General features: G+C 36.8%; 3 protein-coding genes across 3 annotated transcripts; 1 reads left to right on the top strand and 2 right to left on the bottom strand.

Moving 5' to 3' along the window:
• The first annotated feature begins 24671 nt into the window (after nucleotides 1–24671).
• LOC104210280 (putative vesicle-associated membrane protein 726) lies at nucleotides 24672–27884 on the top strand. Its single transcript, XM_009759138.2, has 5 exons — nucleotides 24672–25018; nucleotides 26494–26635; nucleotides 26725–26845; nucleotides 27526–27588; nucleotides 27738–27884. The coding sequence occupies exons 1-5, from the start codon at nucleotides 24829–24831 to the stop codon at nucleotides 27882–27884; spliced, it is 663 nt and encodes a 220-aa protein (XP_009757440.1). The 5' UTR covers nucleotides 24672–24828.
• A 1263-nt stretch (nucleotides 27885–29147) lies between these two features.
• On the bottom strand, nucleotides 29148–32546 carry LOC104210279 (F-box protein PP2-B10-like). The gene is made up of 3 exons (XM_009759136.2): nucleotides 32223–32546; nucleotides 29839–29957; nucleotides 29148–29762 (listed from the first exon to the last, which is right to left on the bottom strand). Exons 1-3 carry the CDS (start codon nucleotides 32481–32483, stop codon nucleotides 29357–29359), a joined length of 786 nt encoding a protein of 261 aa, XP_009757438.1. The 5' UTR covers nucleotides 32484–32546; the 3' UTR covers nucleotides 29148–29356.
• Nucleotides 32547–52051: 19505 nt separating this feature from the next.
• LOC104210277 (F-box protein PP2-B10-like) lies at nucleotides 52052–54778 on the bottom strand. The gene is made up of 3 exons (XM_009759135.2): nucleotides 54412–54778; nucleotides 52941–53059; nucleotides 52052–52842 (listed from the first exon to the last, which is right to left on the bottom strand). The coding sequence occupies exons 1-3, from the start codon at nucleotides 54670–54672 to the stop codon at nucleotides 52314–52316; spliced, it is 909 nt and encodes a 302-aa protein (XP_009757437.1). The 5' UTR covers nucleotides 54673–54778; the 3' UTR covers nucleotides 52052–52313.
• Between the last annotated feature and the right edge of the window lie 17311 nt (nucleotides 54779–72089).

The following is a 72089-nucleotide window of genomic DNA, read 5'->3' as shown; positions in this document are numbered from 1 at the left end:
TGTTGGGAAGGTTGAATTATATCAGCAGGTTTATTGCGCAACCCACGGCAAGTTGTGAGCCCATTTTTCGGCTACTGAAGAAAGATGCTGCGGTAGAATAGACGGCAGAATGTCAGGAGGCATTTGACCAAATCAAAGGATATTTATCAAACCCACCTGTGCTGGTTCCGCCAGAACCAGGGAGACCTTTGATTCTTTATCTAACGGTCCTGGAGAATTTGTTTGGTTGCGTACTGGGGCAACACGACATTACAGGAAGGAAGGAGCAAGCCATCTATTATCTCAGCAAGAAGTTTACAGGCTATGAGGTTAAGCACACTCAACTCGAGAAGACATGTTGCGCCCTAACTTGGGTGGCCCAGAAATTGAAGCATTATCTGTCATCATATACTACTTATCTCATTTCACGCTTGGATCTACTGAAGTATATTTTCCAGAAGCCTATGCCCACAGGGAGGTTAGCGAAATGGCAAATATTGCTCACGGAATTTGACATCATCTATGTGACAAGGACGACCATGAAGGCCCAAGCATTGGCTGATCACTTGGCCGAGAATCCTGTTGATGAAGAATACGAGCCCTTGAGGATGTATTTTCCTGATGAAGAAATAATGCATGTAGATGAGTTGGAATTATTTGAGGAACCAGGTTGGAAGCTCTTCTTTGATGGAGCCGCAAATGCGAAAGGAGTTGGAATAGGAGCAGTACTTATTTCTAAAACATGACATCATTACCCTGTTATGGCACAACTACGTTTCTACTGTACCAATAACATGGCTGAATATGAGGCATGCATTTTGGGTTTAAGGTTAGCTGCAGACATGGATGTCCAGGACGTCTTGGTCTTGGGAGACTCGGACCTCCTGGTGCATCAAATTCAGGGTGAATGGGAAACAAGGGATTTGAAGCTCATACCATACCGACAATGCTTGCTTGATCTGAGCAAGAGATTTCGATCAGTGGAATTCAAACACATCCCAAGAGTTCACAATGAGGTTTTCGATGCTTTGGCCACTTTAGCATCGATATTGCACCACCCAGACAAAATTCATGTTGACCCATTGCATATTCAGGTTCATGATCAGCATGCTTATTGCAACATGATAGAGGAGGATGTACCTCAGAATGGGGATATACCCGGAGCAGGCCACCAGAGATCAAAAGAGAGCCATTCGGCGATTGGCAAATGGATTCTTCCTCAGTGGAGGAGTGTTGTACAAAAGAACCCCAGATCTGGGATTGCAGAGATGTATAGATGCTAGCCAAGCCGCGACAGTTATGACAGAGGTACATGCTGGAGTTTGTAGGCCACATATGAGCGGATATGTATTGGCGAAGAAGATTCTTCGAGCAGGGTACTTTTGGCTCACTATGGAGCGCGATTGTATTAGTTTCGTGTGGAAATGCCATCAGTGTCAGATACATGGAGATCTGATTCATTCTCCGCCGACAGAATTGCATACGATGTCAGCACCATGGCCATTTGTTGCCTGGGGCATGGATGTCATTGGACCTATCGAGCTGGAAGCTACCAACGGTCATAGGTTCATTCTGGTGACCATCGATTATTTCACTAAGTGGGTTGAAGCTAAAACTTTCAAGTCGGTAACCAAGAAGGCAGTGGTAGATTTTGTTCATTCCCATATCATCTATAGATTTGGAATCCCAAAGGTGATCATCACGGATAATGGTGCCAATCTTAACAGCAATTTGATGAAAGAGGTATGTCAGTAGTTTAAGATTGCACATCGTAATTCCACCCCATATCGTCCTAAGGCGAATGGAGCAGTCGAGGCGGCCAACAAGAACATAAAGAAGAGACTAAGGAAGATGATAGAAGGATCCAGACAATGGCATGAGAAATTACCATTTGCATTATTGGGTTATCGCACTACTGTTCGTACTTGAGTAGGTGCAACTCCTTATTTGTTGGTATACGGAACTGAAGCAGTGATACCGGTGGAAGTTGAAATTCCATCCCTTCGGATTGTCGCTGAGGCTGAGATTGATGATGACGAGTGGGTCAAAGCCCGTTTGGAGCAGTTGAACCTAATTGATGAAAAAAGATTGGCAGTTGTGTGTCATGGCCAGTTATATCAAAAGAGAATGGCAAGTGCATACAACAAAAAGGTGCGTCCCCGGAAGTTTGAAGTGGGCCAGCAAGTGCTGAAACGCATCCTCCCACATCAAGCTGAGGCAAAGGGAAAGTTCGCCCCGAACTAGCAAGGGCCATTCATTGTAACCAGAGTGTTGTCCAATGGCGCTTTATGTTTAACAGATGTCGAAGGGAAATGCGTCGACATGGCTATCAATTCTGACGCAGTTAAGAGATATTATGTATGACTTCTTTTAATTGTAATGGTTGTTTGTTTGTACTTGGCATTTATCGGAGAATGAAATGACGGAGGCAATTCTTTCTTCTATCCAAACACTTTAACCTTTGCTTCCCCTTTTGAGCCTTATTTATTCTTTCATACCCCTCTTTTGGAATCAGTAATGAAAATGAAAGAAAAAGAGAAGAGAAAAATAATGATAATAAAGACAAAAGAAAAGTCACAAGAAAAACAAAGGAATTGGGAACTACGTTTGACCTGATTCCTCAAAGAAGGATACGTAGGCGCCTCACGGCTCGGTCATAGTGTAACAAAACAAAAATATAATAATAATAATAAAAAATCCCCAAGCAAGAAAAACTGGGGCAGAAGTTTGTGTTTGTAATTTTGGAAAGAAAGTTTGATTCCAAGAGTTGTACTGTTTTACCCATCAAAATTATTTTGAACTCTTGATACCCCTTTTCTTTAGCCATACACGAAAACCCATATTGATGTCCAAAAAGACCTCCCGATCGGTATCCGAGAAGTGCCAAGTCATGCAAACGGAAGTCGGGGATAACACCCTGATCCCCAACAGAGAAGAGGATCATGAACTGGAAATGAATTGATAGCCGAAAAGAATCCCCAGCAGAGAGAGTCATATCGGCAGCACTCCAATCCCTAGCTGAAAAATAAAATAAAGTGAGAGAGTCTTATCGGTGAAAACCTGCACAGGCACCATAAGGCGACGGAAGATGAGAGAAATAAAACGAGAGAGTCTTATCGGTGAAAACCTTCACAGGCACCATAAGACGATGGGAGTTGAGAGAAACGAGAGAGTCTTATTAGTGAAAATCCCTCGAAGGGCATTATGAGGCGACAAGACAAGATTGGCGGAAAGGATCCGCATTTGGCAAAGAGTTGAGTGCTTGCTTATCCACAGCAAGATGAGGCCGTCCGAAAGATTGATTGATACGAATAGACTGGGTTGATTAATCCGGAATGCACGACATGATCGTTGGTATCGGTAGTATCATTCAGATAAGTCCTTTTCTTTTTTTTTCTCCCCAGCATTTGTTCAGAAAGACTTCTTCTTTTTCTATTTTTTGAAATTGTCGCACCTCCTTTTTCCGTACCCGAGGGGGTACAAGGGAGTTTTTCCAATTAAAGGACAATCGAAACGGGATTGGTTTAATTATTTCAGAGTCGCCACTTGGGAGATTTAGGGTGTCCCAAGTCACCAATTTTAATCCCGAATCGAGGAAAAGAATGACTCTATATTACGGTCTGCGTACCAGAAATCCGGATAAGGAATTCTGTTAACCCGGGAGAAGGTGTTAGGCATTCCCGAGTTCCGTGGTTCTAGCACGGTCGCTCAACTGTTATATTCGGCTTAATTATCTGATTTTATACAAATATGAACTTGTGTGCAAATTTTATCTTTTACCGCTTTATTATCATTATTTTTTAGGAATGTGAACATCGCTTAAAACATATCCTTGGACTGTGTCACATGAAATGCACCCACAATCCGAAACATATTTTATTTGATGTTTTAGGATTTGGATTTGGGTCGCATGAAATGCACACCCGAGTTTAAGAAAGTAATTTGATTAAATCGCGTCTAAAGAGGCTAACGCGTTATTATCTTTAGGGAAGGCAGTGAAATTCACTAAACGGTCCATCCCAAATTCTAAGTATTTATTATGACTAATTATTGAGGGCCCCGCAATTTGCATTTTTATTTGGCGAGGCTCGTCTCATTCATTAAAAAAATTGCAACGTCATGGAAATGCATCTCGGGCCACGCCACAATCAATGCGCCCGTGACTAGAGACATATTTCGACTCCGTTGAGATTTGGATTTGGGTCACATAAATGTGCACCCGAGTTTAGGGAGATAGCATTATTAAAGGCGCGCCTAAAGCAACTAGCGCATTATTATTTTGGGCTAGGGCCGTGAAATTTGTTAAACGGCCCGTCCCGGAATCTAAGTATTTAATACATATATTTTGTGAGGGCTCCGCAATTTGTACATTTTTTTATTTAGCGAAGCTCGTCTCTTTTTTTTTATTATTTATTTTTATTTTTATATTTTTAAAAGGATGCCATTTTTACGCCTTTAACAATACTAAACATTACGGCCTCTTTACAACTCAAATCCCATAACTTGTTAGAAGTTTAATAAAAGGAGTTTAGCGAATGAGTGTTTCGGGAAGTAACAACATGCACTAATACTAATAATATTTTTCGAATGTCCTAAGCAAAGGAAAGGACGAACAGATTAACGTCAAACTTGTGTCATAGAACGACTAGTCCAACTTAATTAAATGACATCAAATAAACAGGAGTAACATAACATAAAAATGAACCAAAATGCAGACAGTGAAACATAGGCAGAAAATTTCCATACCAATTTTTTATATTGCATCTCGAACATTCAACGTAACGTTTCCCTATCTATACTTGAGGTTTACTAACCTGAAAAAAACAGAAATGGATAGAGCCACGGACCAACCCTCTACATCGACCTCAACGAACAACCTCAACGTACCGGACCTCGACGAACAAGAGACGACCTCAACGGACTGAAACAGAAAACTCGGACCAAGACTGTCGACGACCCGAGGCGTTGGCTGACTGCTGGTTTTATTCTTTCGACGCCACAGATTGATACGAGAAGTTAAAGCAGAAGGGATCGCTTGGATGTGAGGAAGAAACGGGTATGGAGGTGATGAAACGAACCGCTGCAACAACGGCTGCTCGGCAACGCAGCACGCGACTACAGCTGCTGCCCGATCGACGAAGCGACAGTAGGGTCGACGGGGCTGAACGGAGTTTACTGTGCGCTGAACGATGCAGCAGCAATAGCTGCTGCTTGACGGGGCTGAAGGGTCGTTTGGGCAAGGCGATGAGGCTGCAATGGCGGGAAGCTGACGTGAGGGAGTCGGACGTTTGGTGATGTTGGTGGTTTTAGACGTGAAGCTGATGGTTTTCGACAGTGGGGGTGCCGGCGTTAATGGAGGTGGGCGTTTGTGACAGTAGGTCGATGGGGATGGTGCGTGGGGGTGCCGGAAGGGATGGGGGGAGCTGGGGTTTAGGCGTTGGTTAGGGACGACGAGAGGGGATTGTTTGTGGTGGTGTCGGACGGTGGTGACTGGTTGGTCGCGGGACGTGAGGGTTTTCGGTTATGGCGTCGTAGGGTTTTTCTGCTTCTTCTTCTCAAGAAGAAGATGAACAGCACCGTTCCAACCAAATTTTTTTTTTTAAAAAAAAAAATCCCCCCCCCCAGTCCTCCTGTCCGTTTTTTCTTTCTTTTAAAATTTCCCAAGTCTGTTTTGTTCCCTTCTTTGAAAATGTCCAAGTCCGTGCATTTGTAGCTTTGGCCAAGAAAAATGAGCCCCACGCGTGGTGGGGTTCAAGGCATATGTCCCCCACGTGTGGTGGGGTTCCCCGCGTGTCCTGGACACGGTTTATTATGGGCTAGGTCCGAAAATTAGGCCTAAAACCGGGTAGTTTGAACCCGAATATTATTCTTTTGCCCGGACCCGAGAAATAGGAACACGTTGCTTAACTAGTCCTATGTAAGCAAAATAACTACCAAAAATAAGACTAGTATTTAAACAAAACTATATCCTTTTAAATATTTTTTCAAGATTTAAAATAGCTACAAAATATTAATGAAACTATTTTTTTGTAATTTTCGTTTTTTATCTAAAGATAAAATATAAAGTAATATTTTTGTATTTTTCCAAAATTAAAATGACTATAGAATATTAATAAAACTATTTTTTGTAATTTTCGTTTTTTTTAATAAAGACAAAAATATGAAGTAATATTTTTTTGTATTTTTCAAAATTATAATGACTGCAAACATTAATAGAACTATATATATTTTTTTGTAATTTTCGAATTTATATAAAGTACCAAAATAAAGTACAATTTTTGTATTTTTCAAGTTTATGAGAGATACATAAACTAAAATTTATATATATATTTTTTGAAATTTTTCTTTTTGCAACGAAATAAAGTGAAAATAGTTAAAATAGCTATACTAGACCCAATTTCACATGTTCATGCTAAAAATGTGAAAATTCTCGGGGAGGGTCAAAAATCACGTGCTTACAGAAATCATCACTTTTTCATTTCTTGGTTTAAAGACTTTGCCTCCCTAGCAGTTTGTTTTTGAAAAGGATTTTCAGAGCTTACTACCAGTTGCCAAAACGGTGCAAAGCAAAAAGGCGAATAGGACATGCCAAAATAAGGCGACAAAGCGAAAAGAAGTTTGTCGTAAGACCAAATGATGAATGGGTCTAGATCCCAAGAGGACCAAATTTCCAGGGGAAGTTGGAGCAAAACGGAAAAGCAACAGTTGAAAAGTTATGGATCAAATTCCAAGAGGATACCCAGCAGATTTGCGAGATGCAGGAACAACTCCGACAGATTATCGACCAAGTTCCGCGATGGTCGGACAACATAGAGCGGGGAAGGAAGAGAAAAGAAAAACCATCCCCAGCAGGAATATCATCCCCAGCGAATAATGTCATCTCCAACAAGTTTTATAATAAAACGCAAAGCAGGGAAAGGAAAAAGGGAAAAACCATCCCCAGCAAGAGGGGCACGACCACTCACCACATTTTAAACTAACAAATTTTTGTTTGATTTGAAGCAGGGAAAGGAAATGTTATTGACAGCATGAGTGGCACGACCACTCACTACGTTTTAAACTAACAAGTTTTTCTTTGATTTGAAGCAGGGAAAGGAAATGTTATTGACAGCAGGAAGACATGGCCACAAAGAAGATTATCAAACTGGGGCAGAAAATTTTCTCTCATTGCGAAAATTTTCTTGAAATCAGATGTCCACTTGTGGAAGATGGAAGATAACACAAGTTTTGAAGGAAGTGGAATCCCCAGCAGTATACGGGAGAAGGCAATACAAGTTTTAAAGAAAGCAATCTTGGAAGAAGCAGATAGCCCGAGTTTTAAGGGTAGGGGTTTTTGAATCAGTGCCATCCCCACCACTGTTAAAAGGAGGGCTTAACTAGTCTTAAAGAAGGAAGATAACTCCTCAACAATATTATCCCCAACAGTTTTCAGAGGAATAGGACACCAGTTTTGAGGAAAGCAGTTGAAAGAGGATGATTCACGTTAGAAGGAAATTGGTTCGGGAGGTAGGAAGGAACAACATCAATTAACACATATTTTGAAGAAGTAATTGAAGTCAGGAGCCCGCCTGGAGAATGGAGGTGTTATATTTTAAAGAAGTAGTCGAAGTCAGGAGCCCGCCTGGAGAATGAAGGTGTTATATTTTGAAGAAATAGTTGAAGTCATTAGCCCACCTGGAGAATAGAAGTGTTACATTTGAAGAAGTAGTTGAAGTCAGGAGCCCGCCTGGAGAATGGAGGTGTTATATTTTGAAGAAATAGTTGAAGTCAGGAGTCCGCCTGGAGAATGGAGGTGTTACATTTGAAGAAGTAGTTGAAGTCAGGAGCCCGCTTGGAGAATGGAGGTGTTATATTTTGAAGAAGTTGTTGAAGTCAGGAGCCCGAAGTCAGGAGCCCGCCTGGAGAATGGAGGTGTTATATTTTGAAGAAGTAGTCGAAGTCAGGAGCCCGCCTGGAGAATGAAAGTGTTATATTTTGAAGAAGTTGTTGAAGTTAGGAGCCCGCCTGGAGAATGGAGGTGTTGTATTTTTAAGTAGTTGAAGTCAGGAGCTCGTCTGAAGAATGGAGGTGTTATATTTTGAAGAAGTTTTTGAAGTCAGGAGCCCGCCTAGAGAATGGAGGTGTTGTATTTTTAAGAAGTTGTCAAAGTCAGGAGCCCGCCTGGAGAATGGAGGTGTTATATTTGAAGAAGTAGTTGAAGTCAGGAGCCCGCCTGGAGAATGGAGGTGTTATATTTTTAAGAAGTTATTGAAGTCAGGAGCCCGCCTGGAGAATGAAGGTGTTGTATTTTTAAGTAGTTGAAGTCAGGAGCCCGCCTGGAGAATGGAGGTGTTATATTTTGAAGAAGTTGTTGAAGTCAGGAGCCCGCCTGGAGAATGGAGGTGTTGTATTTTTAAGAAGTTGTCAAAGTCAGGAGCCCGCCTGGAGAATGGAGGTGTTACATTTTAAGAAGTTGTTGAAGTCAGGAGCCCGCCTGGAGAATGGAGGTGTTACATTTTAAGAAGTTATTGAAGTCAGGAGCCCGCCTGGAGAACGGAGGTGTTATATTTTAAGAAGTAATTGTTGTTGAAGTCAGTAAAGCAGCGGGAAACAACAAAAATCCCCAACAGAGGAAGGCAGTTCAAGATTCGAAGGAAAATAACGCGAAGCTCACAAGAAGGAAATAAACAGTTCGATATTGGAGATCAAGGGAGAATACAGGTCAAGTCATAAGTAAAAGCAACATCAGAGGAAACACAAGGCAACGAGGCAACACCAGTCACATAACCAAGTTTGAGAATAAATTTTTGTAATGCATAGATCATAGCTTAGTATAATTTCTTTATCTTTCATCAAGGTGTAATAAGGAGGTCAGTAAGAGGTAACATCAGCAGCAACAGCAGTAATAACAAAAGGCAATCCCTTGGTAGTCCCAGCTACCCAAAACTTCCCGAACTACATTAACCTGATTCCCTTTTAGCCAGGGATATGTAAGAAACCTTCGAAGCAAAGGTTCGGTTAAGTCTTTCAAAAAATGCTTCACGCAGAGTAGTCCAACGGGCAAAAGTCGCTCGTATCCGCTCGGTTTATCTTTGCACGAAAACCCTTCGTGTTTTCGGACAAAAATGGGCAGCTGTGAGCACGTGATTTTTTGCCCTACGAGAACTACTCCCAGAAAATTCAAAATAAAATAAATCTTGTGTTGTTTGCAATTGTTGTGAATTTTGTATTGTTTGCATTTGTTCGTGCCTGTTTATTTGTTAAATTAAGAATAAAATACCAAAAATATGGCATTTGCATTTAGGATTTGATTCTACATTTGTTTAGTTAATCAGAAAATTGTTGTTTCGTCAAAAATGAAAAAATCACAAAAAATAATGTACTTTGCATTTTAGGCATTTAAGGTCTAGTTGTGGGATCTTATATTTTATTGGTACTTAATCATGTTTGATAATTATTATTAAGAGCTAATTAGTATTTTAATAAGTTAATTTGATTTATAATTCAACTTAGAATTTTAGTTTTTAAAAGGAAAAGAAAATAAAAGAAAAAGAAGAAAACAAGAGAAAATCGGACTGGGCCAATTGTAAAAGAGAGTCCAGGCCCAGTCGAAACACCCTCTTGCCCGGTCCAACCCAGCCAGCCTTGGGAACGAATGGAACGACACCGTTTAGGGCATGGAAAATCTGGGTCGTTGATCTCACTCGATCAAACGGTCCAGTCAATCCCCAGATCTATCTAAACGACGTCGTATATAGCCGGCAGATCCAGGCCATTCAGTTCATTTGATCCAACGCCTCAGAACAATCCCCACAACCCGACCCACCTGCCCTCGGATCGGCCCCGCCCCAGCACTACTCCAAACGACGCCGTGCTCGTTAAGTGAATTGATCCAGGCCGTTGATCATGCTTGATCCGAGGGCCAGGATCAAACCACCCCCTCCGTATATAAATTCAACCCATCACCTCACACCCCCCCTAAGCAACATCCCTGTCCATCGTCTCCCTCAGAAACAAACCCAACAACCCTCCAAACCCTAGCCGCCCTGAAACCCTTTCGCCTGAAAGCCGGCGGCAACGATGCCGATGACCATGAAACCAACACCCCTAGAGCACCTAACTGCCCTCTCCAAGAATCCCGTAACCATTTTTCTCGAATCGGACTGAAGCTTCTTGAATCTTCAATCGAAGATTCGAGCAAACTTGAAACCCACCCCAATCAGTCCCAAACTCACATCAAGGCACCCCCTGACCACCCTCGTTATGGATCTGCTAACCGTTTGCCTCGAATCTACCTCCAGCTTCTCGAATCTTCAATCGAAGATTCGAGCAAAACTAGATCTACCCCAACCAGTCCCAAACTCAAACTGTGGGTTTGGTTCGAATTAGACCAGAACCACTCGAACTCTAAATCAAACCCCCAAGAACCCTAAAAAGCTAGAGGTTGAAATCTGTCCCAACTGAAGGAGGGTTTGGGGTCTAACCGACTTTAGTCGAAGTGTTCTCAGTTGAGAACACTCGATTAAGGTCCGTTTGACCTCAAACAGTTCAAGTTTGAATTCGAATCAGGGTCATCCATGTTTCCTAGAAAGCTTGAGGTATTTTCCCTTTCTTGTTCGTTCCGTTTTGGGTTTGGTTATTCTGTTTACTTTGATTAGTGTAGCTTTATGGATTTTTCAATTGTTGTCGATTGATTCTGTCCTTCTCCATCAGACCTTTTATTTGGTCCAAATTTTATCATTGCTTTTGTTGTTGTCGATTGTTATGTGTTATAATTTGTGTAATCGATTGAATAAGTGTCGTCAATTAATCTGGTAGGCTTGAATGTTAGATTAGCATGATAATAGTCTAATTTTTGGTTCATGCCTGTCTGTTTCCCCTCTTGCCTCGTTTGTGTTCTAAGGTTGTACTAAAATAAGCTCGTTGGTATATTTGAACTTAGAACTGAGCCTGTTGGTATATTCAGTTCATTAAATTGAATTTATTGGTCATTTGTCATCCTGAATCTGTCAATACCCTTAAATCCCTGTTGATTGTTTCTTCTTGTGTATTTCAATCTGATTAAGGCATATGCTCAGCCAGTTGATTCCATCTCATCTGTTGCTGAGCTAAATATGATTGGTTCACCAATATAGTTAGTTCAATATATGCTGCCATGAACCCTTAATCTTCATTTTAAGGCCATTTGATTCAATAGCTTGAATGACTAACTGATTTGAATTGGTTATAGTTTTTGTGGTTAGTTGGATTCAGTTTTAGTTAGGGGTGGATTTGAATAGGTTAGAAAGGTTCAATGCAGAGTGAAAGGGAGTGGGTAGGGCAGTTATTTCAGGACTTTAGGGGGTAGTTTTGGAATTGAAAACAGGTAGAAATAGGTGGTTTGAGTGTTTTGTCAACTAAGTATTAAAATACCATTAAACTAATGAATTGATTAGTATTAGTGGGAAACAAAACATAATAGCATGGGGATTAAGGGAATATTATAAGCTGCCCATACCTTTTGGCACAAGATACCTGATAATGGGCTGTAAGGGAATATCATGGGCAGAAAATTTGATAAGGTGGGGGCAGGGTCAGTGTTTGGTTATAAATAGAGTCATTTATAGATAGAAAAGGGGCTGAGAGTTTTTACAGAGGATAGAGGCTAAAAATCTGGAGAGGACAGGTTTTACAGAATACAATTTTTTACACAGCTAAAATGTGGGTTTTTGGGAGCAAAAAAGAGGAGTTCTCTTTATCTTTTCTTAGTCTGGTCTGGCCTCTTCTTTTTGGGGCAGACTTCAGAGGAGAAAAACATTCTGAAAATCTTGAGGGTATTGGATATTCTGAAAAGCTAGAAGAGTCTTAAGAGTGAGCCTAGTTCAACTAGTATTATTCCATTGAGACTGAAAAGAGCTCCAGCTTAACTGTGGAATTGTATTTTCGAGTTTTCCCTTTGATTATTGAATTCTAGGGGTGTTTCGGCTTGTATTTTGATTGGTATTTGGTTGCTATCAAGCTGCTTTGGGGTCGGGTACTGAGTGTTTGTGTTGTTGTTGATATTGCTGGAATTCTGCTGTTTCCTTTTAAATCTGTTACTGAGTTATTTCTGTTGGTCGTTGCTGGTTATTGCTGCTGTCGCTGGGTTACATACTACTCTGCTGATCTTCTTCTTCTTGTATTCCAATACCAGGTACACTACTCTGAACTACATTGATGTAAGCTCGTTGAAGTTTGAAAGGAAATGTTCGAACACATTTATTGATCAACTGAGGACTGCCTGCATTTTAATTGATGTTAGTTTAGATGTTTTCCTGTTACATAGATAGTAGTTATGTGTATAATCAAAACTGTTTTTAAGATGGGTTATCTGTTAAGCATTGTATAACATTGAAAAATGTTAAATTGAATCCTTGGAATGGCATGAAGTGTAGTCAGTCCAACAGGTTTGTGAAAATGGGATCGTTGAATCAGTTTGGAGGAACTCGAATGTCATCAGTAATAGGCAGGTCTAGATTAAGGTCAGGTTAAAAGAGTAATGAACTTGTAATAAGATTCCAATTCACGAGCTGATCTAGTAATATTCACCCTACTTGCTAGTAATTTTATCATTAATCATGCCAGTGTATTAGGATGTCTTCGTTGAATAACATTTTCTGAATTCGATAGTAAGCAAAACCTGAAATGTCCTTGGTAGATTAGTGTTGAAAATAGTTAAAAGTCAGGAAAAGAAAGGATCATTTACACTAAATCGGTTCATTAAAACCCATAGTTCGTAACAGTTAATGGGTATGATAAATTAGTTTAGGAATTTTGGGAGTTCACGTCTGTCAATTAAAATAAAGTTATGTATTGTCGTTGAGGTGCACCACTGTTAAGTTGTTATTTCGAACAAACAAAAGCTGGAACATTGCGCGCTTGTAATTAATTAGGACTTCTCCTTTTACTTTAGAGACAATAAAAATAGCAAATCATAGTTGCTTTAGGTTTACCCTTTTAAATAAAAATGAGACGAGCCTCGCCAGATAAAACGCACAAGCTGCGGGGCCCTCATCAAATGGATATCATGAATGCATAGAATTCAGGATGGGCCGTTTAGCCAGTTTCACGGTCTTCCCCAAAGTAATAACGCGTTAGTCACTGTTAGGCGCGTACTTTAAATAATATTACTTTCTTAAATTCGGGTGTACATTTATGTGACCCAAATCCAAATCTCAATGAAGTCGAAATGTGTTGCTAATCACGGGTACATCGATTGACGTGGTTCGAGATGCATTTCCACGACGTTGCAAATTCCTTTTAAAAATATGAGACGAGCCTCGACAAACAAAAATACACAAGTTGTGGGGCCCTCTATAAGTGTTTGTAAAATTCCTTAGACTTCGGGATGGGCTGTTTAGCAAAAGTTCATGGCCTTCCCCAAAATGATAATCCGCTAGTCGCTTTAGGCGCGCCTTTAATAATTTACTTTCTTAAACTCGGGTGCACATTTATGTGACCCAAATCTAAATCCCAACGGAGTCGAAGTGTGTCGATAACCACGGGTACATTGATGTGACGTGGTTCGAGATACGTTTTCACAACGTTGCAATTCTCTGTTAAAATAATAATGATAATAATAAAAGCGGTCAAAAGTTAAAATTTGCACATAGGTTCATAATTGTATAAAAATCAGATAATTAAGCCGAATATAACAGTTGAACGACCGTACTAGAATCACGGAACGCGGGAATGCCTAACACCTTCTCCTGGGTTAACAGAATTCCTTACTCAAATTTCTGGTTCGCGGACTGTTAAACAGAGTCAATATTTTCCTCGATTCGGGATTCACCGGTGACTTGGGACACCATAAATCTCCCAAGTGGCGACTCTGAATTAAATAATAAATCTCGTTTCGATTGTCCTTTAATTGGGAAAACTCCCTTTTACGCCCCTTTGCGGGGCGCGGGCGAAAAAGGAGGTGTGACAATGCATAGTGGAAAAATTTGCAAATCTCATACAAGGAAGAATAGTTGGGATGACAAGGTTAGTGATTTTTTAAATGTTAGGCGACCTCCATTGAGAGTTGTCAAACAAAAGAAGGCCGCCCCAACTACATCAACAAAGTCGAATCGTTCAAAAAAGAAATCATGAATTTTGAATACATCTTGAAGAATTGGGAGTGTGATGAAAAAGAGTTACAAATTGAAGAAATTACAAGTTCGGACAAGAAGGGTCAACATTTTAATTCCTTCATCATTTTATTCTACCATTATGTTAGTATACTCGTTTGTAATATCATCACAGAGTATGTTATAAACTCTGTGATGATCATTAAATATTTGGTTCTTTCCAGTTCTTTCTTTTTACATGCTTGTTAGTAAGCGAGGCTTTTTATTTGCCTCAATAGGATTAGTAAGGTAAGGTTTAGCCCGGTTTGTGTTGCCTTGGTCCTATGCTTTTGGAAAATATCCACACGGTTATGAGATTATATGCCCTCGTGAGACGTTGCCGACAGCTACACCATGAATCCTCTACATGAGGCTGTCATCATAAGGCAGTGTGAGGCGCAGAGGAGTGATTATATAGCCAAGGCATATGGGTAACAATACTGGTGCTATTGTCCCCCTTATTTGTACTTTTCCTATTTGTTGTATTTTTCTGTTCTTTTATTAATAAAAAACTTAACCTTATGCGCTTGCCTAGCGGATTGCCAAAAAAAAAAAGGACACTAATTTATCCTAGGTGCATTTTCCAAAAGCAACTCAAATTTAATTGTCTTTTCATGTAATAGAAGAGCAAACAAAAGTATTGTTTAACTCACCCGCAAGCTATTCTTCATATTGTCCCCACTACCATCTTTACTGGGAGAGATTTCAGTGTTAGGAGGAAACCTCTTATTCACAATTCTAGATTAGAGCCATGCCTAAAATCCTGGGAAAACTATAAGGAAAAAAAGAAAGAAACCAGAATCAAGGCAAGCACAATGTAAGATTCTGCTTTATGACAATTGAATGTTTTGAAAAGTGATAAACTACATAGGAACAAACATGATTTTTTATTAAAAAAAACAGCAACAAACCCAGTGGAATCCAACAACAAACATGATTTTTAATATGTACACCAAATATGGTTTCAGCAAATAAAAGCCCTCGGAGTAGTTACTTGATTTTTTCAATCTATATAAAAAAGAAGTAGCAAATCTTATATATGTGCTCAAAAAGCAGCCATCTTCAACCATTCCGAAAGATACCATTAGTAAATTTCAGCACTCAGCAGCAAAGCCTCATCATCGAGATCAGTACATATTCAGAAATAAATGACTCCTCTACTCTGGACATTTAACCTCCACTGTCCTTTTCTCCTGTGGGGGATTGGGGTTGGGGGGAGAGGAGGGATAATTAACCTCTTCCACTACTTAAATGAGCCTCTAGAGCTTAAATTCACTCGCCTTTTAGGGTTCCTTCTTGCCAGTAGGATCTTAGATTGTCTAAACATGTGTTTCTTTAATGTATTAAGAGATTTCACTAGTATAATTCCCCTGTTCTGACCCAATGATGGTGTGGCCTAGGGTCAATGAAGTGGATTGAGAACCATCGGGTGTCAGGTTCAAATCCCAACCGAGGCAAAAACTCATTAGGCGACTCTTATCATCTATCCAAGCCTTGGTGGATGGTGTCACAGGCGTATTTTATGTCACACAAAAACAGCCCGCGCGGCAGCCAAGTCTCGACTTGACTTCAGCCTGCTCCAACACTCGGCCAAAATTCTGCAACTTTGGACTTTCATTTATTTATGCAGCTTTTCAACGTAGTAAGCTTGGACTGATTTTAGGCAACGAAAAATAGATGAAGGGACAGAAAATTAAAGTAAACAAAAGGCACAATATACAGGAAACTCTTTTCCCAACTTTGTATTTAACTCGAGAATACAAAGAAAACTCAAACTCGAAGTACATCCGCGTACAAAATGAAGATCACTCTTGACCCTCACAAGACTACTCTTAGCCTTAGTTTGTTTTCACTCTTGAAAACATATTTAGGACTCCTTCCTAACTCACTTGTATACTCTTACACGTTTTTCACTCTATTCTCTAAACGGAAAGGGTGTTGTCCATTTATAATACATGAACCAACCCCATTTACACAATAGTTGCCTACTTTTAGGCTTAGGCACTTGCCTACTCAGCCCACTACTTTAGCTTAGTGTAGTTGACACCCCCAACTACTAGGATCATATAAATTATGCTAAAGATAATGAGATCATGGCCCCCAAAAATGTGCTAACTCCTGCGAGCTTTTTGGACAAGGCTAAATTGCTGCCCATGTGCACAGCATATGCCGATAACCGCCTTTGACTTTGTCAATCCAAGACTTGCTGCCCAATTTCGTGCCATGGCCTGGACCACGCGCCAATGCCATTGTATCCAGCTGCATTGTGCCGCAATTTGCCTTGCCATCGCCCACAAACTTGGCCCGTTTGCCGCAACTCAATGCCATGACAAGTCTGCCCGCGCACTGCCTTCCCGTTGCACATTAGCCTGCCTTTGCCCATCCGTTTTTGCCTTGCCTTGGCAACACTGCCTCATGCCTTGATGTCTTTGCCATGATTAAGTGTCATCCTTAGCCTGCAACTCATTGTCAAGCCCTTGCCAAGCTGCCTCACCTCCGTCAAAGCCTTGGCCATCACTAGCCCGTTTCCCATTTTTGACATTGGTGCTGCTGGTGCACCTAGCTTTGCAACACTCTTGTTGCCTCATGACAACACTCTTGTTGTCAAGTCGAGCTCAATTGGCGGAGGTCTAACAGATGGATACCTGGCACCCGTTGTTGTTGGTAAGTAACGAGTATCGCATGGAATTAGTCGAGGTGTACACAAGCTGGCCCGACACCACCATTATCAATTTTACAAATAGACTTTGAGCTAAGTGACCTTATTATATATTTGAGCATGAGATAAACAATGAAGCCGTGTCTTTATGCACTTCGAAGGTGGCAATAGTAATAGAAAAACATTTTCAACTAACCTTAAATCCTAAACAATTCACAATGTGCAAATTTCAATACAATCAAATGACCAAAATACAAAATGTCATATTAGTAAATATCACGATAAGATAAAGCAATATAAAACCCCCGGAAAAATGGAAAGATTAAACTTCAACATTCATAGTTTAAAATCCTCTTTTTTGCACCAATTCATTCGAAGGATACAAAATATTAGGGTTTTGAGCAGTAATTTCAAAATTAGCCAGTTTGAATATTACTCAAAAAAATAGATAAGAGGCAAAAAGCCTACATTTACTGTGAAGATTCAGTAAAAAAGAGATTAATTTACTGCAAAAGGAAAAAAAAACAGGAGGGAAGAATTTTGAACCGTGATTATTCAGGCAAACAACAACAACAACAACAACAACGACCCAGTATAATCCCATAGGTGGGGTCTGGGGAGGGTAATATGTACGCAGACCTTACCCCTACCCCGAAGGGTAGAGAGGCTGTTTCCAGGAGACCCTCGGCTCAAAAAAGCAACAGGAGCTGATATATTAGTACCATAAAAATGCATAATAAAATAACAGCAATATAAGAGATATGAAATAAAGAATACGAAATACGAAATAGATGGCTGGTATAGTAAAACTAGCAGGTAAAGCCCTGCATCAATAGACGACCAATGACATTCTTAGTCTAACTCCTAACTGGCTAGTCTCACTCTATTGTGCTGTAGAAATATTCACAACTTTCCCTAACCTACAACATTAATGCTCGACCTCCATAATTCCCTGTCAAGGGCCATGTCCTCAGTAATCCTAAGTCGCGCCATGTCCTGTCTGATCACCTCTCCCCAATACTTCTTAGGTCGCCCTCTACCTCTCCGCGTGCCCACTACAGCCAGTCGCTCACACCTCCTCACCGGTGCATCAGTGCTCCTCCTCTGAATGTGCCCGAACCATCTGAGTCTTACTTCCCGCATCTTGTCCTCCATGGGGGCCACGCCCACCTTCTCTCGAATATCTTCATTCCTAATCTTATCCATCCTTGTATGCCCGCACATCCACCTCAACATCCTCATCTCTGCTACTTTCATCTTCTGGATGTGTGAGTTCTTTACCGGCCAACATTCAGTTCCATATAACATGGCAGGCCTAACCACTGCTCTATAAAACTTACCTTTTAGTAACGGTGGCACTTTCTTGTCACACAAGACTCCCGACGCTAACCTCCACTTCATCCACCCCACCCCTATACGGTGTGTGACATCCTCGTCAATCTCCCCGATCCCCTGAATAACCGATCCAAGGTACTTGAAACTACCCCTCTTGGGAATGACTTGAGAGTCAAGCCTCACTTCAACTCCCGCTTCCGTCGGCTCAACTCCAAATTTGCACTCGAGGTATTCCGTCTTCGTCCTGCTCAACTTGAAACCTTTAGACTCAAGAGCATGTCTCCAAATCTCTAGCCTCTCGTTGACGCCGCCTCGTGTCTCGTCAATTAGAATAATGTCATCAGCAAATAGCATGCACCATGACACCTCCCCTTGAATATGATGAGTCAGTGCATCCATCACCAGGGCAAATAGGAATGGGCTGAGCGCAGACCCTTGGTGCAACCCCGTAATAACTGGAAAGTGTTCAGAGTCGCCTCCTACTGTCCTAACCCGAGTCTTAGCTCCAGCATACATGTCTTTAATCACCCTAATATAGTCAACCGGGACCCCTTTATCCTCTAAGCAGCTCCATAAGACCTCCCTAGGAACCCTATCGTACGCTTTCTCCAGATCAATAAACATCATGTGGAGATCCAGGCAAAAGGAATCAAAATTCAAACGCCGTCTTTTAGACTCATAAAATCTCTAAATATTTTATCCAATAATTTGTAGTATTACTGTTAAGGAACTGAATCTGCAGTTCTCTAATATAAAAATATAAAAAATAAAAACGGAGCAAAAGCAAAACTGTGAATGTGGGAATGGCGGGCTTGAATTCTTGGGTTCAGAACTACAATTGTTAAATATAGGAAAAGAGCATCGCTGGATTAATCTGATCCAACGGCCATCGATGAGTCTCTCATTTTACTACTACTCCCTCCGTCTGACGGATTTTTTCTTTTTAAGAAATTGATGGAAATTTTTATATTTATAGTCTTAATTATAAAATAGTTTTGTATGGTTATGTATTATTTTTTTTTTGGAAAAATTCACATAAGAATAACTGGACTCCTACTTTTTAATTTTATAGCTCATATTTTAATTTACAACCAACTAGCCCAAAAATAATAGGCTAAACATTCAACTTCAATAGATTCTCGAAATTACTATTTAATTTTTAAAAAGATTGCTCAAGCTTTTAAGTTAATTCTTGAATCAGTAATTGTGGCTCAAATATTAGTTCAACAAACCAAATCTATTTGGGTGGTGAAAATTTAGATTTTTAACAAGCTTAAATATGTAGGTTTAAATTTCGAATTTGATTTTGTGAGAAATTTAAAGTGGGTTTTATCTAGACTTATTAGAAATAGTATAAGGAGGTTGTATATGAAATTTGAAGTCATTTAATAGAGTTTTGGACTGGTTTTGAACAAGAATTATAACTGAAAATCGTGAAAGAAGTTCGTCTACAGACGCTTGTATAAAAGTGTATAAGATGTGTTTATACACTCATATACACTATTATACAAGATTATACAAAAAACTGACTTCGCCTTCTACCTTGCGTATTTTCTGAAATTTAACTCAAATCTTGCTCAAATCTACTTCAAATCACTTCAATTTAAATTTTGAACTCCTTTTGATATTTTCAATCAATTGGGACAACACCCAATCCAAACAACTAATAAACTCAAAAAATCCTATTTTCAAAAGCAAAGCTTTGAATGACCTTCAATGGTGAATTTCTACTCTTCAATTTTCTGACATTGCAAACAGGGGGAGAAGCAGAAAATACACTGCCCCTTGAAGCATATGTTCAAGATGTGAGAAGAAGAGAGAGTGAAAGCAATGGTTGTGAGAGCTCAGATTTAACTCCATAGCTTTTAGAAACAATGATTGTAAAAACACAGATTTTAAATTTGCTAATGCTTTCAAAATATGTACAATATGAGCCAGGTAGTATAAAACTTAAAAATATGGGCCATTTTTTTTACTATGGTGTAAACTCGTATGTATTTTTTTGTAATTCTTTCTTTTTTTAGATGTCATAATATTTGCGTGCTAATATGCCTATAAAAAGATTTTATTAAGCTTAAAATGTGACTATAAAGTTAAATTACTTTTATTTATACATATGTGTTATTTTTTTTAACGAACTAATAAAAAACACGGTGTCACATAAGTTATAGAAGTGCATTATATATTCAAACATAAAATGCAGAGCTCCTCCATTTAGAAAGAAATGCAGATATCCTTCATTTAGTTACTTCGTATTGGTGATCAATAGCACTCTAGTTAAGTTTCATTCTTTCGTTTTGCTCATTTTTACCTCCTACAGCAAAGGTTAACACCTTATTTATTTTAAATAAATATCATTTAAAAAAATTATATTCTATAGATACCTTTTAAGGTTTATAGCAAAATATTTAATTTTGGTTACCTCCTAGCCCTAAGCCACTAAATACGCTATTCAGTTACACTATTTTCTTTCTCTCTCTACTTTGATACATCTCATTCTCTTCCCCCATTCTCTGAAAACACGATACTCAATCTCAAAATTCCTCTCATCCACACTATTTTCTTTTTATTCCGATCAATTCTTGCACCAAATATTTGAATTGCGATTTCTCTGTCATCAATTCTCGCCATGGGTTTCGTTCATATATTGCCCGATGCATCCGAGAGCTTGTCTAGCCCTTGCCTTCCTGAAAAACCGTGGGATGATTTCCCTTTTGCAGGGTTTATAGCAATGGTTGCGACAATTGGGATAATGATGGTGGATTTGGTAGCTATGAGTTATTTTAGGAGATCAAGAAAGGAGAATTTTCTGTTAAGGTCACCAAAAGAAAATCAAATCCCTAACCAAATCACTAAAAGCAAGTAATGAAAATAAGAAGACGCGTGTTGTACCTTCAAATCTCAAAGGTGTCGCGTGTTGTATCTTCAAACGTTGCTACGGCGGATTTGTTGGAAATTAGGGTTTGTTCTTGAACAAAGACGACGGAGTTTGGGGCTAAGAAACTTATTTTCTATTAATATATTTCAATGTATTTTCATGTATTTCATTGTATTCATTGTCTTTTTTTTTTTGTATTCCATGTATTTCATTGTATTCACTGTCTTTTTTTTCATTGTATTTCAATGTATCCCGTTGTATTCTATGTATTTAATTGTATTCACTGTCTCGTTATATGTCATGAATGTATTCATATATTTTTCTAATTAATATAATTTATGTATTCGAATGTATTATATAATTTCTCTGAAGATTGCTATATTTTTAGGGTATTTTTCGGTTGAAAATCTTTTTTATAACTGAAAATACAAAATTTGTATGTTATAATTGAGTTTGTTGAGTTATATTAGGAGTCTATTATGTTAATTGATTCACTTTCCACTTTAATAATAGTGTAATCCCCTATTTCACGCTGTGAATACAGTTGAATACAATAAGAATATAATAATTTGTCCAGCTGTAATCCCATGTTTCACTCCATGAATACAGTCGAATACACTCGAATACAGCAACTGATTAGCTGTACTTCCCTGATTAACGCCTATTTTTGCTATTGTATTTATGAATACAATAGCTTAAATACATCAAATACATCTTATAACCACAGAAAAAGTATCTATAATCCGTAATATAGCAAATGATATCTATAGATGGCTAATTACTATTAAAAGATAGTGCTTTATGAAAATTTCTCTTTATAATACTGCATAATGTTTTTAATTCTTAGGACCAACTCAAATAAGATTGGATTTCCTGTTGTTGAAAGAACCAGCCTTTGCATTTCAGACCAACCATTTAATTCAATAAAAGTAAACCAGTTGACTAGACACTAGACACTAAGGATCCGTTTGGATATAGATTCCCAAATATTTGGGAGTTGCGTATGCTATTAAGGACTATTAAGCATATGCTAACTAGCAAGTTTGATATGAAGGACTTGGGAGTTGCGGATTTAATTCTGGGGATTAAGATCCAAAAGACTCCTCAAGGTCTGGCATTGTCACAATCTCATTATATTAAGATAGTACTTGAAAAATTCAAGCACTTAGGCTTTAAAGTTGCAAAGACTCCAATTGACGTGAATCTTGCATTAACAAAGAATAAAGGCCAAAGCATATCACAATTGGATTATGCTCGTGTGTTGGGATGCTTAATGTACATCATGAATTGTACACGACCAAATATAGCTTGTGCTATAAGTAAACTGAGTCGATACACGAGCAATCCAGGTCAATCTCACTGGATGGCAATGAAACGAGTTTTGGGATATTTAGAACATACCCAAAACTTTGATTTGCACTACAGTAAATATCTTGCGGTGATTGAAGGATATTGTGATGCAAATTGGATCACCGGTTCAACTGATTCGAAGTCCACAAGTGGATATGTATTCACTATTGGCGGAGGAGCAGTATCTTGAAAGTCGTCCAAACAAACATGTATTGCCCGCTCTACAATGGAGGCTGAGTTCATATCCTTAGATAAAGCCGGTGAAGAAGCTGAATGGCTCCGGAATTTCTTTGAAGACATTCCATTTTGGCCCAAACCATTGGCACCAATATGCATATATTGTGATAGCCAAGCAGCAATTGGAAGGGCTGAGAGCGTTATGTATAACGGTAAATCTCGTCATATACGACGAAGACATAAAACCGTTAGGCAACTACTCTCTAGAGGAATTATCACGATTGACTATGTAAGGTCAAGTGATAATGTGTCAGATCCACTTACAAAAGGCTTAACTAGAGAGGTAGTTGAGAAATCATCGAGGGAATGGGACTATGGCCGAGAACAAGTCATTGTGGCGGTAAATCTACCTAGAAGACTGGAGATCCCAAGATCTAGGTTCAAGGAGATCAAACAAAGTCATTAATGACGGTTCAACATTGTCAACAAAAATTTTGGTCCATTCTCGTGATGAGACAATGTTCAGTACCAGGGATAAAGCATTAAGGCTTTTTAATGATTTCTAAATTTGATACAGGGTATATCAAATAGTGTATCTACGGGATGAATCGTTTAGGAATCACATATGTAAGTGTGAAGTGTTAGCCGCTTCAAGGAGAATTTTACAAGGCCAATTCTCTACGCACTATGAAACCAGGCAGTGTTCATGCCTGAAACGAACACAACAATGAGAACCAAAGACGGTTAAGGGATTGATTGTGTGACTTATGGTTGTCTAAGTATACACTAAAGTTCGACAGTTCAAAGATATCAAATCTACCAATTGATCGAGTATATCCGACATAAGTTCACTACGGAAAGTTCAAAGGGAAACCTACTTATCCATATGCAATTAATCCTTGCTTGCAAATCACACAAGTTTTTCATGCATACTTCCGTGATATAGTCATTCCCCATTCATGTGGGGGATTGTTGAGTTTCTTTTTAATATAGAAAGGTATTAAAAAGAGGGTGAATGGGAAATGGAGGGAAATGAAAATTTTGAGTAAAATTTTAAGTTTCCCTCTCCTTTTAATGAGACATTGTCCCTCATTGGTAGAGGAAAAGGAGTTTGGTAGGTTTATATACAAATGCACTTCATGTAGCTCTTAAAGAGTTAGGAAGAAGGAAAGCCTCGCGCCGTCGTCGCTCGCTCGCTCGGCTCGCTACGGCTTCGGCTTCGGATTCAGATTTGGTCAAATGATCGATTGATTGATTAAATTTTTGCACCAAATTTATTTGTTAATAGTAAATATTAACGTAACAATATCCGTGTTTGTAACGGGTGTATTCCAAATCCGTGGATCTGTTCCAGCAACAAGTGCTCATTCCACCATACATAATTCTCCATTATAACAAATTGGTGCTACATCCACCATGAAAAAAAGTGCTCCACTAAATGAGTGGAATTGCACTATAAATAGATGGTGAGCAAATTGTTGAAACACACAGAAAAAACGGACAGAAAACAGAAAGCAACAAGCAATCTGATTTCCTCTTCTATTATCGCTCAACATTGGCTATAAATTGCATTTCCTTCTTCTCAGAATTTCCATTCGACTTCTGAGTTCTCCTCCTTTCTTGTGCATTGCTTTAAACTACAAACAAAGCAACTGTAAGTGTGATTTGCTGCCGAACTTTGTGTTCGCTGAAACACTGGGGTTTGAAGTACCGCTACACCAGTGTGTAATTCGTTCTATCCTGGGAGGAAATAATCCATAACCTTGGGTACTAGGAGGGGATTAAATTCCTTAAGGAAATACTGTGAATTCTGTGGGCTTGAATTAATTACTGTTTCATTTATATTTACGTTTATATGCTAACATTCTTTTCTCCAGAATTATTATTTACAAATACACGCTTAATTTAACAATTGTATATTGTCTTCATATTTTCAAAGAATCATCACGAATGTGTCGGAACTTTAGAAAATTTATGTAAAGAATTAAATGAGTTATAATTATTCTGAAAAGAAATTTAAAAAAAAATGTCTTGGACATACATGAATAAATACTATATGTGAACCAAACCTTACACTACATCATAGTTCAAGGAAATTCGGTTGCTTTTTTAATCTTTATTTTCTCCCCTATATTTACCAATTACTATTTTATTATTCTCCTAGCAATTTTTACTAATTCAATCACCTTCGTCTTCAACCATTCAACAATATGCTATCGCGCGTTTCGTTTCCATGCATGCAAAATAATCTCTCTAGAATGTTATTTTCCCTTTGATTGAATTCTTTTCGCCATCTTCTCTCTTTTGAGGTTCTTGGAATTTTCCATTACAAAATTAAAAGGATGGGACAACAGACGTTGATTTATAGCTTCGTTGCCCGGGGAACGATAATTTTGGCAGAGTACAGCGAGTTCACAGGAAATTTTAATAGCATAGCCTCTCAATGCCTGCAAAAACTGCCTACATCTAACAACAAATTCTCATATAATTGTGATGGTCACACCTTCAATTTCCTCTCCGACAATGGATTCAGTTAGTTTCATTTCATTCCTATTCATGATAATAACATTTTTTTTAATTTCCTTTTTTCTTTACCTGTTTTGATCAATTGTGGATCTATTTATTTGGTCATTTTGATTGCCTGGCATTAGTTATTCTCATTGTCTGGTGTTCGTTATTCAATTGCATGTACATACTTCATAATGAGCTTTCTTTTATGCATGCCAATGTGGTGGAAGTGTCGAATAATCAACCACAATTGGAGATACTGAAATAAAAAGAAGAAGAAAAAAACCCATAATATTGGTAGATTGAGGGTTATTTGTTGGTAAAAGGGATTTTATAGATCAAGAAATGTGAATTATACAGTGTACCCTGAACATATGACCTTTTGCTATTTTCATCCACTTTCTGCTTCATTTGCCTTCTTATGTGTGACTAGGAAAAGCAAACTGGCGGGTCGGGTCGGATATAGTTCGGGTTGAAAACGGGTAATGAAAAGGATAAATTATTCGACGCGACCCATATTTAATACGGATAAAAAACGGATTAACCGGCGGATAATATGGATAACCATATTGTCCATGACTTGCATATGATCACTTTTTGGAGAATTCTTAGTTTCTCTAACTTGAGGAACCCCCAATTTAAGGCTTTACAAATGTAAATGTTAGACCCATTGGTTATCCATTGTTTACCCATTAGTTATCCATTTTCTAAATGGATAATATGGTTCTTATTCATATTTGACTCATTTTTAAAAAGTTCATTATCCAACCCATTTTTTAGTGGATAATATGGGTGGTTAACTGTTTTCTTTTAACCATTTGCCACCTCTATGTGTGACTAAAGATCTACGTACCATGTCATCTATAGTATCGCTTCATACTCATAGTAAAGTCGCATTTTCGGTTTCAAGCAAGGGTAGAGCGACATAGCCCGAAGGGGTTCAATTTGAATTCATTTCGTTGAAAAATTATATTGTGCAAATAGGATAAAAACATAATTTTTTGGTATATATAAACGTTTGAATATCCTCGAAGCAAGAAAAACTTTTAGTGAATGACAAATGTGGTTCCAAAATTACTTCTTTATCATAGGATAATTCGTATGTAGGGGGGTTTCGTGCGCCTTTTTGAATCTCCTATTAGGATTCTTGTTGCTACTGCGAGTTTCAAGGAATCATCATAGACTGGAGGCCAATACACAAGGCATCCTATGTTGACACAGTGAGTCATACCTACCTCAAGTGGTATGATGTAAACAGCCTCATGTAATGCAAGCTTTAGTGATTACTTTCACAGCTTAAACCCACGAGCTACAGGTCACACAGAGGTTGCTCCAAGGCTCATCGTAGACTATTCATTTCATTCTCATAAAATGGCCAACATTAGTTCTGAATGGCGTATTCTATTTTTCTCAGTGTTTGTTAAAATATTTGTTACAAACTTGACCTGTTAAATACTATCTTAATATATCATTGAACCTCATTTACTTTGATACTGCAGCATATTGCGTGGTGGCTACTGAATCTGCAGGCAGGGAAATCCCCATTGCCTTCTTGGATCGTGTAAAGGATGATTTTAGCAAAAGATATGCTGGAGGAAAAGCTGCAACTGCTAGTGCTAAAAGCCTGAATAGGGAATTTGGGTAACTTTCTTTGTCAATAATAATTAACATGTACATATATTATCATTGTACAGGAATTACTAAACAATTGTTTTCACACGCCAATGTAGGTCAAAATTAAAGGAACACATGAAATACTGTGTTGATCATCCTGAAGAAATCAGTAAGCTTTCTAAGGTCAAGGCTCAAGTTTCTGAAGTCAAGGGAGTTATGATGGAAAACATTGAGAAGGTAATATTTTTTTTTAATTAGGTTATACTTTATCCAAAACTTTGAAATAAAAGGAGTCACATCTGACAACATGGGTGTTATCCGGCACAGCTTTGCCAACATTCAACAAGTTATATTGAAAAAAATATGCATCTATATAATAGAGAAGAAAAAAATGTAAACATTAATTCGGGAAAGAAGTAAAGCGTTAGAACCTCTACTTCCCCATAACTGAAAAAACATACAAGTTAACTTGCGATAATAGGCTACAACAACAACCCAGTACCCATGGGTTTTGAGGAGGATAGGATGTACGCAATCTTATCCTTACCCTGGAAGGGCAGAGAGGTTGTTTCCGATAGACCCTCAGCTAAAGAAATGATGAAAGGAGCACGAATATTCAGAAAGCTGAAACCAAGATAGCAAAAGAAACGATGAAAGAAGTATTGATAGCAAGTAATAACAATACAAGATATGTAGTAATAGCAATCTAAGGATAAAATGATACCATACTAACACTAATACTATTGAACTAGGAAGGCAAAGGGAAACGTTCGACTCCTTTTAACCTTCTGGCAGCACTTGTGTCAAATTCTGCATACGCCATTGACATGGAGAATCTTCATGTTTTGTAGTTCTTTATTACTGAATTCAACATTGAATGTATTATGAATTTGCTCAAGATTTTTGTCTGATATCAGGTTCTTGACCGTGGTGAGAAGATTGAGCTTCTAGTCGATAAAACAGAGAATCTTCGATCACAGGTCAGCTTAATGCATCAGGAATATGTTTTGAGCAACTTTAACTGCATGATTGATGTGTCCACTTTCCTATTTCATTCCTTTAATTTTTATAAGCAAAAATTGTTTCCTGGTTTGTGCAATGGTTGTAATCTGTTATTTGCGATTTTCAGGCTCAGGACTTCAGAAAACAGGGGACCAAGATAAGGAGGAAGATGTGGTATGAAAATATGAAGATAAAACTGATTGTTTTGGCTATCATCATAATCATCATTCTCATTATCATTTTATCTGTCTGCCCGGGATTCAAATGCACTTGACTTGCATCAGACTACCTCTACCCCGAGGTTCTTATCTTCGATATATACCCTTATTCATGCTTGCTTGATCCATTTTTGATGTTTTAACCTACCAATCAGTCGGCGTTTTTCTTTCCCGAGGCAAATTCAAGATCTGAATTCAGAATGAACATGATCTTAAATCTTAATGTATACATATTTTATTTATTTTTTGTATTTGTATACATAGTTTGAGCTGAAAGCAATAGGTTCACTTGAACTCATAGAACCCCTCCTAAATCTGACTCTATTCCTTTCAATTGGCACTTAGCTCATGAGAAGCTGGATTGGCCTGTATTTTTGATGTAGATGAATAGGTAATCATGATTTGTTTATTACCTTTATTTTTCTTCGGGTGTTGTCTCTAATTCTTGTTCCCTGTTTCCCCAATTGAAGCCACAACAAGTTGATACTGTAAATGCTTTATTTCGCTTGTTATATATGTGACTCCAATGGCTACAAAACCATAATTAAAAGTCCATAGCTGTGATATTTTTGGAATTTCAAAGAAATATTGAAGAATATAATTACTTGTAGATTTATGGTTGAATCTTGTTTTCTCTTTGAAATAATAGTTCTTAATTTACTATCTCAAATTTTCAACCTGATAATTTCAACTAATAAACTCCATGTATTTGGAGAGTTAGCAAAAGGATGTACCTGATCATTGTTTGGGTTCCACCTCAATGAATCCTTGACAGTATGCTTGTGATAGAGGCCTTCTGTGTCAACTGAAACAGAGTATCGCTACAAGCATACGAATTAGACCACATTAGTATGAAGTACAAAGCTGCTGATTTTATATCTATATCAGAAGAACATTCTAAAGAACACAGTTTCCTTTCGAACAAATTATAAGAAACTGAGAGAAAGTGTCCTAATACCTCAATAAACTTGTGATATGGTAAACAATATGCAATAGATTCCTCTGCCATTATTAGCGCGAGCCGTTGGGAGTCCAATCAAAGTTGTGAATCAAAAGACAAACTAGTAAGTTCTTCCATAATCTTGGCCAAAATTGACATCCGGTTAGTCCTCACAGCTCAATACTGCATTTTCACTTAATAATCAACCTCAAGGGAAAACCAGGCAAACACTGCAAATATATGCAGGTTTGCATAATCAGAAACTAGCCCGGATGGATATTAGATATCAGAAACTTCCGTTCTAGCATAGACAAGGTTTAGGTAGCCCTTCCCAGGAATGCAGGGAGTATAAAGAGTTGAACATAACAGAGTGCAGAAATTGATGCAACAAACAAGTGTCATATTTCATTTACAATCATAATAAGATATTGAGGTTTTTACACACATCTATTCACTCTGTATTGTACATTAACATAGTGAATCAACTATATGGATAGCCCGATATTGACCATTTTGTGAGAAGAATTTTGAATCAATCCAGAAAAGAGCGACCCTTAGCAACGCATGATAAGAGGATTCTTCTCTTCTTCATTCTGGTCGAAACTCCATTCCTTGAACAATGAGGCCACCTTTGGCAAAGAGACGCCTAATCTCCATCAATCTTGCTTCAACATCTCCATCTTCTCCAGCATCATTGAAAAAATTTCCCATTTCTATTTCCATCCATCCATCAACTCTTCTCTTGGATCGCTTCTCACCTGCTCCTTCTTGTCTCGAAAGACTAACAACACTAGCTCGTTCCTCAGCTTTGTTGTTACTCTCACAATCAACAAATCTAACAAAAGCATTAGCAGTTTCAAGGCCATAAAATCCGTTTGCCAATTTGAACACTAGATAAACAACATATTTGGTTCTTTTTGACAATATTCGAGTTTCAATCTTGCCTCGCATATCAAGCCAACAAACAAACTGAAGATTAGCCACTTCCGAGAATCTGCAAAAAATTATAGTGCTCAAATTAGTAATTTTTTTCTAAATTACACAGGAAAGGAACAGACAAAATATAAAACCTGGAGTCGGGGTGAGATGACCATTTCCAATAATGTGGTGTATCACCCCATGAAATAACAAGCTCCCTTGCTGCAATCATAAAACACTTCTTCCCAGTCCCCTTATCCAATGAAAAACTCTATTTAACAAATAAAACCACAGATACACAATACATCAGGAATAAAAAATAAAAAATTTAAAAATAAAAAAGGGTCTTAGACTTTATCTACCTACATGAAATGGAATCCGGGACCAGACAACTGAATGCCCGTGATTGATCGGGCTGGGACGGTCACAGGCCGACCCTCCCCAACTTGACATGATTAGGGCCTAAATTGCTCGGACTCTTCACTTTCTGTGTCGCACCCGTGTTGACACGACATGGGCGTAGGTATGGGTGTGGGATCCGTACCGGATCTGGTCTACCGATTTTGGGTAATTTGACCAAAATCGATGGTGACATTCAGGACATATACAATGATTTATGAAACCAAAACAAAAGCTAGGGTAAAACTGAAGAAAATGGAATACTTTATATCTTTACCTTTTATCTCCTTTTCATATTCTCCTCTTGATCAATATTTGAAATATCTTTGTAAGTTTTCTACATAATTTAGACATATTGCTATTACTCTATTTCTGGATATTTGAATTATTTTTAGCCAAATCCCTGCATCTGTACCTGATCTGTACCACCGAATCTTAAAATTTAGATTATAAAGGATCCAACCACTAGATTTGCAGCCGCACCCGAGTCCGTAGGGCCCTTTTGCATTGACAATTAGCAGATTTTTTCTTGTATTCACGAACATAAACACATTTACACCTAAAATAAAAACTTTAAAAGGAAACAAATTGATACACTTTTGATCCTTAGTTATTTAATGAATGAAGATAGTGGTCCTTGTGATATCTAATTAAGGAAATATTACTCTAGGAAATATCTGTCATACTGTGATCCTTGTAAAATTATACATCAATCTTGGAAAAAATTCAGTAGAATTACTAATACAAACACATACTCCAATTAGTATATTATTATATATCACACACAACGTTCATTAATTAACAGCCTGGAAAAATTGAGACCAAAATAATAGTAGTAGTACATTTTAATCTATTACATATATTACCTGATCAAATTTTATAAAAGCCAAAAATTATTTTAAGAGTTTAAGTTTTTTGCGCTGAGGATATAAGAATTATTTACACAATCAGGTCACTTGAAAGATAATTACAAGTAACTTTATTTAATTAGCATTAATTAGAAACGTAAAACAAATGGTAACTAACATTCTCTAACAGGTTAAATTATACTCCTCCCTTTGGTCTACTTTAATTAATTTTTTAGCCTTTTATTTTTTGTGGTTCACAATATTTGATTTTGTTAGATATCAAGAAGGAGTTAACTTCTTCTTTGAAAAGTTGTCATTTGAGTAAAGAGCCTAGAAATATTTGCTATATTTCCAATGAATAAACTATGGTTAATATGGTCAATTTCATTGTTAATTAATACTAAAAGGTGGATTCCTTAAAAATTAATTAAAGTGAACCAAGAGGGAGGTATAAACATTTATTAACCACCATAAGTGATGTGGTGCAGTGTGTGCAGTGGATGGGGCTGCTCCTTCCTTACCCAGAGGTCTCGAGTTCTAGCCCTGGGTATGGAAAAACCCTTGGTAGGGAGCGCTACCCCCGAATGGGGCTTACCCGGCGCGAATCCGGATATAATCGGGCTCCAATACGGGTACCGAACACCGGATGGGAAACCAAAAACATTTATTAACCTATTAGTATATATATATAACTTAAATCCTTATTACTCCATCTCTTTTAATTACTCCTTCCGGTCAACAATAAGTGACCAATTTACTTTTTTATTATGGTCCAAAATAAGTATCTATTTATATAATTAAAAAAATTCAATTTTGTTTTTCCAAAATTAAGGGATGTACAGTATACCAAAAAAGTTATTTACCCCTCACATTTGATCACATTTGAAAATAGAAGTAAGTGCTACTATAACTATGTAGCAATATTTAATTAAGGTTAGTTTAGTCATACTAATTATTTTTGTCTAGAATTTAGTATTTCCTAAACGGTTGTACCCAAAGCAAATTGGTAACTTATGGTGGACCGGAGGGAGTATCGCTCCTTTCTAAATTATAAAATAATTTAACTTAAAACTTCTCATTTTTACCTTTTATAGCCACACAAACGTGATCACATATTTAAAAACTACAAGTTTCAATACTCGCAAATTCCAAAATCTTTCATATATTTTTTAAACTCATTCTCGCTCAAATAGGTTTATTACTCAGTAACTGGGATTAAAATCACAATCTTTTCTTAAAACACCAGCAAAAAAAAAGAGAGAGAGAAGAAAGAAAGGTTAGATAGTTACCAGTTTGCCGCCATCAGTGAGAAATGGGGAGTCACATAGACTAAAATAAAGCTCTTTTTTGGAAGGAGAAACCAAGAGTGAGTCTGATTTAGAGATAATATGTTGATAATCAGAGGGCAAAAATTTCTCCCAAACGACGTCGGATTCAGCAGCAGACTTGAATCCTCGTGAGATAGCTGAGGAAGTAGCAGCATCTTTGGGAGAAGTGAAGGACAGAATTTCCGATATGCAACCTTCTGGCAATAAACTAAAATAATCCATTCGCAAAACTTAATTGATTAAAGTTGCTGAATTTATATAGAAAACCAAGTACAAGCTTTGGAAACTACTTTGCACGTTGCTTTGTTTGTCTTCAAGGCGTCAACACGTGTTATGTTGGATAAGTATTAGTGGAACAGCTTAATACAGCTTGTTTACATGTTATTAGTTGTATCGTATTATCTATGTCTATCTATTAGCTCATTTGGTCAAGCTGCAAAAATCAGCTTATTTTGAAAAGTGTTTTTTTTTCAAAAATACTTTTGGTGAGAAGCAATTTGTATTTGGTTAATTAGTTTAAAAAATACTTCTGAGCAGCAATTAGTATTTGGCCAAGCTTTAAAAAACTGCTTCTAAGTGTATTTTTCTCAAAAGTGCTTTTGGAGGGAAGCTACTTTTTTCTGCTTCTCCAAAACTGCTTCTGCTTCTCCTCAAAAACATTTTTTTTCCTTTCAAAAGCTTGGCCAAACACCTCAATTTTTGGCCAAAAGTGCTTTTGGCCAAAAAAAAAAAAAAGCCTCGCCAAACAGGCTATATATCTATATTATTATTAAATCAAGAATAATAATGTTGGTGGACAAAAATATCCCTCAAATATTTCCTACTTAAAGCAATTCAATGAAGGATATAATTGTAATATTGGATAGAAACTATTCAAAGTAAAACTTTTTCCTGTTGGGATTTAATTCCTATATTTAAGCAGTGAATAATAAAAATCTTCCTTAAATAATGAGTAATTAAAGCTCGCTTTCAATGAGTAGTTCGGATGCCTACTTCTAAAAATTTAAATGGTCTTATTTTAATTGATTTACCATAAATGTTTATCGTTTGATAATTATTATTAAAATTGTTTTGAAGTTTCATTTTGTGAGACTAAAATTGACAATGCAAAATAAAAAAATTATTATAAAAGCATGAATACAATGTCGGTTTACAAAAATAAACTTATAATATTAAGCATAATAACTCATAATAAAAGGACATAACCGTAATTCTATATATTATTCCTATAGTCCAATTAGTTTTAGGACATAATACTACGCGTTAGGAATCCTACATAATTACCTTTAGGAATCCTATTAGTATAATTACTTTCGGGCTGTTTAATTCATGTAAAAATGAAAAAGTAAATATCTTTAGTCATGTAATTTATTACTTTCACGATATACTTTTTAAAAATTCCTATTACTAATTTAATTTAATAATGTATTATAATGTACTATTACTAATTTAATTTGAGAACGTATTATATTGTCCAAATTCATTGAAAAAAGGAGAGGTTGTATTATTATAAAAGCATAAATACAATATTAATATACCGAAATAGCCCTAAATTATCAAATAGAAGAACTCATAGGAAGAGGACATAACTGCAATAACCTATTTTTTGGACTACAATACCTTCTACGCTAATTTTTAATAATTTTAAAATTAATAAAATTTTGTCTATTAAAAATATGGAGGAAAGTTTAATAAAATAAATTTCATAAGAATCCTCTGTATTGGCAATACATTATCACTCCATAATGTCAATACCAAGAAAAAATAAAAGTAATATTAAATGGATTGCATAAAGAGTTGAAATTGAGAAAAAAATACCCTCACGATAATATATTTATATTTTATTTGAACTATTTTCCTATTAAATAATATTTTGTAATTAATTTTTTGTGTAATATTGAAAAATACCCAATTATTAAACAACAACTAAGAAAATATTTAAGAATATATAAATGTGTGAAAAGAAAACAAAAATGGTTGATAAGAGTCAATGTCACTAATGATTCTACAAAATAAAGATATAAAAGCAAAATGTCATATCAATCTTTTACTCTTTGAAAATAAAATTTATGGTGAAAAAAATTATAATTAAGATTAAATATTAAAAATAAGAGATGAACTATATTAAGATCTGAACCAACATATAATAAATTATTTTTTATGCTAAAACTAAATAATTAAATATTTTAATAAATTATTTAGCAAGAGAATCCAATTCAATTATTTTTTAAATTCATCATATAAATAAAAATCTTATTCAAGTTAAAAAAGATAATCTTAGATTACATAAATTTATTCCATAAAAAGAGTATTAGAACATAATGTAAAAAGATTAGTATATTATTAAGAATCAAAATACCATACAAGTGATTGAGGAAGCACAATCAAAGCTAAATCCCAAACAAGAACAAACTTTCAAGACTATGTTATAAAGAGTCGACTCTGTCATAATGGGATTATTTTTTATAGATGCCTCCGGCAAATCAAAATAATATTTTTATGTCATACATTACTTACAAATATAATATCAAGAGGCATGACACTATTAGTAATATTATCAAGTGGTATACAAACAACGATTTTATTGTGACACCACCCACTTTAGATTTGATATACCTATTCAAATAACTTAAATAACCATCACAAATATATCAAAGTAGAGTAATAATGCTAAATTTGTAAGGAAAGCGAAATTGATAATATGGGATGAAGTACTCATGTCTAAGTGTCAAACGATCGAAATAATTTTCCGGAGTTCTAGAGATATATTGAGTATTAATGAACCGTTTGGTGGAAAATTAATGGTTTGAGATGTGAGTTATGTCAAGTACTACCAGTAGTTCCAAAATCGAGAAAAACAAAGACTATAAAAGCTAGCTTGTCAAAGTTATACTTCTTGTCTCAAACGAAAAATATTCAACTAACAAGAAATATAAAGCAGGGACAAATCCATTATTCAGTGTCTTTTTGCTTCGTGTCAGAAACGAAGAAGAGCATCCAATAAAAGATGAATTGGTTCTTTCTAAACACTTGATTATCAATCCCAATGGTAATAGTAGTGCATTTAATAAGAGAAATATTTCTATCATTAGATTAAAACACAATTTGTGCAAATCTCATGATAGAATTAAAAAGATATCTTAGCTATCAGAAATGAATGTTGATCAACTAAATAAAAGGTTGGTTGCAAAATTTTATAGTAAAAATAAAATATTTTCCTGTTTTTGACTCAGTAAAAAATGATACCAATAATTACTACAAAGAAGAATACCTAAGAATTTTAATACCAAATGACATTCTACCATATATGTTTGTTGTCAAGTTTATTATTTCTTACATATGTTAGTGCCACCGTTTATATAATAGACTAAGTTAAAATTGATCTTCCATTGTATATAAGTTGATTTTGAAGAAAAATATGATCGCCATGCTACTAAAAAACTTAGATACACCAAATAGCTTATGTAATAGGACATAGATGCTATATTGAAGTTTTGACAATAACGTCATACATGCAAAAATTATGATATTGGTCAATGTGATTCTAAGTATATTCTTATCCATGAATTCAACTTCCGTCTTCCGAAACTAAGGAATATCCTTTTAAATTTGTGAGAAAATAATTTGTAATATGTTTATGCTTTGCAAATATAATAAATAAAGCACAAGGACAAACATCCTAAATATTAGACTATATTTACCGCAATATATTTTCTTACATGAACAACTGTATATTGCACTTTCATGAGAGATATCAAGATCGACAACAAGAGTTTCTTGTTAAGGCAGAGCAACGAAATTATTAGGAGGAAACATACATAAAAAAATATTGACCACAAAGAAGTGTTCGTTAAGATATCATCAAATTAAATACTTTTAAATTATAATATATAATTATCCAACTAACATGACAAATTTGATCATTTGTGTAAGTTTGATAATGTTCTTTTACTTTAAATTCATGTATTATGCTAATGTAATAATAATTTTCGGTATTTAAATCATCATGTGCTATTATTAGCGTGCAACGCACGTTCATAGATGCTAGTTATTTAAAATGTAAGAGTTTATTTTGATTATTATTTAAATTTTTTTGTATTTTTTGTATTATATAGTTAAATTTATCGTCACGTAACGATGAAAAATGTCACTTTTTTGAACGATCAATTTGGTGTGGTTGCGTACCCTTTTTATTCCTCTCATTTTACCCTTCCTTATTATTAAATAATTCTATTTTATCATTTACCCTACTTATTTTTATAATAATTTTATCTTGTATCCTACTTTTTCTGTATAATATTACAAGTTTATTTTTATATTATTGGTGCATGACATCATGAAATGATGACAAACAATACAATATATTCAAACATTATATATATCTAAATAATACAATACAATACAATGTAAGTACAATACAATGTGATTGTGTAAATAAATTTTATTATAATAACGTGTATTTGGATATATATTAGCGGAACAGCTTAGTCAAATGAGAAAGATTGTAACTATTGGCGGTTAACATAAAAAATTGAAAATAGTAAATTACAATTTTTTTTTTTCAACGTAAAAGTATACAGATGATCATATAATCCCTTTTTCAATATTGATGGAACATGATAGGGATTCATATTGTCTTGCCCTCTGAAAAAATTGCTCATTCATTTTTATAAGTTTATAATCTTTGCGGTAGCTTCATTAATATTATGTATCAAACAAAAGGTATGTTCAGGAAGATCAATTATTTGGATGGTTGTTACATGTTTTGTATTGTATCGTATTGTATTGTATTGTATTGTATTGTATTGTATTGTATTGTATTGTATTGTACTGTATTGTTTGATGAATATAACGTTTAGATAGATTGTATCGTTTGTCGTCGTTTAGTGATATCACGCACAAAAAATATGAGGAATAAACTTACAACATTACTAAGAAAAAATAAGATACGAAGTAGAATTCATAAAAAAAATAATAGGGTAAATAATAAAATGTGATAATTTAATAACAAAGAAGTGTAAAATGAGAGAAAAAAGCAAGGGAACGATGCTACCACACCAAATACGTCGTTACATAAAATGACACTTTTCGTCGTTACGTAACGATGAATTTAATGATACGATACAATAAAATTTAAGTAACAATCAAAACAAACATTGTATTTAAAGTAACACTACGATATAATATAATAATTAATCATAAAGAATTAATTGAAATCCTAGAGTTATTTATGTTTGATCAACATATTTTTCTGGAGGACCGACAAATACTTTTGCGGCAAAAAAAAAATTGTAATAAGAAACATTCGATTTTCGCACTCTTGCTATGAATCTACGTTGAAGAAGTTGATATAACATTCCAAACTCCAAATTTAGCATCATAACATTTTATTTTTGGTGATTTATAATATAGTGATTATCTTAGTTATTTGGATTTTTTTATAGTAATTCTTTAACATATATATCAATAATAAAAAATTAAAATTGATAATTTTTCCTCTTAATATACTATTTTATTTAATATTTTTATGTGGCTATATCTTATTTTAATATAAAATAAATAAGTAATTTTTAAAGTTAAATCATTTCCTTCGGACAGGCTTGGGACAGAGATGGTGTAATTTAACGCCTTTTGTCATGTATTTCCTCTAAAATTGCGCCGTTTCAATTAGCAAAACCTTTCTCTAAACATTATTGAAACTGTCAAAAATGGGCGATCTTTTTACGCTGCCAGTAATTTCAAGCCGCTCGAAACCTCCCAACTATATATGTAGCTCCTGATTCTAGTATTTTTTTTAAGAACTTAACAATAGATGTTATTTTTAATCCAATTTCTAAATTGTCATTCTTTTAGGGCCGAAGGAGAGTACGGACACCGACTGAGATTAATAAATAGCTTTGGAGAAATTTGAAGTCCTCAGCAAATTTGTGACAAGTATGCAGCTTTCTTTTTTCTCTTACTTAAGTTGGTATTTAAATGTTTTTTTCGGGGATTATGTTGTTGTTGCAATTTTAGTTAGTTAATTCTTCCCTTGTTGAATTTTGTTTCCTTTATTATAAGCCAGTAGGATTATATGCAATTCATGGTGTTAATTGCTAGTTTTGTTAGCTCCTTTTCTTTCCATTATATTATGCGTTTGGAAAATTGTCCTGCTATTCAGTATGAACATGCATTTTCCTTCATGTGAGAGAATTCTTTGTTGGGAACAGCTGCAATCTAGGCTAAACACAAGTAAAATATTGGTTGGGATTTAGAGTTAGATGCATAATCCGATTGAGAAGGGTAATTTGCTGCGGGAAAATAGGAGGAAATTGCTAGAGCATGCATTGGAGAAGAACATGTTGGGAATAAACCCCCACAGAAATAATATTCACGGTAATAAAAGTGAAATAATAACTTAGCATCGAGATACGGTAATTAACAAGAATAAAAGAGTGACAACGACACCAAGATTTTTACGTGGAAAATCCTTTTGAATAAGGGAAAAAACCACGGCCCTGAGAGGAGAAACTGATACCACTATTGCAAAGAATTTTACACTTTGTAGGTCCGAGTAAAATAATCCGAAGACCACTACAATATTCAAAAGAAATAACTCTCTTTTGATATTTCTACCTCACTACAATATCGCTCTCTCTCTCTATTTTTCTCACAGACTATTTTCTTATATCCAGCATGTGAAACCTCACTCTTTCTTTCTCTTTGTTTGGTGTGTCGAAATGAGAGCCGAAACTCTCCTTTTATAGTCGAAGCCTCACTCTCTGAAGCCTATTATATCTGACAATTTGCACACACTTTTCCTTCTTTTTCTTCAATGTTAACAATTCAACAATGTTGGCTGCCAAACCAAAGAAATTCTCAGCCAAATATTCTCCTTAGGCACATGCCTATTACTTTGGCTTTTGAATGAGATGGACCCCATCAATCTCCCCCACCAGTCTCATTTATCTAGAGGAGGTAGCACTGCATTCTAGTTTAAGTGCATGCCGACAAGTTCTTTGCATAGCTCGAACTTGTCTCTTGGTACCACCTTGGTCAGCATATCCGAAGGATTCTTGCTTGTATGAATCTTCTTGACCTGTATAGATCCATCCTTTATTCTTTCTCGAATCCAGTGATATCTCACGTCAATATGCTTCGTCCTTGCATGATACATGGTGTTTTTGCTCAGGTCTATTGCACTTTGACTGTCACAATAGACGACATACTCGTTTTGATGTAGTCCAAGCTCTCGAAGGAACCGTTTTAGCCAAACCATCTCCTTGCCGGCTTCAGTAGCGGCAATATACTCTGCTTCAACTGTAGAGAGTGCAACACACTTTTACAACTTTGACTGCCATGATATAGCTCCCCCTAAAAAATGTGAACATGTATCCAGTATGCCATATCAACATCCGTGTAGCCCTTCAAGGTTGAATCAGATCCTCCAAAACACAAGCAATCTCCTACAATACCTCTTAGATACCTAAGTATCCATTTGACTGCTTCCCAATGTTCCTTTCCAGGATTTTCAAGGAATCTGCTAACAACACCAACTGCATGAGCAATATCAGGTCTGGTGTATACCATTGCATACATCAAGCTTCCGACTGCTGAAGAAAAAGGAACTCTAGCCATGCTCCCTTTCTCTTCCACTGTTGTAGGACACACCTTCTTGTTCAATTTCAGATGACCAGCAAGAGGTGTGCCGATTGGCTGAGCACTTTTCATGTTGAAGCGTTGCAGTACGCGTTCAATGTACTTCTCCTGAGATAGCCAAAACTTTCTGTTTGTCCGCTCTCGAACTATATTCATCCCCAGAATTTGTTGTGTTGGGCCCAAGACTTAGACAAATCTCTCTTCAACTTTGCAATCAGCTCCTTGTCTTGTCCTAAAATCAACATGTCATCCACATACAACAATAATATAATAAAGTTGTTACAGGAAATCTTTTGAAGTATACACATAGATCAAATATGTCTTTATGTATGTTTGACTTTTCATGAATGAGTCAAATTTTATGTACCACTGCCTTGATGCCTGTTTCAATTCATAAAGACTCTTATTCAATTTGCATACCATGTGTTTCTTTCCAGATACTTCAAATCCTTCTGGCTGCTAATCTCCTCTTCCAAATCTCCAGAAGAAATGCAGTTTTCACATCTAACTGCTCCACTTCAAGATCTAGGCTAGCTGCTAAGCTCAAAATTGCTCGAATAGAAGTTGTTTTGACAACATGTGAGAAAATTTTGTCAAAATCAATACCTTTCTTCTGTTCGAAGCCTTTAACCACCAATCGAGGTTTGTATCTAACCAACTTACCATTTCTATCTTTCTTGAGTTTAAAGACCCACTTACATTTGAGTGGTTTTTTACCCTTTGGAAGTTCAACCAGCTTGTATGTGCCATTTTTCCGCAGAAATTCTATCTCTTCTTGCATGGCTTTCATCCACTGGTTCTTTTCTGGATGGGATAGCACCTCCTTAAGACTTTCTAGCTCCCGCTCATCACTGATGAGGACATACTCTGTGGAAGGGTACCTGCAGGACTCTACCCTTGGCCTTTCTGATCTCCTCAGAGATTGAGGTTGTTCTTCTCCCTGAGTGGGGTGCATCACTTGCTCGACATCATCATCAAGTTGCTCCTCCTGCTCAATAACCTCATTAGGTTGCTCCCTCTGCTCGGCAACCTCGTCGGTCGTACTTTCTGCACTTGTGGGATAGTTAGAAGAAGAAGGAATGGTAACAAGGTTACGAATTATACCATTCTTTGTCTTCTTTGACTGATCATCTACATCTCCAACTTCACTTTCTCGGAAGATTACATTTCTGCTTCTAATGATGTTCTTCTTTACGGGATCCCACAATCTATACCCGAACTCTTCATCTTCATATCCGATGAATATGCAGGAAACAAATTTATCATCCTGCATCGTCCTATACTCCTTTGGTACATGTGCAAAAGCTCTGCAACCGAACACTTTTAGATGTGAGTAGGATACTTCCTTGTTGGCCGAAACTGTCTCTGGGATGTCAAACTCCAATGGAACTGATGGACTCATGTTGAATAGGTAACATGTTGTCTGAACTGCTTCACCCCATAATGACTTACGCAGTTTAGCCATTCTGAGCATGCTTCCAACCTTCTCAACAATGGTGCGGTTCATCCTCTCGCCTACGCCATTGTGCTATGGGGGTTCCATGAATTGTCTTTTCATGTCTGATCCGACTTGAACAATACTCTTCAAATTCCCTTGAAGTGTACTCACCTCCATTGTCACTTAGGAGACGCTTTAGCTTTCGACCCATCTCTCTTTCCATCCGAGCATGAAACTTCAAGAAAACTTGAAACACCTGATCTTTGGTTTTCAGGATATAAACCCACAATTTACGCGAATCATCATCAATAAAGGTAACGAAATATTTGTTACCAACCATCGATTCAACTTCCATTGGACCATAAACATCAGAATATACTAAATCAAGCATATTTAATTTTCTTTCAGACGATGTTTGAAATGAGACTCTATGCTGCTTACCAAATAAACAGTAGTCACAAGATTTTATCGTTGTACCTTTGGCAAAAGAGATGAGTGATTTTCTGTCAAGAATCTGCAATCCCTTCTCGCTTATATGACCCATTCTTTTGTGCCACAAATGTGCAGAAATCTCATCTTGTGCTGTGTTTAATTCACCTTGGCATATTTCTGCATTTGTCCTGTACAACGTGCCACGAACAACACCCTTTGCAATCACCAATGATCCTTTCGTGAGTCTCCACTTTTGATTTGCAAAATAGTTCTCGTATCCATCTCGGTCTAAAGCAATTCCCCAGATCAAGTTCATCCGCAAATCAGGTACATGTCGCACGTCCTTTAGAACCAATGTACATCTGACATTTGTCTTGATACAAATGTCACCAATTCGCGCAATCTTTGAGTAACTTGTGTTACCCATTCTCACATTGCCGAAATCATCTGCTACATATCTTCAAAAAAAGATCTCTTACTGAAGTGGCATGGTAAGATGCGGTTGTATCAACCACTCATTCCGACTCTGGACCTGATAAATGCATGCATTCATCTTCCTCATTTATAAAGAGGACAACATTATCTTTGTTTTGCACCATAGCGGTTGTGTTGTCGTCGTTCTTCTGGCCATTGCTTTCACCTTTGCCCTTTCTTGGATTTGGGCAATGTCTTTTGAAGTGACCTGGTTGATCATAATTGTAGCAATTTCTGGCTCTTGATTTGGATCGGTTCTTAGACTTCCCACGAGCTCCGGATCTACCATAGTTGCTCGAACTCCTTTGATAACTCCTGCATCTACGTTCTATGATGAGAGTTTGTCCTTGATTTTCAGGCTTTTTTCTCATCTTCTCATTGAGTAGAAGAGCCGATGTGACATCTTTCAACTCAATGGTAGTCTTACCATGCAGGATGGTTGTTGCCAAATTATCGTATGAAGATGGCAACGAGTTCAATAGCAAGATGGCTTTATCTTCTTCCTCAATTCTCACTCCGAGGTGGCGAGCTATGTGATTAGTCCGTTAAATACATTTAAATGTGACAAAAAATTCATACTTTCACCTATGTGTAGGGCGTTTAACTGCTTCTTCATGTACAATTTATTTGTCAGCGTTTTGGACATGTATAGGTTTTCCAACCTTGTTCAAATGCCACAGGCGGTGTCTTCATCAATGATGATGTTTACCACATCATCTGATAAGTGCAACCTAATTGCACTAGCAGCCCTTATCCAAGTCAAGTCCAATCCTTAGCTTTCATGGTATCAGGCGTTTTGGCAACAACATCTAGTACATTGTGTAATCTTTGTTGGATGAGCAGATCCTTTATCCTTCTTTGCTATGTTGAGAAATCGCTATCTCCGTTGAATTTTGCTTACTCGTACTTTACTCCAGACATTTTTTTCACCGAGTATAATACTAATGATAGTGAATAGTACTTCTATTAACGAGCAGAACATGTGCTCTGATACCAGTTGTTGGGAATAAACACCCACAGAAATAATATTCACGGTAATAAAAGCGGAACAATAATGTAACACCGAGATACGGTAATTAACAAGAATAAAAGAGTGACAACAACGCCAAGATTTTTACGTGGAAAACCCTTTCGAATAAATGAAAAAACTACAACCCCGATAGGAGCAACTGATATCACTACAACAAGGAATTTTACACTTTGTAGGTCCGAGTAAACTTCAAAGACCACTACAACACTCAGAAGAAATAACCCCCTTTTGATATTCTCACCTCACTACAATATCGCTTACTCTCTATTTTTCTCACAGACTATTTCCTTATATCCTGTCTGTGAAACCTCACTCTTTCTTTCTCTTTGTTTGGTGTGTCGAAATGAGAGCCGAAGTTCTCCTTTTATAGCCGAAGCCTCACTCTCTGAAGCCTACTATATTTGACAATTTGCACACACTTTTCTTTCTTTTTCTTCAATGTTAACAATTCAACAATGTTGGCTGCCAAACCAAAGAAATTCTCAGCCAAATATTTTCCTTAGGCACATGCCTATTACTTTGGCTTTCAAATGAGATGGACCCCATCAGAAGATCCGGTGCACTATTCCTACTTGTCATTTTGGGTAATCTGGAGGAAAAGAAACAACAGACGCTTCGAAGTTTAAAAGAAAGACCGACACTATACCCAAGTTAAAATATAGGGGCTTGCATCAATTATCTATAGGTGACTTGAAGAATGTGTATAATATAGACATTTTGCTCGATTTCCTAGCGTCTATACATATTTCCCCCCAGCACTGCAACAACAACAACAATGTATTATCAAAGAGTGTGTACGCATATCTTACCCCTACCTCGTGGAGGTAGAGCGGCTATTTCCAATATCCCATAAGTATCAAAGAAAAAAAAGGCTTTCCTTACTTATCAAAGAAAAAATATAGCTGAATAGTGGCTCTTGATGTAATCCTATGACAAGCTACGTACAAGAGATACTTCCGAGTTTAGAGTAGTCTCTTCCAAATGCTCAAAAAGAGAATACTAGCCCCAATGGGATAGGCAGATGCTTTGACATGACTGGTGTCTACAAGAAAGACAGTACAAACACACATAAAGATGAAAAACGATTATACTTGAAGCATCTTGAATGAGAAAAAAAGGAAAGCAATTAGGAAAATTGCTGCTATGTGATCTCATAACAAGTTTAACCATAGTCATCTTATTATTTTCTGTATGCAAATTTTTTACTTGTACTTGCATGAATATTTTCTGTCACATGAATAAGATTTCTCTTTCACAATAGGGGTGGGGCTATTTCATCCAAAAAGTGGTCTTTAACCCGATTCCTACAAAATAAGGGAAAGGAGGAGTTATTAGATTTGAACTGGGGAAGGAGTCGGTTTAAACAAGGGATAATACATAATTACCCCATTGGGGTTGTTGCACAGTACCAGATGCACCCTTATACTTTGCGGGGTCCTATAACCTCCCTGTGCTTGTTAGAAGTGTAATAAGTGCAACCTTCTGAGTTGATGTGGCATATAGAGTGTAAATTCTTGAAGAGAGCCATAGGTAAAAAAGTTATTTTTATCAGCATTTCTTTAATTAAATATTAATTTTTCTAGTTTTTTTAATGATTTTTTTCTCTTCCTTTCTTTTTCTGTTCTTCTTTCTCTTTGGCGTGAAACCATGGCTGCCTTCAGCCTTCTCCTCTTTTCTCCCATTTTCTTCATCATTATTAATCCGCAAATATAATATAAACAAGATCTATTTTCTTTCCCGGTAAGGTTACTTTCTGCCGCAAAGTGCTTTATTCAGGTTTTGCGTTGGGGTGCCGTTGTTTTTAGAATCTAAATAGAGTTTCTTGCTATTGATAGTTTTGGTGTTTGTTAATATTCTTGATTTGTTTAATAGTTTGATGGTACTAACTTACTAGGATTTTCTGCGAATTCTTCAAAATTCACAATGCTAACAGAAATTCCGACGAACTTTTCGCCGGAAAAAATGGGGACCAAGTTCAAAGATTTGAAATTTGAAGCAATCACTTACTTGGAGATCTAAAATTTCACCAATTGCAGAGATGAAAAATCGACTGGTGGGAAAGGACTCATCGATTGTAATAGTAATTTTAATTGGCGGTGGTGAATTTGATTTCCGGTGGACATGGTTGGTGGTGACAGTGACTATGGCGGAGCCATTGTTGTGTCGGAGAAGAAGAAACCAAAAAATAAAAAGAAAAGAAAAAAGGTAAAATGAAATGAATAAATAATAAAGAAAAACAGTATAAAAAATATATTACGTGGCAAAGAGTGATTGGTGCGTGTTGTCCATGAATTTTCTTGAACTGGTACTAGCCACAAAAGGGGAACTTATTTCACTACAAGCAATGATGGGGTTTCATAGGATCCCGCAAAGTTTGAAGGTGCAACTGGTAAAGTTATACAACCTCAATGGGGTAATTATATATCATCCCTTTAAACAAAGAAAAGAGATTAAGTGTCCTGGGTTAAGTCCAGTCGGGGAGGGGTCAAAAGTAAACTTTTGGGGGGTGTATGGACCATTGGGGGAGGGATCAAAAGTAAACTTTTCCTGGATTGCGCTTCGGTGGAATCAGATGTTCCTTAAGTAAGGTTTCTGGAGGAAAGGACGATGTGTAGGAAGGTGTCTAAAGCAATTGATGAATTCTCAGAGTTCATCAATAAACATCTTCTTGTTGATCATGCTTTGACATGGGTAAGATTCACATGGGCCAGAGGGAAGGATTCTGCATCAAGATCTACACTAAATAGATTTTTACTATTCCCAGCAAATGTAAGTTGCACATGAGAGAATCTTCTCAAAGAGCAGTAGCTGAGGTTATAATTTTCGCTTACAAAAAAAAAAAAAAAAAAAAAACTTAGTAGGAGTATGGGGAGGGTGTTGAAGTTTGGCAAAATGCCAAAGTCCCACATTGGTTGGGAGTTAAGTTTGGGGGGATTTTTCCCATATAAAAGAAGGCCTAATGTTTAGGATTGAAACACACCTCTCATTTGCCTTCTCATCTGTTTAAGGCATTTGTATCTTCTCTCTTTAGTATTATTTCACTTGTATTTTTGGAGTGAAATAAAATATTGGTTGTGTCCGAGGAGTAGGCAAAATTAGCCGAACCTCGTAAATTCTGGTGTTCCCTTTATTATTGTTTTATTGTCTTATTTATTATTTGGTGGCTGTCATAATTTTTGGTATAGTAGTTGTGACTTATTCACACTATATACATTTGGCTTCCGCAACAATTGGTATCAGAGCCAAGGTACTGTCTAAGTATGCTCTGTGGTTGCAGCATAGTCTGATCTTCCACATCAGAAAAGATTTATCTTGGTAACTGAGTCAAGGTTCTGTCTGAGTATGCTCTGTAGTTGCAGCTTAGTCTGATCTTCTACATCAGAAAGGAAATAATCTTGATTTGTGTCGTCAGCTATTAAATAATATTTGTGTCAAATATGGGGGACAATAAACAAGAAGAATCTACATCAAGTGTCAACAATACGTCATCATTGGCATCTTCGCTTATGACAAGAATTGTGTCAAATGCGAAATTTGCGGTAGAAATTTTTGACGGGTCCGGACATTTTGGGATGTGGCAAGGCGAGGTTCTAGATGTCCTTTTTCAACAAGGGCTAGATCTGGCCATTGAAGAAAAGAAACCAGATGTTATTGGAGAAGAAGATTGGAGAATTATCAACCGTGTTGCTTGCGGTACCATTCGATCCTACCTTGCTAGAGAGCAGAAATATCCATACACAAAGGAAACTTCTGCAAGTAAATTATGGAAAGCACTAGAGGATAAATTTTTGAAGAAAAACAGTCAAAATAAATTGTACATGAAGAAGAGACTGTTTCACTTCACCTATGTTTCTGGTACCACGATGAATGAACATATCACCAGTTTCAATAAGTTGGTCACAGATTTGCAAAATATGGATACAACTTATGATGATGGTGACTTGGCCTTAATGTTGTTGGCGTCACTTCCTGATGAGTACGAGCACCTTGAAACTACTCTACTCCATGGAAATGACGAAATTTCTCTCAGAGAAGTTTGTTCAGCTTTGTACAGCTATGAACAAAGAAAGCGAGAAAAACAGAAGGGCGGAGAAGGAGAAGCACTGTTTGTGAGGGGTCGTCCTCAAAATCAAACGAGGACAAAGAAGGGAAGATCCAAGTCAAGATCCAGACCCAGTAAAGATGAATGTGCCTTTTGTCGAGAAAAAGGGCACTGGAAGAAAGACTGTCCGAAGTTGAAGAATAAGGCCAAACATAACAATGGAAAGGCTATTATGGATTCAAATGTAGCTGATTGTGATGATTCAGACTTCTCATTAGTTACAACAGAGTCATCAACATCATCAGACATATGGTTGATGGACTCGGCTTGTAGCTATCATATGTGTCCCAACAGGGACTGGTTCGTGGAATTTCAAGAAGGAGAATATGGAGTCATCCACACAGCGGATAACAACCCTCTTACCTCATATGGCATTGGTTCAATACGATTAAGGAACCATGATGGAATGATCAGAACATTGATAGATGTTCGATATGTACCGGATTTGAAGAAGAATCTCATCTCTGTGGGAGCCCTAGAATCAAAAGGGTTCAAAATCATTGCAGAAAATGGAGTGATGAGAGTATGCTCCGGTGCACTAGTGGTAATGAAGGCTAATCGGAAGAATAATAATATGTACCGCTATCGTGGCAGTACAGTTATTGGGACAGCGACAGTAACATCCAGTGACGACAAAGAGGCAGAAGCAACCAAGCTATGGCACATGCGCTTGGGACATGCTGGAGGAAAATCCTTGAAAACTCTATCAGATCAAGGATTGTTAAAAGGAGTAAAGGCTTGCAACTTGGAGTTTTGTGAGCATTGTGTTAAAGGGAAACAGACAAGGGTTAAATTTGGTACAACGATCCATAATACTAAAGGCATTTTGGATTATGTACACTCTGATGTTTGGGGTCCTTCCAAAACACCTTCATTGGGTGGGAAGCACTATTTTGTAACCTTTGTTGATGATTTTTCCCGAAGAGTATGGGTGTATACAATGAAGAGCAAAGATGAAGTGTTGAGAATTTTTCTCAAATGGAAGATGATGGTGGAGAATCAGACAGGCAGGAGAATCAAGTGTATTCGCACAGACAATGGAGGTGAATACAAAAATGATCATTTCAATAAGGTCTGTGAAAATGATGGCATCATCCGACACTTCACTGTTAGACATACACCACAACAGAATGGAGTGGCAGAACGTATGAACCGGACCTTGCTGGAGAAGGTACGGTGTATGTTGTCCAATGCTGGCTTGGGCAAAGAATTTTGGGCTGAGGCAATTACATATGCATGCCACCTCATTAATCGTCTACCATCTGCTGCTATTGATGGCAAAACACCATTTGAAAAATGGTACGGAAAACCTGCTGTAGATTATAACTCTTTGCACGTGTTTGGCTCAACTGCATATTATCATGTGACGGAGTCAAAATTGGATCCAAGGGCAAAGAAGGCTATTTTTATGGGAATTACTTCTGGAGTCAAAGGATATCGCTTATGGTGTCCTATGACAAAGAAAGTAATGTTCAGCAGAGATGTTACCTTTGATGAATTTGCTATGGTAAATAAGGTAACAGAAGATACCAAACAAAATGAAGGTGCTTCTAAGCAGGTGGAGTTTGAGGGAAAATTTATTTTTCCTACACAAGAAGCAGAGGAGGAAACAAATGAAGATTACCCTCTGGAAGGAGAGCCAGTAGAGGAGATTCCAACTCAGGAATCTCAACAACAACTTGAATCAATAGCAACCAGCAGGCCAAAAAGAACAATAACGAAACCTGTTCGTCTCATAGAGACGGTTGCTTGTGCAACCTCAATTGTAGCTGATGATGTTCCTACTACTTATAAAGACGCTGTCCAAAGTTCAGAAGAAGATAAGTGGAGGATTGCCATGAATGATGAAATACAGTCCCTTCATCAGAATCATACATGGAGATTGGCCAATCTCCCGAAGGGAAAGAAAGCAATTGGGTGCAAATGGGTATTTGCAAAGAAGGAAGGATTTCCTAACCAAGTAGATGTTCGCTACAAAGCAAGATTGGTGGCCAAAGGATATGCTCAAAAGGAGGGAATTGATTACAATGAAGTGTTTTCTCCAGTTGTAAAACATTCCTCCATTAGAATTATGTTGGCTTTGGTAGCACAATTGGATTTGGAACTAGTTCAGATGGATGTAAAAACTGCGTTTTTACATGGAAACTTGGAGGAGGAAATCTACATGACTCAGCCAGAAGGATTCAAAGTTGCTGGAAAAGAAAATATGGTGTGCAAACTTGAAAAATCGTTGTACGGATTGAAACAATCTTCTAGACAATGGTACAAGCGATTTGACGAGTTTATGTTGCGGCAAGGGTACAAGAGAAGCAAATACGATCATTGTGTGTATTTGCACAAGCTTAAAGATGGTTCCTTTGTATATCTTCTCCTATATGTTGATGATATGTTGATAGCTTCCAAGAATTTGGAAGAAATTGATAAGTTGAAGATTCAACTGAAGAAGGAGTTCGAGATGAAGGATTTGGGTGAGGCAAAGAAAATTCTTGGCATGGAGATAATTAGAGATAGACGTTCAAAGAAACTCTGTTTATCTCAAAAGGAATATTTGAAGAGAGTACTTCAACGTTTTGGCATAGATGACAAGACTAAGCCAGTTAGTACTCCACTTGCTTCCCATTTTAAGCTAAGTACTACTATGTCGCCAATGGATGAAGCTGAACGAGAGTATATGTCAAAGGTACCATACGCAAATGTTGTTGGTAGCTTGATGTATGCAATGGTTTGCACAAGGCCTGACATTTCACAAGCTGTTGGAGTTATTAGCAGATATATGCACAATCCAGGGAAGGAGCATTGGCAAGCTGTGAAGTGGATTCTACGGTATATTCATAATACTGTAGATGTCGGGTTAGTTTTTGAGCAGGAAGACAATCAGTCTGTAGTTGGATATTGTGACTCAGATTTTGCGGGTGATATGGACAAACGAAGATCAACTACTGGTTATGTGTTTACTTTTGCAAAGGCACCAGTTAGTTGGAAGTCTACTTTGCAGTCAACAGTTGCTTTGTCTACAACAGAGGCAGAATACATGGCTATTACAGATGCTGTGAAAGAGGCAATTTGGCTTCAAGGATTGCTAAAGGAGCTTGGTGTTGAACAAAAAGGTATCACAATTTTTTGTGATAGTCAAAGTGCTATTCAATTAGCGAAGAACCAAGTTTATCATGCAAGGACGAAGCACATTGATGTTCGGTATCATTTCGTACGCGAAATCATAGAAGAAGGTGGAGTCACGGTGAAGAAAATTCATACTACAGAGAATCCTGCTGATATGCTGACAAAGGTGGTGACTGCGGTCAAGTTTCAACATTGTTTGGATTTGATCAACATTGTTGAACACTGAAGATTGAAGATGAAGACACAACCAAAATTTGTTATTGAGAGAGAATTGAAAATGTGGAATTTTGCCAAGGTGGAGATTTGTTGAAGTTTGGCAAAATGCCAAAGTCCCACATTGGTTGGGAGTTAAGTTTGGGGGGGATTTTTCCCCTATAAAAGAAGGCCTAATGTTTAGGATTGAAACACACCTCTCATTTGCCTTCTCATCTGTTTAAGGCATTTGTATCTTCTCTCTTTAGTATTATTTCACTTGTATTTTTGGAGTGAAATAAAATATTGGTTGTGTCCGAGGAGTAGGCAAAATTAGCCGAACCTCGTAAATTCTGGTGTTCCCTTTATTATTGTTTTATTGTCTTATTTATTATTTGGTGGCTGTCATAATTTTTGGTATAGTAGTTGTGACTTATTCACACTATATACATTTGGCTTCCGCAACAGAGGGTACTGTGTACGCAGTGCAGGACTGATCAGTTGCTTACATAGTGGAAAGATATTCTAATCTTTGACTTTTTCATTTTTCTTGTTCTTTTTCTCTTCATTCAGAAACCTAAATTCAGAGCTGAAATTTTCTGTAACAATTGCAAAATATCAGAAAATTGCCCCAAATGATTTAGCCGTCTAATCCTGCTAAGCTGAAACTTGGCTCTGGTGCTGCAAAATATATGCAGCTTTGCATTATCAGAGACCAACTCTTATGGATATTAAGAGAACTCTTCTTTTTTTTCATTCTGGTCGAAACTCCATTCCTTGACCAATGCCACTACCTTCTCCTCTATGCCTATACCCTATAAATCGCGCTTCAACTTCTCCATCCTCTCCTGTCTCATTGAAGAAGTTCCGCTCCATCCATCAATCTCTTCGTATGGGGTGGCTTCTCACTAGGTCCTTCTTTGACTGAAACACTCACAACACTAGCTTGTTTCTTTGCTTCATTTATATATAGTCTCACAATTAACAAACCTAACATATGCATTAGCAGTATCAAGGTTATAAAACCCATCTCCAAATTTGAACACTAGATAAGCAACATATTTGGTTCTTTTCGACAGTACTTGAGTTTCAATCTTGCCTCGGATATCATTTTGAGAAAAACATTTCTGAGAAAAGCACTTCTTAAAATAAGCTGATGTTAGAAGCTTGGCCAAATAGGCTATTAAGAAAAGCAATTGAAGAATATAAACACAGGTATACTCTTACTCATTATGAAAACTTTTTTCCTCTATAATAGCAGTCTACTCGTTCTTCACAACTGTCTTCCTCTACCTCTTTCAAATTGTTCTATTTGCTTAGGCCAACATTGGAAGAAAAGAGTTGATTGAAACAGAATGCAGAAATTGATAATCCAAATAGATGGCATATTTCATTTATAATCATCACAATCAAATAAGGTTTGTATATGCATCAACTCACTCTGCTATTATTGAAACAACTAGGCATGGATAAGCTCGACGAGAAGGGCACATATAAAGATATGATTATTATTCCTCCTCCTCCTCCTCCTCTGCTTCTTCCTCTTCTCTGCTTCTGCTGGGGAATTATTCGGCGGGTTATATCAACATAACATAAGAAAAGAAGATATTTCGAATTTTTTGTTGATCAGGCACCCGGATTTGAACTGGGGAAAAAAGGATTTGTAGTCCTCTGCCCTACCACTCGGCCATGTCGCCAAAATGCTACATCATCATCTTCTTCTTCTTCTTCCTCTTCTTCGTCTTCTTCCTCTTCCGGACGAAACTCCATTCCTTGAACAACGAGGCCAGATTTTCCACCGAGATGTCTAATCTCCATTAATCGAGCTTCAACATCTCCATCTTCTCCTATATGATTGAAAAAGGTTCCCACTTCAATTTCCATCCAACCATCAATTCTTCTCTTTGGTCGCTTCTTACCCGGTTCTTCTCGTCTTGAAAGGCTCGTAATACTAGCTCGTTCCTCAGCTTCATGTTTAGTCTCACAGCCAACAAGTCTAACATATGCATTAACAGTTTCAAGGCCATAAAATCTGTTTGCCAATTTGAATACTAGATAAGCAGCATATTTGTTTTTTTTCGACAATATTCGAGTTTCAATTTTGCCTCGGATATCAAGCCAAGAAACCCATATGAGTTTAGCCACTTCTGAGAATCTACAAAAAAATTTACCTTGCTCAGGATTTTATATATCTAATAAAATTTAATTTCTTTCTTAATTTTAGTCATGTAAGGAACCGAGAAAATATAAAACCTGGAGTCTGGGTGAGGTAACCATTCCCAATACTGTGGTGTATCACCCCATGTAATAGCAAGTTCCCTTGCTGCCACCATAAAACATTTTTTCCCAGTCTTCTTATCCAGTGAAAAACTCTATTTGACATATCAAATCGACACTTAACAATATCACATAGAAATCACCAAGTTCATCGATTAACAATCCGGCAAAATCTGAGACCAATTATACATTTTAATCAATTGCATAGTACTGGCTGTACTAAATTGGAGTTGTTTCCGATAACTGAGTAATTTTCAAGGGTCAACTAAAACACGAGTTTGAAACTAGGTAGATTAATGGGCTCGCTCCTCTACCTTTCTCCATTTATAAACCAAGTTTTTTTTTTCCTGAAATTAGCACGGGCTAGCCAGTTTTCGGACTGATAATTAAAAAAATTCCAGCAAAATATGCTGGATTATGGAGCTCATGTGTATAAACTTCCAGCATATTATGTTGGAACTCCAGTACATTATGAAAATCCAGCACTTATACGTAAAAAATTCGAACTACAATTTTTCCGAATTTTAAGGTTTTTTTGTTCATATTTTATTTTTACATTAAAAATACCTAAATTTTGATTACTTTTGAAATTGTGGCTATTTTTCAAGGGATCTTTACATAAATAGCCGTTCATATTCATTGCTTACTTTTTCTAGCCATATACATAGATTATATATTGTTTATACACAAATACACATATAATACATAATTATGCATATATTATACCTCCACAGACTATTTTTAATTTAAGCGATTAGATGGGCTGTTATTTGGGTTAATTCTTCATTTTTCGTAAAAATAGCACGGGCTAGCCAATTTTCGGACTGGTCATTCAAAAATAGTCAGCGTTTGCAAAATCATTGAAAAATAGTCACTATTTTGTTGCAACACGGAAAGTCCAGCATAATATACTGGAGATTGATGCACATGTGTATGAATTTTCAGCATATTATGTTGGAACTCTAACACGCGGAAAGTTTTAGTATATTATGCTGGACCGGTATACTTATGCTGGAACTCCAATATAACATATTGGAGTTTTAGTATATTATATTGGAGTATTTTTCCAGATTTTAAACAGTGTTTTCGTTCAGATTTATCTTTACATGAAAAGTGGCTAAATTTCAGTTACTTTTGAAACTGTGACTATTTTTAAATGATCACTTGTAAATTTGACTATTTTTTAATTTCTCCTTCATTTTTCAATTACCAATTGTAAATCGACTATTTCTGATTTTGTTTCCCAGATTTTGTGTTTGACAATTTCGAGCCCAATAACACATCACTTGTCACGCTCTTACGACTGAACCAAAGGCTAAATCAGATTTCAATTACTCAGCTATTCAAAACACATTCTTTTCATGAAAAACAGAGCAAGCAAAACACAAAAAGACGAAGAAAAAAAAGAAAAAGACCCAAAGGTTAGATAGAAACGAAGAAATCCTACCAGTTTGCCGCCATCAATGAGAATTGGGGAGTCACAAAGACTAAAATAAAGCTCTTTTTTGGAAGGAGAAACCAAGAGTGAGTCTGATTTAGAGATAATATGTTGATAATCAGAGGGCAAAAATTTCTCCCAAACGACGTCGGATTCAGCAGCAGACTTGAATCCTCGTGAGATAGCTGAGGAAGTAGCAGCATCTTTGGGAGAAGTGAAGGACAGAATTTCCGATATGCAACCTTCTGGCAATAAACTAAAATAATCCATTCGCAAAACTTAATTGATTAAAGTTGCTAAATTTGAATTGTCTATCTATAGAAAAAAAAAATGCAAGCTTAGGAAATAAGCTTCTTTGATGGATAACTAAGTGAAAGTCTTCCTCAGAAACTTCTACTTAACAACCTAAGAAAGTGACACTGTAGCTCCCGTTTGGCCATCAATTTTGGGTTTACTTTTTTAAAAAAAATTGGAGAACATTATTTATGAGATATGATCATGTTTTGAAAAAAGAATTCAAAAATTTCCAACTTTCCATAAACGTTTAACGCAATTTTTGAGTAAAAATATCTCTTCAAAACTTAAGTTTTCTTCAAATAAATACATATCCAACACACAACTTCAATTTTCAAAAATTATTTTTCAACACAGCTTCAAAAACTCGTTTTTTAAGTTTCAATCAAACCTATATTCAAACGCTTGCACATTAGTATCAAATACTCCCTCCGTTTTATTATGTGAACCCATTTGACGGGCGCGGGTTTAAGAAAAAAAAGATGACTTTTAAATTTGTGGTGTAAAATGAGGCACATATATATTTTGTGTGGCTATAAATCATTACACAAAAATAAATTGATTTCAAACAGAGAAAGAGGTCATTCTTTTTGGCACGGACTATAAAGGAAATATGTTCACATAAATTAAAATAGAGGAAGTATTTAAATAAATAAAAATTAAAACTCAATAATAGTCATACTCCCTCCTTCCCATTTATGCATACCATGTACTTTGACTGGATATGAAATTTAAGAAAGAAAGAATTTTGAAACTTGTAATTTAAAATAAACCATAAATATGTAAAACTATAAATTGTTATGAAAATAATTATATTGTGGATGTTCATTTAATACTCCGCTATAGATAATCTTCCTGAAGAAGATTATCCAGTTAGTACTCCATTGAAGTTTATTTACAAGCAGCCGATGCAGGCAGGTTGCAAGCAACTGAATGAAATGATTTACAACAGCTTCTTATTAAATAGACAGGTTGCAAGCAGCTCATGCAGACAGCTGACAAGTAGCTGAAGAAAAGCCTCGCAGCTGCTTCTTTTCTTCTATAAATAGAGGAGTTTTCAGTTCATTATGTACATCAGTTTGAAAGTTGAATAATATATCAACCTCTCTCTCTACTTCTCCTCGGTTTCTTTACTTTAAAGTCTTTATTTTATAACACGTTATCAGCACGAGACTCTATCATCTCCAACAAATACTTTGAAATATCAAAGGTATGAACTTTCTTTTTGTAAATAATGTCAAATCTTTCTAAACGTGAATTTGTAGTATTGGATATATCGGGCAAAAGCTACGTGTCTTGGGTGTTTGATGCTGAAATTCATCTTGATATGATGGGTCTAGCAGACACCATCAAAGATAAGTTATGCGTTTTACTTGCTATGTATGCTACTGCCATTAAAATAAAATTAAAAAGGTACTTAGGAACCTAGTAAGTGAGCCATAATTATTGGACAAGATTCTGGAGCATTTTATGAATTTTAAAACACTATAATTTGTATATCTTTATGTTTCATTTTTCACTTATTCATTTTCGAATTAAGATTTTAATTTTACTCCAGAAGAGTAATATTGCATAGGAAACTATAAAGTGGATGACATTGTTAGATCCACTTATACTCCAGCAGAGTTTGCAAGAAATATACAACCACCAGAAGTGGTCATGTTTCGTATATCTCATTGTAACTAAATTTTTGTTAACCACCAGAAGTGGTATATACCTATGGCCACCAGAAGTGATAATTTAGGCTTTCTATGGTTACAATTGAAGATAAGCTAGAGAAATATTCTCTATAGTACATGCATACCTCGGTTTGCTCCTGAAGTAGCATTATCGTAAAAGAGCTTCTAAGACATCACACAATTTGTGTGATTAATGCGCGTTCAGATAATTATGTTCCGTTCCCTGAAGGATGAGAACTTTTGATAAACATTAATCCATTTCCTGAAGTGGATGTGACAATATTAATAAAGCTCGTAAATATGAGCGCGCTATTAATGTAAATATATTACGATTCACCTCCAGAAAAGGTAATATGATTGAGGGAATATATACTCAATATTTTGTATTTTAAGTTTGCTCATGAAGAAGTAAAACAATTGAATTTTTCTCCTGAAGCAAGAAAATATTTTGAAAGTGTGTCTTTCTGTGCTTAAACAAAATTATAAGCTATTCAAAGTTATTTTTGAAGTACATTTTCATTCCCTAGAGTGAATGAAGAAATAGCACAACTCACCTCATGAAGAGGTAGAATAACAAAGGATATAAATATTATTTTTGTGGTATAAAGATCATTGTCGCACGTGCCTGTTATACGTAAAACATCTTGGATAATTTTATTAAGTATCATTCTAAGGCAAAAGCATTCTTGTAGAATGTTTTCTGCTACAACCACATTAATATATTATGGTTAGTTATCGAGTTCCCCGAAGGAAATAACAACTCGTATATCTATCCCTGAAGGATGTAATGACTATGTGACTACCGCTTTGATATAAAATATTCAGATATTAATGACGTTTCTCCCTGGAGGAGACATTTTTCACAAAATTGGTGAACTGTCTGAGCAATATTTGGCAGTACAAAATATCAAAAGCTCCTGAAGAGCTAATTATTTGTCGAGAAGACATATGACACTAGTAGTGTCCGATAAATATTAGATTGCGGATAATGAATGAAGGCTTTTGAAGAGCTTATATACAAATATGTCATTCATATTATATGATAAGTCAAAATATATGTTGTAGTAAATTTGAAGTTTACTAATACAAATGACAATCATACTGAGACTACAAATGATAGAAAGATTGAAAATCTTCATGTTTTCACAATCATAGGGGGTAAATATGTATGTGAGAAGTTACCCGCCTTATTCTTCAATTTGTACTATATCATGTATCACAGCAAACCAGAAGTTTACTAATGCTAAAGCAGCTATAGTAAATCAGAAATTTACTTATACAAAAGTAGCCACAGTAAACCAGAAGTCTACTAATGCAAAAGTTTATGCCATAGTAAACCAGAAGTTTACTAAGAGATAACACATGTCATGATAAACTTGAAGTTTTCATTTGTCATTTTTAAATGAGCTATTTGAGAATTCAGATAAGCATATACTGAAGAACTAGAAGATTCTTCAAGAATTCTCATGTGTTACTTATTCTCATAATAAATTGATTCTACCAACTAAAGTTGGGATTAAGACCCCTGGTTCTGAAATATATAAAAGGTGAATATAGGCCCATCACCTGTCATGTGAACCACTTATAGATGCATATATAAGATGGTTACATGTATGTTTATTATCAACCTGCAGTTTGGCATTTGAAATTGCTTTTCTCAATTAAGAGCATAACTTTCAGATTATGAAATCAAGACAGTTCATCTTGATAATGCGGGTTTATATCCAAGCTGGTTTAGCAATGAATATCTCCTACTAATGACTAAACTATTGCTTATGAGAACAAAGCTTCATGTGTCGGTCTAAGATATTCTAAATTGCATACAACAACACTTGTATGCATCAGATCAACAATATATGATAAGTCCTCCTCTCACAATTGGTTTAGGATCAGAAACTAAATATTTTTACTATCTTTTGATGCGTGGTATGTGATTAATTTCTCTACCACAATGCACAAAGATATGTTTCCCAAAGAAGATTGGGAATATATGTTAGTTTTCTAGCATTTGGGGGATGTAATAAACAGCTGAAAAATATGCTATATGAATCGAATTATTATCAATATGATCCTCACTTAGAAGATAATTCAAGTAAAATGCCAGAAGCATTTGCTGATCCAAAATTAAATATCATATTTCAGCTACAAATACTCCTATTAAAATTAAAGTCCCTGAAGGATAGAGTTTACTGTACGCATGAAGCGTGGTAGACCAATCGGTTCCAAAGGTAACAATCCTTGAAAAACGATAAGGAGCCAATGATCATAATGAGGAGGAAATGAGCTTTAGAAGAGGTCACGACATAACATTTCATGAAACTCCAGAAGAAGTTTAGGTACCTGAATATAAAGAAAGTGATGAGATCGCAACAAGTTATGTTGCTTGCGAACCGATACAAAATGATCGTCGACGATATATTTGATACAATATAGTGCATAATACTGTGAAATATTGTGAGGATCAGACCAGTAGTCCAGACACCTGAAGATATCATGCCATTTAAATGCGAGTCATAACCTATATGACTCATTTGATCAAATCTCTATAAAGATCCCTAAATGATTTAAAATGCCTGAAGCATATTCAAAATCTCTGGAAATGTACTCAATCAGATTACAAAGATCTTTGTACGGTTTAAAGAAATCTGGGCATAGGTATTATCACCTCAGTGAATATTTGCTGAAAGAAAGTTACATAAGTGATGTTATTTGTCCATGTATTTTTATAAAGAAAACGACATCAGAATTTACTATACTTGCTGTTTATGTTGATTACATAAATCTTGTTGGAACTCCAGAAGAGCTCCAAAAGGTAATTGCATATCTTAAGAAAGAATTTGAGATGAAAGATCTTGAGAAGATAAAACTTTGTCTTGGTCTGCAAATTGAGTATTTAGCAGGTGAGCTCTTTATCCATCAATTTGCCTATATATCAAGGGTCTTAAAATGCTTTTACATAGACAAAGCACACCCATTGAGTACACCAATGGTTGTTCGATCACATGAAATGGATAAGGATTTGTTCCGACCTCCAGAAGAGGATGAGGAACTCCTTGGTCCCGAAGTACCCTATCTCAGTGCAATTGGTGCACTAATGTATCTTGTTAATGCTACAAGGCCTGACATAGCATTTTCTGTTAATTTACTAGCAAGATATAGTTCTTCTCCTACACGAATTAAGGATCCGTTCTTACCTCCAGAAGAGAATGATGAACTCCTTGGTCCAGATATACCCAAGTCTCTGCACTGTACTCTTTTCCCTTGCTCGGGTTTTTTCCCACTAGGTTTCCTGGTAAGGTTTTTAACGAGGTAGCTTGCAATGTATATTATTAGTGTACTCTATTGGAAATAAGTTTCCTGAAGAAGCTTATCATTTCGGTAGTCCGTTATGGATAAATATTACCCCGGCAGAAGATTATCTATATCTGGTACAGTAGCAGCTTACAAGTAGCTTACACAGCAGCTTGCAGTAGTAGCTTACACAGCAGCTTGCAGTAGTAGCTTACACATCAGCTTAATTTCATTCGAGAAAAATATGGTTTGGAATGTGATAAAAGATCCACAATTTTCTACAAAGGCAATGCTGTATGCATAGCCCAATTGAAGGGAGGATTTATAAAAGGAGATAGAACGAAGCACATTTTACCAAAATTATTCTACACACATGATTTTAAGAAAAATGATGACATTGATGTGCAGCAAATTCGTTCAACTGACAATCCGACATTTTTGTTCACTAAATCTTTGCCAACTTCAACTTGTGAGAAGATGGTATACAAGATTGCAATGTGGAGACTCAAATATTTGAAATAAGGTCTTCATCAGGGGGAGTGAATACGCGTTGTACTCTTTTTTCCTTACTAAGGTTTTTCCCATGGGGTTTTTCTTGTAAGGTTTTTAAAGAGGCAGCTAGAAATGCGTATTACTAAATATGTGTACTCTTTTTACCTTCACTGGGATTTTTCCCACTGGGTTTTTCCTAGTAAGATTTTAACGAGGCACAATATCTTTTAATAAACATCCAAGGGGTAGTGTTATGAAAATAATTATATTGTGGATGTTCATTTAATACTCCGCTATAGATAATCTTCCTGAAGAAGATTATCCATTTAGTACTCCATTGAAGTTTATCTACAAGCAGCTGATGCAGGCAGGTTGCAAGCAACTGAATGAAATGATTAGCAGCAGCTTCTTATTAAACAGGCAGGTTGCAAGCAGCTCATGCAGATAGCTGACAAGCAGCTGAAGAAAAGCCTCGCAACTGCTTCTTTTCTTCTATAAATAGAGGAGTTTTCAGTTCATTAGGTACATCAGTTTGAAAGTTGAATAATATATCAACCTCTCTCTACTTCTCATCGGTTTCTTTACTTTAAAGTCTTTATTTTATAACATAAATCACCTTATCAAGGATAACGTAATGTACTGTAAAATTTAGGGGAAGAAAATAATTTCTTCACTAGTTAAAGTTGGAGCTCCACAATTATAATTCTGTCCTGCTCCATTTTGTTTTCGGCAACAGTTAATTAAAATTGTTCATGTAAATAGCCGAATATCAACATTTTTACCATCTACAGTAACATTGAGCTGAAAAACACCATGTGTCGATGAGCGATGATGTCAAGCTTCGTGCTCAGTCAAATTATACCATATATATATGTCAGTACACTCATTTCCAGTAGCCACCATCGAAAAAAGCAAATACCTTTCTATACTAGGTGGCCTCAATGACTACACCTAGTCAGGGGCATATGCACCTTATATCATGTGGTGTCACGTGACACCATTTGGTCAAAAAATTTCACTAGATATTTATTAAAAAAATAAAAAATATTGTGGGATACATATAGAAAATGCTGCTGCTTGTCATTATAGTTTTGATCTATTTGACCATTTCTTCAAATTATGTTACCGCTTATGTAAAATCATGCGTACGCCACTACACCTAGTATCCAAAGATATTTGATCCATGAACAAATTGGCCCTCACGAATGTTGAGGGAGGAAAGAGTTGATTGAAATAAAGTTTAGAATTTGATGCCAGGTGCTACATTTCATTTATAATCACAATAATAATCAAATGAGATTCGTGCATGCATCTTTTACATGAAAATTTTCAATCAATACGAATGAAACCAAAACTAGGCAACGCCATAGTAAGAGGATTCTTCTTTCTTCATTCTGGTCGAAACTCTATTCCTTGAACGGTGAGGCCACCTTTTACATGACCCTTAATTTCCATCAATCGCGCTTCAACATGATAGGTTTTAAGGTTAAGTTTCAATGATGATAATATTATCTTCTGTTGCATTTTCAAGGTAAACAAAAAAAAAGGAAAGAAGGAGATAATTATCAAGAGTGCTATTGGATTCAAAATGAAGAAAGAAGGAAGAATTAGTTATTACATTAATAATCATTAAGAGGCAGCTCGACCCAAGGAGTGAGCGGAGATTCAGTTACAAATTATTAATGGCCAATCAAGATGCAGTTTGACTTAATCAAGGGAAGTCAGATTACCAAATCTTGATCATTCCAGTTTCGAAGAATTCGCTCACTAAATCTCTCTTTGAAATCAGCCGTGACATGGAAAGTCACACTCGAATCTGGGCCAGTCAAAGAGCAAAATTCAAAGAGGCATCTCTTGGGTCAAAACCCTTAATCAAAGATCTTATGCCTCCCATTTCCAATAAGGAATTAACGGCTCTTTTCTCTGGTATAAAATGAAGTTCTCTCAAGAAGAAGACCATGCAACTACAAAAAGAGTATTCCAAATCTGTCTACTTCTTAGTTCAAACACTGATCCTAAGTTATTAGTGTCTCAAAAGATAGAGAGATCTAGAGTATAAAAGGAAGTTGTGTCACTTGACTAGAACTCAATTGCTGATTCTATAAGCTGATGGTATACACAAAAATACCATCATTTGTGTAAATTTATTCAAAGATCTTAAGGGAACCCTTGTGACTTAAGGGAACTGGATGTAAGTACCACAATGGTACCGAACCAGTATAAATCGTGTGTGTCTTACTATTGCACTTTACATCTTTTACTTCTTCTATCTCATGGATTAGTCAACTAATAGCTATATCAGTCGACCAAATTTTAATTAGGCAATAATTCACCCCCTCTTGTACTTTCAATTGGTATCAAAGCAAGACTCACAATCTATGCTTTACCACCAGTGAGAAAAAGATCAATGGGATCCAACACTATTGCCGGTGCTCTTTTTCAAAAAGGAACCTCTAAGGTTCGACCTCCTTACTTCAATGGTCAACATTTTTCATATTGGAAGGTTCGCATGGAAACATACACCATGTCATACGATATCAAAGTATGGCGTGTGATAAAAAAGAAAAATCTTCCAATTCCTCTAACAAAAAATGCAGATGGTGAAATCATCACAACAACCGATCCTCTTGATTTGGACGATTACACTGATGAACAAGTTGTTGTCATCACTATAAATACAAAAGCGAAAAATCTACTGTACAACGCTATTAGTGGAGAAGAATATGAAAAAATATCCAGCTGTGAAACTGAAAAAGAAATGTGGGATAAACTAGAAGTCACTTATAAAGGAACCAACAAAGTAAAGGAGACTAGAATAAATCTCCTGCTTAGGGAATATGAACTATTTTAAATAAAGGATGGAGAATTGGTTGAAGAAATATTTTTCAGATTTAGCAAAATCCTTGGAGACCTCAAATAAATTGGAAGACCCATTAAAAGTGGTGAACAGGTTAGAAAGATCGCGTTTGAGAAAACTCATCTTGATAGACAAATTCAAGAGAAAAAGAAAACCGTTGCTTTCAAGGCAACCTTGGCTGAACCTGAAAATGAAGATGAAGTAGAATGAGGAGAACAAGATGAAAATATTACAATGCTCTCGCAAGTTGTGACTAACATGATGAGAAGGAACAAAAACTACAGAAGAGGTAAGTCTAATTTCAGGAAAGAAAGGGCAAGCAATGAAACAGATAAAAATGATGGAAGGTATTACGAATGTGGAAAACTCGGACATGTCCAAGCTGACTGTCCTGAGTTAAAAAGGAAACTTAGCAGGAACGTGCAAAAGAAGAAAACTTTTGGAGCATGGAGCGATGAGGAGGAATCTGATCATGAGGAAATTGCAAATATATGTTTTATGGCTCTTAGTGAAAATGAAGAACCGGATAAACTTGCACTAATAACTGACAACAATGAAGAAGAAGATGATCCAAGAAGACACTATTCATCATTGGATGAAGGAACTAGTCAGGTACGTACTCCTTTATGTGCATATTATTATGAACTTCAAGAATTTGTTGATATTGCTCTTGCAGACATTGAAAGAGTAGTAAATGAACTCAGAAAAGTCAAAAGAGAAAAGGAAAGAGAAAAGAAGGATTGGGCCCAGAAACTAGAAATATGTGAAGTTGAACATGATATACTTCAAGAAGAAGTAAACGAACTCAGGCTTCAATTGAATGGTCTACAAAAATCTTCAAGTTCTAGTTTAGTTCAAAATATTCCCATTAGAAATAAAATAGCATGCTCCTTTTGTGGTAAAAATGGGCATAACACTAACAATTGCAGGAACAGAATTAAAGCTGAGAATAATTCTAGAAACTTCAACAGCTCACCTTGCACCTACTATGGCAAAAGTGGTCATGCCTCAAATCATTGCAGGTTCAAAAACAACATGAGATGGATTTGGAGACCAAAAACCTCAAATCAAAATAGATCTAACCAGCCAGGACCCAAGCAGGCTTGGGTACCTAAAAATAAGTAATCTTGTTTTGCAGGAACACCGTAAGAAGAATCGAAAAGGAAAATGGTATCTCGACAACGCATGTTCCAGACATATGACGGGTGACAAACTTGTTCAAATCAGTCACCAAACTAGATAGAGGAACAGTTACATTTGGTGATAAATCCAAAGGAAATGTTATTAGTGTTGGAAAGGATCTATTAAGCTCTATGTGTGACGTGGATGAAGTTTACTTAGTGGATGAACTTGGGTACAATTTTCTCAACATCAGTCAACTATGTGACAATGATTATGAGGTTCGTTTTAAGAAACATGGCTGGCTCATAGAAGACGAATCAGGTAATATCATCCTCTCTGGCAATAGGGACATAAATGTCTATACTATCAAAAACCTTGAAAACTTTGGGGATCAAATTTGTCTTTCTTCTATAATTGAAGATCCATGGGTTTGACATAGAAAACTTGGGCACGCAAGCATGCACACCATTCAAAAACTTTCAAAACATGATCTTGTCATTGGTCTTCCAAAACTAGATTTTTCAAAAGATCATATATGTGATGCATGTCAATTAGGAAAGCAAACTCGATCCTCTTTCAAAGTTAAAAACATTGTTTCTACTTCTAAACCTCTTCAACTACTGCACATGGATTTATTTGTCCCCACTAGAACTGCTAGTATTGGAGGTAAGAAATATATTTTTGTTATTTTAGATGATTTTTCTAGATTTACATGGGTTATATTTCTTAGTCATAAAGATGATGCACTAAAGAATTTTGAAGTCTTTTGTAAGAAGGTTCAACGTGAGAAAGGTTATTACATATCTCCAATCAGAAGTGATCATAGAGGAGAGTTTGAAAGCAGAGCATTTGAAACTTTCTATAATGATCAAGGAATCTCTCATAATTTCTCTAAACCTAGATCTCCTCAGCAAAATGGTGTATGTCACGACCCCGGTTCGCCCTCCGTAAACCATCGTGACGGCACCTAGTCTCTACGACTAGGTAAGCCTAAACTTGCGGAAGTAAAACAATTTAAAAACAGAAATAAGGCAATAACAATGTTAAATGTGCCACTCGGCATACACCATATTTATATAGATATCAAAACCAATATCTAAATCCAAAACCCGGAAACCCACGAATCACAAGATAAGAAAAAGAAATACTACATAGCTCTAACTCCGGAATTTTGTCTAATAAGAATAGAAGTAAAGAAGGGCTAAATACTAAAAGTATGAATAGAAAGGGACTTCTCGGTCTGCGGACGTGGAAGATGTACCTCGAAGTCTCTAAGTAGTCGCCTCTTTCAAGGATGGTAGGCCTGAGTAGCGGTACCTGGATCTGTACATGAAAAACATGCGCAGAAGAGGCATGAGTACACCACAGCGGTACTCAGTAAGTTCCATGCCTAACCTCGGTTGGGTAGTGACGAGGAAGGTCAAGGCCCTACTGAGCTTAAATAAATATAAAGATGACATGATAAGATAAGCAATACAATTGAGAATCTACAGTAAGAATCTATACAGGATAATAAGAGTACAATAACGGAAAACAGAGATGAAGGCAAACCACAAGGAAGTACCACTCATAACAAGGATGATAACCGGTGATCTCTTGGTATCCTCAATATATGCTAGGGATCTCTTGGTATCCCGAGGATCTCTTGGTATCCTCAATTATATGCTAGGGATCTCTTGGTATCCCAAGGATCTCTTGGTATCCTCAATATATTCTAGGGATCTCTTGGTATCCCGAGGATCTCTTGGTATCCTCAATATATGCTAGGGATCTCTTGGTATCCCAAGGATATCTCGGTATCCTCAATATATGCTAGGGATCTCTTGGTATCCCGAGGAACTCTTGGTATCCTCAATATATGCTAGGGATCTCTTGGTATCCTCAATATGCGTGCCAGGGATCTCTTGGTATCCCGAGGATCAATATACATGCCAGGGATCTCTTGGTATCCCGAGGATCTCTTGGTATCCTCAATATATGCTAGGGATCTCTCGGTATCCTCAATACACATGCCAGAGATCTCTTGGTATCCCGCACCTCAGTTCAAATCATAAATACATACATGGGATCTCCCGGGATGTCTGTAACAACCCGACCGGTCGTTTTGAGCTCTAGCATGTCGTTCAGTAGTTGGAAGTCATGAACAACTTCATTTCAGGTATATTGACTTGTACGTATGGTCAGAGTTGAATTTCAGGAAATTCGGAGTCAAATTGGAAAGAAACTTTTCATTGCGGCAACCTTAAGTTGAAGAAAATGGCTAAGATTGGAATTTTGAGTAAACGACCTCGGAATGGGGATCTGAAAGTTCCAGCATGTTCATATGATGATTTCGGACTTGGGCGTATGTCCGAATTTAGTTTTGGATAACCCGTGAGCATTTCGGCGTATATTATGGAAGTTAGTATTTTAGAAGAATTTCATAAATTTGGGTTGGAAGGCATTTCAGAGTTATAGATGTCCGTTTGGGATTCCGAGTCTGGGAATAGATCCGTATGATGATTCTGGAGTTGAGAGCACGATCGTAAGTGAATTTGGATGTCTGGAGGTCATTATGAAGTCATTTGGCTAAATATAGAAATTTGAAGGTTTTTGAGAAAATTCGACCGGAAGTGGAAATTTTGATATCGGGGTCGGAATACGATTCTGAAAGTTGGTGCAAGTCCGTAATGTCGAATGTGACTTGTGTACAAAATTTGAAGTCATTCGGACTAGTTTTGGTAAGGTTTGAGACATTTAGTCTCTTTTAAGGAAGCTTAAGTTGGAAAAATCAACCGAATATTGACTTATGTGTTAGAGGGCTCGAAATGCAAATTTTATGGTTCGGATTGCTTCGTTAGGTGATTTGGGACTTAGGAGTGTGTCCGAAATATTTTTGTGATGACCAGTGTAGAATTAAGCTTGAATTGGCAAAGTTAGTATTTTGGCGAATTCCAGTTGATAGGTGAGATTTTGATCCGAGGGTCGGAATGAAATTCCGAGAATTTCTGTAGCTTCGTTATGTTATTTTGGATTTGTGTGCAAAATTTGAAGTCAATCGGACGTGATTTGATAGGTTTCGGCATCGGAAATAGAAGTTGGAAATTCTAAAGTTCATAAAACTTGGATTGGAGGTTGATTCATGATTTTAGCGTTGTTTGATGTGATTTGAGGCCTCGAGCAAGTCCGTAATGTATTTTGGGACTGGTTGGTATTATTGGTCGGGGTCCCGGGGGCCTCGGGTGTGTTTCGGATGCCCAACGGGTCATTTTTAGAAGATTTTTGCCGTTTTGAGCATAAATGTAATGATCTAAAGGTTCATTTTTAATTTTAGAGATCCAAATTTGATTTCGAGACTTCCAGAATTTAAATCATGAATTATAGGACTGATCTGAAAATTTTAGTTTAATTTCATCAAGTCGCAATTGGGTTTTTGACGTGAAATGTGAGTTAATTGTTTAACGAGCGAAATGGGTATTGAACTGGGCAAACGAGCTCCGAATTGAGTTTCGATTGAAGAGTTGTGTTCGTATTATTATTTGTGACTCATAGGAACAAGAATCGTCTAATTCCAAGTTCGTATGATGGAGTTAGAGCCATTTTAGTGAAAAATGGCTGTATGCTGCAAATTTCTTAAAAGCTGTTGTATTTTCTGCAGCAGTGAACAGTACCCGGGCGTGAACAGTAACCGCGTGGGTGAACAGTGACCTCACGCGCATGAACAGTGCCCCGCGTGAACAATACCGAAAATTTCTGGATAGATTTAATGTCCAGCAGTCCGAGTTTGGTCATTGTTTTTGACTTCCAAGCTCGGATTTTGGGCGATTTTTAGCAAGAAATTTTGGGAAATCTTGAGGTAAGTCACTTGTGATTATTTCTACTCCATAATATTGAATTATCATCGAATAATCCGACTAGCTTACATGTTTTGAGGAGTAAATTGAAGATTTAGGCCTATGGATTTGAAAATAAGATTTGAGGATTTGAGGGGTCATTTGAACTCCGATTTTGGTAAATTTTATATGTACGGACTCGTGGCAAGACGAGGAATACGGTGATATGACTTTTGTAATTTTTTAAGAAGTGGGCCCGGGGCTCGGGTTTTGCGAATTTCGTGAATTTCGATATTTTTCGAGTCTTTCGATTGGGTTATATTCCCTTAGCCTATTGTAATGTATTCGTTGTGGTTTTGACCAGATTCGATGCGCGAAGAGGTAAATTCGAGAGACAAGGGCATAGCGGAGTAGACGTTGGACCGTCTTGAGATGAGTAATGATTTTTAGTGATGCATTGAGGGTTTGAAACCCCGGATTGCACAACATACTGCTATGTTGAGATGAGACACGCATTGTATGACGAGCGCGGGGTCATTTACTATTGGGGATTGTGACTTGGTCCATCCCAGTTGATATTTTTACCGCGTAATTGATAAAGATTTATTGTTTTTCACTATGATTGGGCTTATTGCCATATTTGGGCTTCGTGCCAATTATCTGAAATCTTTTGTGAATTTACATCACTATTTTCCTCACGAATTGAAATATTATTTGAACTCAGTCCAATTGAATTATATTATTTTGTGAACTCAGCTACATTTATACTCAACTCGAGATTTAATGATATTTATAATGTTGTTGAGCTGAGCACTATTGTTTTACTGATGCCCAAGAGGCTTATGATTATTTTCTGGACTGATTGAGGCCGAGGACCATACGTGAGGATATGTTGAGTGATGTGAGGAGGCTTTCAGGCCTCGAGTGTTATATGAGGAGGCTTTCATGCGCTTGGGCTGTAGGAGCCCCTCCGGAGTCTGTACACACCCCCAGTGAGCGCAGGGTACCCAGGTGAGTTGGGAGTGGGCCCGAGAGGCCGTTGCTTGTGTGTGGTGAGTTGGGAGTGAGCCCGAGGGGCTGATGTTGTGTGCTGGTGAGTTGGGAGTGAGCCCGAGGGGCTGATACTATACTGAGATTTACATATTGAGCCCGAGGGGCAAGCTTTTGATTTATCCTTACTGTGGAAATTATTTGTCTTTACTGTTTTAAAAGAAGAATTATCTGATACTCACTATTTTACTGTATAACTGATTTTACTGCTTGGGATAGCGCTATATTGTGCCGTTATGAGATTTCATGTTTTCAGTCGTTATTTATTTTTATTACTCACTGGGTCGGAGTACTCACATTACTCCCTGCACCATGTGTGCAGATACAGGCAGAGCTGAGTTCGCTCCTGAGCGCTGATTCTTTCCAGACCAGGCGGTGACTAGGAGTAACGAGGTAGCTGTTGACGTCCGCAGCCCCGTTTTCTCCCTTATCTTTGTTATTTATGATAATTCCAGACTTTGTAAAATATTAGTAAACTCTGTAGTAGCTCATGACTTGTGACACCCCAATTTCGGGCTGAGTTGGGAGGGTTTTCCTTGTTCTATCATGTTTATTTCGCATTTAAGATTATATTGCCCATGATTTAGACTTATTCCTGCTAAGTAATTATAAAGAGATGTACTGTTTTGTTGATTGGCTGGCCTTGTCCTCACGAGAGGCGCCATCACGACCGGGTTGGGATTTTGGGTCGTGACAATGTCGTCCCGTAGTCCCAAATTAAAACACACAGAAACAACACAAGAATACTCAACCAAATGCTAATTTCGTACCAAGTAAATAGTTAATTCTAGCCTAACATGCTTCACGTAATGCAGTTAAGGCAGTTTAAGCAAACATGCAATTAAGTAAACTAAACATGTTTTTCTAAACTAACAACAGGCTAAATTCGCAAGTAGAAATAAGCAGGAAAAAAGGAACTCAATTGAAATACTTAAAGTAAAAACTGGATTTTCAACAATTAGCTCAAGTACGCACTCGTCACCTCACGTACAAGGCATATCAATTATCATATATGTCATATCCTAAGGGGAAGGTCCCCCATACAAGGTTAGACAAGCCACTTACCTCGAACCGGCTCAAAATCAACCCGAAACCACGCTCTCGCCACGAGTACTCGACTCCAAATGGCCCAAATCTATTCAATTCAATGCATAATGTAAATAACACTTCAAGTAACTAATTCTATAATTAAATTCTAAGCTAATACGCGAAATTATATAAAATGACCAAAATGCCCCTCGGGCCCACGTCTCAAAAGCGGGTAAAATTTATATTTTCAGAATCCTCACACTCTCACGAGTTCATGCATGCCAAAATTACGAAAATCGGACCTCAAATGGTCCCTCAAATCATTACTCAAAGGTTTCCAATACTAAGCCCTAGTTTCCCCAAATTTTCACCCTTAATTTCCATGATTTCTAGCTTTAATCCGTGAAATAATAGCATAAGAAAGAGTTTTAGGTCCAAATTCCTTACCTCAATGAAGTTCCTTTGAAATCCCTCTTTCAAATTGTCCCAAAAGCTCCCAAGCCGTGATAAAAATGGTGAAATAAACCCCAAAGTCGTGGAACCCCTTTTAAAATAATCTGCCCAGCAGTTTACGCATCTGTGGCCTTGGGACCACTTCTACGGTTCCGCATGTGTGGAACAAGGGGTCGCATCTGCGACTTACACTTAAAGTCCAATTTTCGCACCTACGATTTCCCGTCTGTAGGTGTAGTACCGCTTCTACGGTTAACTACCCGCATCTGCGGAACCTGCTACTTCTCCACAACTCCGCTCTTGCGATCGCTGAGCTGCATCTACGGCACCGCACCTACGGAACCCAAACCGCAGGTGCGGTTATGACAGCACCAGCAGCTGAAGCTGCAACTTAAACTCCAAAATTTCCTCCGTCAACCATCCGAATTCATCCCGAGGCCTCTGAGGCCTCAACCAAAAGTACAAACATCACCTAATACCTTATTCAAACTTGTACCAATCCTTAAAACACCTAAAATAATATCGAAACCTCGAATCAACTAAGCATTTAAGCCTAAGAACTCCAAATTTCCTCAAAATACGCTTTCGATCAAAAGTCTATCACAACGCGTCCGAATAACCTAAAATTTTGCACACACGTCACATTCCACACTACAGAGCTACTCCAACCTCCGGAATTCCATTCCGACCCTTGGGTCAAAATCTCACTATCGGACCGGAACTTCAAAATTCAACTTTCGGCATTTCAAGACTAAATTAGCTACGGACCTCCAAAACACAATCTGAACACGCTCCTAACCCCAAAATCACCTAACGGAGCTGAAGGAACCATCGGATTTCCATTCCGAGGCCAACTTCACACTGTTCCGACTACGACCAACTTTCCAACACTTAAGCTCTCATTTAGGGACTAAGTGTCCCAAAACTCACCGAAACTTAAACCGAACATCCCGGCAAATCACATTAGCAGAAATAAATTTGGGGAAAGCAGTTAATAGGTGGTCAGAGCATTAAACAGAACCTTGCAGGATATGGCAAGAAAGATGATAGTAGAAAACTCTTTACCTCACCACTTCTGGGCAGAAGCTGTAAGTACAGCATGTCATATTATCAATAGATGTCTCATTCATCCTATTCTCAAAAAGACTCCCTATGAACTGTGGAATGGTAAGAAACCAAACATCAGCTACTTCCATCCTTTTGGATGCAAATGTTTTATTCATAACAATGGTAAGGATAATCTGGGCAAATTTGATTCAAAAAGCGATGAAGGTATATTTCTTGGTTACTCTCCCTCTAGTAGAGCTTACAGAGTTTATAATAAGAGAACCTTATGTATTGAAGAATCTATTGATGTTGTTTTTATTGATACTAACCCTCGCTCAAGGATTGAACATGTTCCTGAAGATGAGGAAATTTCGTGTGCTCCAAACTCTGTTATTGTAGGAAAATATCATCAAACTAAGTCAGCTAATCAACAGAATCAACCAGCTGAGGCTCCCTCAGAAGATCATGACCTATCTCAACTAGATCAATCGACTAATATAGCTTTTGGGAATACTCCAAATAAATGGAGGAACGGACCAGGATATCCTCACAAATTCATTA

Source organism: Nicotiana sylvestris, chromosome 10, assembly GCF_000393655.2.
Source record: "Nicotiana sylvestris chromosome 10, ASM39365v2, whole genome shotgun sequence".
Classification (NCBI taxonomy): domain Eukaryota; kingdom Viridiplantae; phylum Streptophyta; class Magnoliopsida; order Solanales; family Solanaceae; genus Nicotiana; species Nicotiana sylvestris.
Note: the sequence above shows the minus strand (reverse complement) of the source record. Positions and strands in the feature narration are given on the sequence as shown.

Bases quoted from the DNA above. Each gene is read 5' to 3' on its own strand.
- LOC104210280 (XM_009759138.2), top strand. From the start codon at position 24,829: ATGGGACAACAGACGTTGATTTATAGCTTCGTTGCCCGGGGAACGATA. The intron at 26,636-26,724 runs GTAACTTTCTTT...ACGCCAATGTAG, and splicing joins AGCCTGAATAGGGAATTTGG to GTCAAAATTAAAGGAACACA. The intron at 26,846-27,525 runs GTAATATTTTTT...GTCTGATATCAG, and splicing joins TGATGGAAAACATTGAGAAG to GTTCTTGACCGTGGTGAGAA.
- LOC104210279 (XM_009759136.2), bottom strand. From the start codon at position 32,483: ATGGATTATTTTAGTTTATTGCCAGAAGGTTGCATATCGGAAATTCTG. The intron at 29,958-32,222 runs GTAACTATCTAA...TTTGTTAAATAG, and splicing joins TCACTGATGGCGGCAAACTG to AGTTTTTCATTGGATAAGGG. The intron at 29,763-29,838 runs GTTTTATATTTT...AATTTTTTGCAG, and splicing joins TCATCTCACCCCGACTCCAG to ATTCTCGGAAGTGGCTAATC.
- LOC104210277 (XM_009759135.2), bottom strand. From the start codon at position 54,672: ATGGATTATTTTAGTTTATTGCCAGAAGGTTGCATATCGGAAATTCTG. The intron at 53,060-54,411 runs GTAGGATTTCTT...TATGTCAAATAG, and splicing joins TCATTGATGGCGGCAAACTG to AGTTTTTCACTGGATAAGAA. The intron at 52,843-52,940 runs GTTTTATATTTT...ATTTTTTTGTAG, and splicing joins TTACCTCACCCAGACTCCAG to ATTCTCAGAAGTGGCTAAAC.